Source organism: Meriones unguiculatus, chromosome 7 (assembly GCF_030254825.1).
Source record: "Meriones unguiculatus strain TT.TT164.6M chromosome 7, Bangor_MerUng_6.1, whole genome shotgun sequence".
NCBI lineage: Eukaryota > Metazoa > Chordata > Mammalia > Rodentia > Muridae > Meriones > Meriones unguiculatus.
The window spans coordinates 24,877,752-24,938,699 of NC_083355.1; the positions used below are offsets into that span (position 1 = coordinate 24,877,752).

Below are 60,948 nucleotides of genomic sequence, written 5' to 3' on the forward strand. Positions count from 1 at the left end.
TAAGGAGCCCCAGGCTCCTCCTCACCAGTCCCAAGTCTCCCTGCTTCTCCTCTTCCTCCTTCCAAGCTAGTGCCAGCGTAGCCCATGCCCAGAGCCAAGGGGAGCCAGAGTAGAAGTTACCTGCAAACGCCGCTTTCCAGAAAGGTCCGGGTGGGTTCTGTTCACCTTGGCAACACATCTGGCTGTTCCAGCCACCGGCCAGGGCCCAAGGCTGGTAACTGTCCACAGGAAGCAGGGAGTCGTGGCGCGGCTCCCCCGGGGCTCCCAGGGTCTGCACCACAGACACATCCAGGTAACTGGCCATGGGCTGGTAAGGTCCCGGGTAGCCCGGATAAAAGGCAAACTCGGTGGGCCGGCTAGGGTACTCCTCCCCAGGAGCGGGAGTTTCCGAAGGGTAGGTAGCCAGGGTGGCCGTCTGGGCACAGGACTTTAGAGAGCTCCTAGACACTCGGCATGAGTAATACCCGCCTCCGAAGTAGCCATAAGGCACGGGGGCCGGAGATGCCCCCTGGGGCACCCCAGGACAAGGGTGGCACTGCTTTGGTGGCTCCGCAGAGCCTGGCAGATCCAGGGGGTTGTAGTTGACAGTCGGCATCAGCGTTGGCGCCGCGGGATGGCTAGCCAGTGGGGAGTGGGCGGCTAGATTCCGTCCCCCTCCGGCTCCCAGCAAACCCTCGATATCCTTGGCCCCGTCCAAGGTGGCATAATTGCCCGGCTCCATGGGGCCAACGATCGGCTCATGGGGAGCCGAGGGTGGGGGTTCTGGGGGCAGCCAGCTCTCTCTCCCCACCCAGGCCCGGGGAATCCTAAGCGTTTTAAATTGCTCCCAGCTCGCAAGGCGCCTGGATTTCGCCTGGCTGGGCCGTCTTGACGCAAGAGACGCAGGAGCCTGGGCATGAACGCTGATTGGCTGTGGCCTAGGGGAGAGAGGCTCATAAAATCCTCCCCGCAGAAATTGTAGGGGGGGTCCGGGGGGGAGAGAAGGGACAGGGAGCCCGGCTCCGCCTCCTCTCTTCTTTCCCTCTCTGCCTGTATCTGTCTTTCTGTTCCTTTCTGCATCTGCGTCTGTTTTTCTCTGTGTGTCTCTTGTCTCTCCATGCGCTCTCTCTCTCTCTCTCTCTCTCTCTCTCTCTTGCTCTCTCCCTCTCCCTCTCTCTATCCCTGGCTCTCTGTCTTCTGTGCTTTGGCAGGTTTAACGAGAGAATAAAAAGCTCTCCCAATAAAGTGTCCATCTCCTGTGGATGGGGGGAGTCGGGGGAAGGGCTGGGAGGCTACTTCGGGCTGCCTCAAAGGAGAACCCGGGAATGTTTCTGAGTAAGAGGGAATAGGAGCTACAGGAGCTACAGGCATCAGGAGGCTCTCTGCTTTGGGTCCTCGGTACTAGCAACCCTGGTTCACTGTAGATACCCCTCCTGTCCCGAATACGCTGTGCCCAGGGAAGCGCCTCCAAGGTCCCTTCCCTAGGGACCCTGCCTAGCCACAACCCTGAAGGCTCTGGAGGCCCCAATCGGGGTGAGGCGGAGCCTAAGGGCGGGGGACACGAAGGAGCGCAGAAAACGTGCAATCCATGGCCCAGAGCATTCAAAGTCCGGACCTGAAGGGGAAAGGGAGCCTCTGGATGACTGGGAAGGGGTCTGGGTTTCCGTTTAAGGGTGGAGAAAGAGGCTAAGAGTCACAGGGCGAGTAGACTAGGGGTGGGAAAGAGGAGGAAGGGGAAGAGAGAGGAGAGGGGGAGAGAGGAAGGGAGAGAGAGAGAGAGATTGGTAGTCACAAACGGGAAGATTGTATCCCCTTTTTTTCCTGGATCTGCAGTTCGTGGGCGTCCTGGGTCTCAAGAACGCAGGTGCTTGGTCTGTGTGGGGCCGTTCTGCCCTTTGGTGCCCTCTCTAGAGGCCAGGAAGCACAAGAAAGCAACCCTGGCCCCACCACACTTCCACACAACTGAGGGGCTAGAAGCTCAGGAGCCCCTAGCTGCCTCCTGCGGGCTTTAAATTTCCTTAGGAGTTAAAGAGGATGAGAGCCAGGGCCTCTACTGCTAGAATTGCCCTAGGCCCCTCTGTTGGGGCCTATTGTATTGCAGATTCAAACAGCTCGCTTGACAAATCCTCCTTTAAAGATTTTCACTCCCAACAGAAATCCTGGGTGTTTTCTCGGTTTTTTTTTTTTTTTTTTTTTTCTAAACTCTCAGATTTTTTCCCCCTTGCAGGAAATTCTTTTCTATTCCACACCGAGGGCTTGATTGCAAGAGTGGGCTTAGCCAACGCCTGTGGCCAGCCTGAACTTGGACTTGAGTCACCTTGTGTGAAAGGGCCCGTGAAAGGCAGACTTGAGGCTTGTAGCATACCGCTTATTGCTCTTAATAACTGACAGCAAGCACAGAAATCTCAGCTGGTTTTTGTCACATTTGAAAATGGGAAAGAAAAGGAAGGTTTCTCTTCACTGGTCCCCAGAGCCTCATCAAGAGACAGAAGGACCAGAGTTTCCCCCTAAAAACTAAGAACTTTTCAGTTTTTCACAAAGCAAATTTCCAGTTTTTAGCCTTGGCTAGCAGAGACACCTATATGCTAGCACATAGAGGATATGGTGGTGCAGGCCTTGGCTTTCAGCACTTACTCGGGAGGCAGGGGCAGGTCTTTTGAGACCCAGCCTGGTCTATAGAACAGCTAGGTCTATACAGAGAAAACCCTGTCTTGGAGCGGGGATGGGGGTGATCAAAATCACTTGAAAAGCTACCATTTCTGGACACAAAGGAATATTTTTATGTCTATCAGGGGTTAAGGTCTAGTTCTTGCGTTAGCAGATCACTGAAACTCCATCCGGAAGATTTGCATGGCCGCTGAAGACATGGCATGCAGATTTCCATACCATTTTTTTTATTATTTTTTGTTATTGTTTGGTTTTGCTTTCGAGACAGGGTTTCTCTGGGTAGCCTTGGCTGTCCTGGACTCGCTTTGTAGACCAGATTGGCCTTGAACTCCTAATGATCTGCCAGGCTCTGCCTCCCTGAGTGCTGAGATTACAGGCGTGAGCCACTTGAGCCCACCCAGCATTTTATACCAGAGACTCAAACTCCCTTTGTAGCTGAAGATATCATTGAAATTCTGATCTTTCAGCCCAGCGTAGCCTTTGCCTTTAATCCCAGCACTCAGAGAGGCAGAGGCAGCAGATTGCTGTGAGTTGGAGGTCAGCCTGGTCTACAAATTGAGTCCAGGACAGCCAAGACTACACAGGGAAACCCTGTCCTGAAAAACAAAACAAACAAAAACAAAAGAAATTCTGATCTTTCTGCATCTACCTTCCAAGTGCTGCTGTGGTTACAAAAACAAAATCTCTCTCTCTTTTTTTTTTTCAGCACTCAGAATTGAACTCAGAATGGATTATCGTTCTACTGGCTTCCATGTTTTTAAAAGGAAATAGGGTAATAGTGATGCCACGAACTAAGTCTGTTTCAGCACCATCGTTAGGAGCTCCAAGCTGCAAACATGTCAAATTCCATCAATAGTGGGATAGGCAAAGAAATCAAGCTGAAATTAAACACCCGGATTTAAAAAACAAAACGAAACAAACAAACAAACAAAAAACAGCAAACTACTGCTAAATTCAACATGGATGATTTACACTTATCTGTTGGTGAAAGAAGCCAGCTTAGAAAAGACCAAGTTTGTATGAGTCCGTGTCTACATAGTTCAAGAACTTTGGGTAGGGACTGAGGTCAGACTAGAAATGAGCCAAGGGGGTGAGGGGGTGGGTGACAACAAGGAGACCTTCTAGGGCTCTAGAAATGTTATCTCAACATGGATGGAAACTGGGTGTGTGGGTGTACTCAGTTTGTAAAAACCCTGTATGCTTGGGGTTTCTGCATTGCTCCTACCCCCACCAGTTCTTGAAGAAAAGTAATGAGACAACAAAGAAGAACCAATAGCAGTGGTCGCCTAGCCTGTGTGAGGCCCTGGGTTCCATCTGTAACACACTGGGAGAAAAAAAAATCACAGCACCATTGCCTGCAACTGAGCTTTTTGGAGATAAAATGCTTGTATAAGCATGCACAGAAATAAGCATGGAACTGGATGTATAGAGCTCCTTGTAGAATGCGGGCCTGACTGAGTTTCAACTTTGCCCCAGTGGCACTCGCCAGCTGTACCAGGAACTCCCTCCCTCTGGACCAGACATTTTTCAACCCAAATAGTGCCGTGAGTTTGGGTTTGTTCCCTCTGTAATTCACTTTGCGTCTATTCTAGCCCAAGAGACTGGTCTATGTATGGATCTTATTAACACGTGAGCTGGGCTCCTGTTCCCTTTGCATATCCATATACATGCCTCAGTCTGTGGCTTGCCACAGATCTCAACTGTAAAACAGGATTTTGGTCTCCTCTCTAAAATGGTACTGATAATTCTTACCTCACAGGAACGCTAGGACGACTTAATGGGATTTTTGTATAATAGGGAAGCATTCTGCAAACGGAATAAATGGACTTCAATCTTGGGTTCCTGTGTGTGTGTCTCATAATGAAACCATCGGCTTTTACTTAAAAAGAAGAGCTGGCCTAGAACATACGGGTCATTTCTTCTTACCGCAGGAACCCGGGTTCCCACCCAGAAACTGAGTCCCTGGGACTCTGCGGAAGTCCAGATCCCAAACCCTTCCCAAAGCCCCCGGCGCTCTGGTCTCTCCACCAGCGCCCCTAGTCCTTTCTCCAGCTTCACAGAAGTCTTTGTGTCCCGCTGGGAACCTCCTGTTAAACCCACCGGGAGGAGTCTGGAGCCTCAGGAGCCCCCTTTAGCGACACAGCCAAAAGCCCTGAAAGCCTCAGCATGCTCCTTTACATACCCGCCAGACACCTCCAGGAAGGTCAAGGCCAAGTTGAAAGTTAAGAGTCTGTTTACCTCCAGGATCCCATTCAGCGCAGCCCCGCAGACCGCCTGTGACCTTTACGGCCTGGCCTTTGAGCGAGGCCGACCCGCCCCCAGGGGTTCCGGCCACGGGGACTTGGCACCTCGGTGTCAGCTCCCGCCCCAACTCGGGCTCGGGAGGGAGGGGGCGAGATGGGCCCACCCGCTCCACCTAGGGGCATTTGTTACTCTTCACTTTGTTTTATCCTTCAGGGAGAGCCCCGCGGCCTTCATCCCAGCTGGAGCGGTGTCTGTGTCTGTCGTGGCAACGATGGCGGCCCTCAGGTCGGTGGTGGCGAGGAGTGATTTATTTGCAGAGAGGCCGCGGACACTTCCTCCTCGGGAAAGGACGAGGTTCGCCAGACCCATAGGACTGCAAGGGCACGGCTGAACTTCCTGGGGTCCCCCCCCCCCCCCGCTTCTCCGCATCATGACAATGACCGGCCCTGCTCCTGTTTTGCTCCCCGCCCCCCCCCCTTTTCTCCCATTCTTTTCTTCAGGCTGTGTGTTTTTTCCCCTGACTTTATTCTTTTGCGAGCTTTCTTTCCCTTTTATGTTTGAGTTTATTTTTTTTCTGTCTTTCCTTCCACTTTAGTAACCTCGATTTCACATTCTTTTCTCCGTTTCTTTTCTTTTTTTCACCTTACTGCTTGCATTCTAGTGCCCATGTCTTTTAATCTATTTTTTTTTCTTTTTTTCCCCCTTCTTGTTTGACGCCTGCAGTGTTAGGTTTTTTGTTCTTTTTTTTTTTTTTTTAATCTTAGTTTCTCTCTTCTGTTTCATTTTACTCCCCCCACACACAAATTTTTCCTTTTCTGCCCTCTTGCACAATTTCTCATTATTTTCTGAAGTCTGGGAAGGCCTGTCGCCCTGCAGTGGCTGGAGCCTGTGGCAGGAGAGAGAAGACCTGGGGGGCCCTGTGTGGGGCTGGACATCTCTCATGGCTGCCTTAAAATAAAGCCCTTCCAAGTTTATTCGGCAAGCCTTAGAGGAAAGGCGGTTAGATAAACTGACTTTGGGATCCAAAGCTACAACTGCCCGCAGGATGGAGGCATGACAGGAGGCCGCTGTTACAGCCACCGTGACTCCCCAAGCTGAGCAGCTCTGCCGCATCGTCCTGGGGCAAATCTTAGGGGAAAAGAAGGAGTTGTTGTTGAGCGGACAGGCTAGTTGCCGGCTGCCGCCTGCTGCTGCTGCTGCGTGCCCAAGGGGTGGGGGGTGGAGGGGGAGAGTGCGTGCTCTCTCTCTGAAAGTTTTTAGAACCAAGCCAGTGAAACTGTGAGTGGAGTCAAAAACAGACAGAGGGAAGAGAATGGCTTTGAAAACTAAGGGCCACTGAGCAGGGACCAAACTCCTCTGGGTCTCTGGTCTTGGAACGTTGGGCAATCACACTCCCCAGCTCCCTCTTCCAACCTTGCAAGGGTCAGAGCATGCTAGCATGTTGGGCAAGCCTCACACCCATCCCCCAGGCTCCAGGCTCAATTTTTTTCTGAATGGCTGCTTCTGCTTCCCTCTGAGTCTCCAGCAGGGAAGAGGTCTAGAAGAACATGTAGAAGATGCCACCGCTTCTGATTTGGATCTATGGTTAGCTGCCATTACTGGGACCCAAGGAAGCCAGTTCTGCCTGGATACCCTGATGGAGCAAGTCACTCAGGATGGTGACGTAAATGCTACTACCAGACGCTACCATGAAATGACACCAAACTGACACTGAAATTCACCTGCCCAACTGATCCTCTAGTTCCCTGAGAAGCTCTCCAGAGACACCCTCAACCCAGAGACCCCTGAACCTGGAGGGGCAGGGCAGGATCTTTAAGTGCCCCTCCTCCCCAGCCATTCATTGTCTTTGGGCTTTGTAGCAACCTCCAAAGCTCCAGGAGACTGGGAGACTGGGCTTCTCTTCCAACGCCTGGGGTCTCTGGTGGGGCTCTGGAAGGAGACCTCTCTTAACAAGGAAGTACCTACAAATCCACACTCCCCCAATCTTTCCACCCTGCTTTTTCCTTCAGAGACTGTGGTCGTTGGTGGCAGTGACATTGGTGATAATGATAATTTCCATTCTCAAGGCCTCTAGGATAGCACTTCTACTCTTAAACCCGAAGATGTGTCCACACCAAGTCCCCAGTTCACCCACGAAGCCTAAAACAGACACGCAGATTTGAGGCTTGGGACCCTGAGGGCTGGGAGGGATACTTTGAAAGATTATTTATTTATTTCTTGTTCTAATTCCTATACCTCCCTTGCTGAGAATGGTCCATCTCCCTCCTCTCTGTCCCCATTCCAAATTGCAAAGTCTTGTTTCCTTTCCTGCCACTAAATTATGTGTTCCAAGAAACAAGGCTAGAAGAGAAGGAGGAAAAGCAAGCATATATCTCTCTCTCTTTCTCCCCCTCCTCTCTCTCTCTCTCTCTCTCTCTCTCTCTCTCTCTCTCTCTCTCTCTCACACACACACACACACACACACACATGGAATTATGGGAAGGGGGTCATAATCCTTCCCTACTGAGTCATTTCTATCCTTTTTTTCAGCACTCATGGATTCCTGCTCTTGAAAATTCAAAAAGGACTAAGTCCTGGGTACTCTAAATAAAGACTTTAAATAGAACCTCTTTGATTCCAAGAATCAAAGGTAGCCACCCCACCCCGTCAGCAGTTCTGAACCTCAGCCCCAGCTTGATATGAATGTCGGGCAGTTCCTGGTTACTGCCCTGTGAACCCTGACCTGGGGGAAAGTCCATCCCAGCCAGGTCTTCAAGGTTCTGGCCCAGCCATTCGTTTCAGATGCTAACACCTGGCTGACCCTCATGAACTCTACTAGCCTAAAGCTGCCATTGGGCTCATACCCACAGACTCTTTCCTCCAAGCGGATTCTGAGATTGGAACAGAGTTCTTAGCCTTTCTTGGCTCTGGATCGTCTGAGCTTAACTCCCACCTCTCAATCCTACAGAGTTTCTCCCAGAGTTCTGTGAAAACTGAGGAAGCATTTGTCACTTTCTACTGGAAAGTCACACGCAATCCCCCGCCACTGATGCCAAAAATCATTCCTCAGGACCCTGGCTGTTTTTTCTGTTCTTGTTCTTGTTTTTGTTTTTTTCCTCTTAAAGGACTGGGGTGGAGCTTAAAGGACTTGGCTGGCTAGAGATTCTGACCATAGGTGCTACTGCAGCAAAATGACATCAGGAACTCAGGAGCTAAGCATTTGGAAGTATAGGAAATTTTGTCTGGGAAATTATTAACTAGGGCTATCTCCAAACGATGAATATGTCCAGCACCCCTCTCTTCCTTCTCTTGAACAAGAGGAAATGCCAAATCCCTCAGCTACACAAACTACATAGTCAGTGGGGAGAAGAACCTTTAACAACTGTCCAGTTCTGTGCAGCCAAATGCTCGTATGTCTGGGTAGCAAATGCCTTGGGCAAGGAAACCAGTAGCTATTTCTGTGGTTCCAGGCAGCTCCTAGCTGTCCTAATTGGGGCAGAAGAAGCAATGAAGAACTCAGGAGGCTTCAGGACCTTCCAGTGTTGCTCTGGCCATGGGTTCAGAACACTCAGGTGCTATGGGACAGGGACATTTTTTTTTAGTCCCAGCCCCATGTCCATCAGGTCTGAGGGAGGCAAAAGTTGGTCCCAGTGCCACCTCCTCCTAGACCCAGTGTGCTCTGGAAGGTCAGGTGCAATTAGAATGGCCACATCTCTCAGTTTCTTATTCTTGAGATGGGCCTCCATAACCCAGCTCAGTCTTTGTGGCTCAAAGAGGGAGACACCTGCAGATGTACCCCATCTTGGTCCCCCACCCCTCCACACCAGGGATAGGCTTTCTAGAATGGGGAGTCACCTTCTTTGTGGATGCAGCCCAAGACTTGAAAGGAAATGTACTGTTTGACTGCCAACTTGCTCTCACCCTGAGGCCCTAGTGTAGAGAGCCCTGCTCCCTGAGCAGATGGGGGAAATTATAGCTTTAAAGGGGAGCAAGCAGAAACTACAACCTTTTCATCAAAGGTGTGTCTAAGGGTGCTTCTCCATTTTTTCCTCAGGGTCAGTCACCCTCCTTCCCTCCACCTGGGGTCAGGGATGGACCCCAGCCCAGGACCTTGGAAATGCAGGAAAAATTCTCAACCACTGCTTACACACTTGCCCCAGAGAAACAGTCTGATGGAGGGGGCGAGCTGATTTTTTTTTTCCAGCAATCAGATTGAAGGCTAGTCACATGCGGGCTTACCCGACCTTCTCTTAGATGGCAAAGCAGAGGTCTCTTTTCAGCTCCTCCCTTCCAGGCACTCCCCTTCACAGCAACTCCAAGTCACTGAAGGGCTTAGGTCTGATGCTCGGCCTGACCCAATTAAGACCCTGTGTCCTGGAGGCCACTCAGCACTTCACACACAAAGACCCATGTGGATATCTCTCCCTCCTTCCCCCATCTTGGAAATCCAGTCTTGCTTTGTAACTGAAGGAAACTCACGAGAAAAAAAGGAAGGGAGGAAGAAAGGAAGGAAGGAAGGAAGGAGGGAAGGAAGGAAGAAAGAAAGAAAGAAAAAAAAAAAAAAAAAGAAAAGCCAGCAGGCCTAGAACTCTCAGCAGGAAATCCTCCACCTGCTGGGATTATAAAGCTGAGCACACCTAGCTACCCAGGTAAGTGTGCTCCATTTAATCCATACTGTACTATGGATGGGGGTGTGTTGCCATCCGTGTTGTAGATTAAAAAAACAAACAAATAAGCAAACAACAACAACCCCCCCCAAAAAAGAGCAAAGACCATGGACATTTAGAGGTGCTGGGGAGATACACAGAGACTAAGAGCTCTTGCACTCTTGCATTATTGAGTTCCAGGTGCATCCAAAGTCTCTGGCCTTCTCAGACACCTTGCTGTCTCTCTCTCTCTCTCTCTCACACACACACACACACACACAGCAACTCATAGTGATGGTGGAGGCAGGGAGGGAAGGAAGCATGAAAAAGACCTTGGCAAGTTTAAACCAGACAAAAAAAAAATCACAACAGAAAGAGGAGGAAGTGGGGACACCAAGCCCTGTCCATAACCAAAAAGCTATTTACAGTTGATACCAGCTGGGAGAGGGAAAAATCAGTTTTCCTCAATGGAGTGTCACTGAGTCTGTGGATCACACCCCACAACAGGAGTAGTTGACAAACACAAGAGGAACTCCATGTTTTTGGTTTGGGTTTTGTTTTTTAATTGCTTGGGGAGGGTGTTTTTTGTTGTTTGGTTGGGTTTTTTTTTTTTTTTTCCTTGAGAGATGAAAGAATATGAAATTAGATGGGTAGGGAGAAAAAAAAATCTGGGAAGAATTGGTGGACTGCAAAGAATATGACTAAAATATATAGTATGAAATTAAAAAGAAATTTGAAAAAGATGGAGGTTTATGGGCTTGCCTTAAACTCAGTCCAAAAAAAAAAAAAAAAGAAAGAAAAGAAAAAAGAGGCTTAGGAGCTTAATTTATCCAATTCATAGAGGCTAATGAATGAGAAGGTCTAAACATTTTCTTTTTTTTCTTTTTTCTTTTTTTTTCTATTTCTTTTCTTTCTTTCCTCTTTCTCCCTTCTTTTTTTGAGGGAGGGAGATGAGACATGTCTACTTTATTCAATTGACCTTGGATTACTGGGCTCAAGAGACCTCCTACCCCATCCTTCCCAGTAGCCAGGAGCACAACATGATTGCTCCTTTCCTGTTCAAACGGAAAGTTTTTTGTTTTTGTTTTTGTTTAAATAATGTTTAGAACAGAAATAAATCTCAATATCTCAAACTGATGTTAAAAATCAGCCCAAGATTTCTGGGGAAATTACTAGAGTAAAGGAAGGAAAAAATAAAGGGATGTTATAATAAAAGAAAAGGAAAAAAAGAAAAAAAAACATATGTGCTTGGATTCCAAGATTTAAAAAAAAAAAAACCTTTAACATGCAGTAAATTAACATACAATAACTGTTATTCATTGCTCCCCATGACTTCTGAAACCACAAAGGCAAAGACTAAACCTCGCTTTGGTATTCTCACTCCTTTCCAGGCCCCACGCCCAACCACCACTTCACTCCAGAAGCCTTCTCCACAAACAGCAAGTAAACTGCTGGGAACGAGTTTCCTACAGTTCTGGAGGGGGGGGGGGGACTACTCTACTGAGCTCACACCTGCAGCTCTGCAGGGACAAGCCAGATCTAGCCGGTCTACCGCTCCAATCCAGTCCCTTTCAGTTCAGTCCTCTCTCTGAGAAAAAGGCTGTTAGGTGAGCACTGAGTGTCTGCGCCCTTGATTGTCAGAGGCCCACCCTCTTAGGATCCAGGAGGGAAGCCAGCATGCCTGTGTCCTTTTGTGGGATATGGGCCACAGCGTCACACAGTCACACAGTGCTTCCTGATGGCACGTTTCACACAGACAGAAAACATGGTGAAATAAATCCCCATCTCCACCACCCAGCTTCAGCAACGACCAACTCAGAGCTGGAGTATTGCAATCTTTTAAGGCATTTAGTCTTTTAAGGCATTTACTTCAGCTTGAATCTTTGGCTGATAACTTCTTTTCTGTTGTTTTGCTTTGTTTTAAGTACAGCCTCTGTGTGTTTGTTGCCCAAAACAAAAACAAAAACAAAAACAAAAAATAGAAGAATAGTTAATGATGTGTGCGTTAGCATAGATAAGCAATCGCCTAAAAGTCCGCTCGTTGCATTCAGTTGATATATTATCAACTTTCTCAGAACCTGTAACAGTGTGCTTTTCCACCCTTGGTGCTGGGATTCAAACTCCAACAAGAGTTCCATCATGGAGCTATGCTCTCCTTTTCTTCTCGTCATTTATTTATTTGTTTAAAAACTTGGGTCTCCAGAGTTGGCAGTGCCCATGCCTTTAATCCCAGCAGAGGCAGGCAGATCTCTGGATCTTTGGGAGTTTGAGATAAGTAAGCCTGTTCTACACAGTGAGTTCCAGGCCAGCCAGAGGTACAGAGTGAGATCCTGTTTCAAAAGAAAGAAAGAAAGAGAGAAAGAAAGAAAGAAAGAAAGAAAGAAAGAAAGAAAGAAAGAAAGAAAGAAAAAGGAGGAAGGAAAGGAGGAAGGAAAGAAAAAAATTTCTGCTTCATGTTGGACTGAATGACTTTTTTGTTTGTTTTGGTTTTTTTCAAGACAGGGTTTCTCTGTGTAGCCCTGGCTGTCCTGGAACTTGATCTGTAGAGCAGACTGGCCTCAAGCCTAGAGATCCACCTGCCTCTGCCTCCTGAGTACTGAATGGCCGTCACCTCAGACTGAATGACTTTTTTAAAATACTTTTTAAGATGTATGTATTTGCTGGGCATGGTGCGCATGCCTGTAATCCCAGCACTGGAGGAGTCAGAGGCAGGTGGATCTCTGGGAATTCAAGGCCAGCCTGGTCTACAAAGTGAATCCAGGACAGCCAGGGCTACACAGAGAAAACAAAATGTAGAGATTTATTTAACATGTTTACATGTATGTATGTTCACTACCATGTATGTGCCTACTGTGTGCAGAGGTCAGAAGAAGGTATCAGATTCACTGGAACTGGATTTACAGATGGCTGTGAGCCACCATGTGGGTGCTGGGAACTGAACCCTGGGCCTCTGGAAGAGCAATCAACCAGTGCACTTAACTGCTGAGCCATCTCTCCAGCCCCACAACTTGTTTTATATTTACGAGTGTATCTACTCACTCATTTACTTCTGCAGTCCTGGGTGGTAAATTCGGGGATTCTTACGTACAAGGCAAATAAGGGTTTTACTTTAACACTGAGTCCCAAAAGCTCCATACTCACTGTCCTACCCCACCTTTCTGGGAGAGTGTGCACCTGTCTTCACTGTCCCCCAAAGAAAGAAGAGTTGGGCCACTTTTCTTACTCCTTTGGTGAATGCCCCATGCTCTTCCCCAGCTCCCAGGCAGCCAGGCCTGGCTACCTACTGTAGGCTTCCCGTAGCATTGGAGACTGAGTAATTTCTGTTCCGGCTCTGATTCGGGCTGTGTGCTGCGTGTCCGTGGACTGGCCATGTTCTCTCTGAACCTCAGCCTTGTCATCTGTAAAATGGAAGCAATCCTTCCTGAGTCCTCTTCCCAGCCGGGCCCTTCCGAGACACACAATAAAGGAAGTTGGGCTGGCATTGGTAGCTCAGTTGGTGGAGCGCTTGCCTACCATGCAGGGAGCCCGGGGTTCAGTACCATAGACACTGGGCATGCCACCTGACTCAGAGAGTGGAGGCAGGAGGATCAGGAGTTCAGGAGGCCATCCCAAGCTGCATCAGACCCTGTCTCAAAACAAAACAAAGTAAAAGATAAGAGAAGTAAAAGCTCTTGCAGAGTGTGTTGCCTGAGTGAGGCGAGGACTGTTTCTCTCTCAGCTGGTGGCATCCGAGAACGAGGAGGCAGCTGACAACAACCTTGCTCTGAGTCCATGTCTGTGGAGCTGATGTACAACCTCGTTCTGATCCCATGCCATGGGAAAGCTATGGCACCACCCACCACTCTCAAGCTAGGAAGAGAACTGGGCTTGGTGGTGACCAGCCTGAGAATCTGTGACCTCCTAGCAGGAAGAAATGTGCCAAGATGCCTACTGGTTTTGTTTGTTTCTGTTTGTTTTCCCAGAAGGACCTACAGCCTCATCTTCCTCAGCTGGCTGGCCTTTTCCGCTCTGGCCCTCACCTTTCCCTTCTTTAAGGGATGCCCAATTTTGAGGTGTCACCCACTCCAAAATCCTGTCTTCTTCCCAAGAGGAAATGCAAGAAAGCGGCCAACTGGCCTGGTTTCAGAAGCTGAAGGGTGGCCAGACCAGATGCCAGAAATCAGACTAATCTGTCCCACCTTTCCAAGCCGGAGCCTCGCTCTCCCTCAGGCTTTGCTTTCCAGAAAGTGAGACCAAGAGCCAATGTAGAGCACAGAGGAAGCACCGCACTACCAGAGAGCCCTCGCATTTTTCATTTCTAAACTACACCTAGCTCATAAAAAGCCAGCGAATGTAATAAATTCTCCCCCTACAGGACACGGTTTTAATTAATTATCCTGTTATTCAAGGTGACTCATGTGTGAAACAGAATTTATGCTTGTAAATGAGAAGCTCACATCATCCATTCTGAAGTGCTGCTAGCTGTCTTCCCAGAGAAGTTTAAAAAAAAATGTTTATTTCTGGAGGCTTCCTGATGAGATATTAATGTGATCCTTCCCTCACCTCTCTCTGGAGTCTCACTTTGTAGTCCTGGTATGGAGCTGGAAGAAATCCATCCACCTGCCTCTGCCTCCCAAGTGCTAGGATTAAAGGCGTGTGCCACCAAGGCGTGTGCCACCACGTACAGCAGGAACTTGGTTTTAGGCTTAAACAAAGGTCACCCCGCCAGCTCAAGACTCTAAGAGATGGGAGCTTTGTTTTCTATGGTGAGTTTCTTTTTTAGAAGAGTCTAACCACCTGTGTGTGGATGTTGTGCGCACGGGCTATGTGTGTGTACACGTACATGCGTTTGTCTTTGTGTCTTGTGTGTGTTGCTCACTCGCTCTGAGAAAGCCTGAAGAGACAGAGGAAGCCATCTCAGTGCAGAACAGAACTTTCTTCTGCTCCTCTTCCTCCTGCTTGAGACCTCTGAAATTTGGCCCAAGACCCAAGATCCTTCCAAGACCCTTGTTTGCCTCACATCTCCGGAGCTACTCCGGAGCTACGCAGGCTCTGCAAGTGCCTCTCTAGGAGTCATACTGCTTTCTGCTCAACCTCAAAAGCCTTTTCCTCTGGACCCCACATATACAAAACAGACCGAAGGAGCATGGGATTCTTGATAGAGCCCTCAGCACAGAACCAGGGAGAGTACAGTTTGGTTTTCATTTTTGGTTTTGTTTTTATTTTTTAACGTTTTTATTGTGGTAGTGGTTGTGGCCTTGTTGTTATCATTTGTGTGTGTGTGTGTGTGTGTGTGTGTGTGATTATTTGACAGAGTCTTCCCTTTGATCCACCAGAGAATCAAACTCAGGTCTTCAGGGTTGTTGGCAGCCCCTCCACCTCATGAGCCATCTCAATGACGGCAGAGTAGAAGCTGTTCGTTGGATGGGGAAGAACCTGAAAATACAGAGGGAAGGTGTGGGATTCTGGGCAGTGCTAGCTCTTTGCCAGTTCCTCTGGGTTAAGTCAAAGCAAACCCCAGGGGTTGTGAAAGGAGGGGGCACCAGCTAGAGAAGAGGGGAGCATTTCTACGTTGTGTCTGGGTTTCTGCACAGCAAAGTAACTTTCCCCTTCCTGGTTTTCTCCTTTCTTTTAATTTCCTCGCTTGACCTGGAAGCTGGATTTTATTTTATTTTTAAGTAAAACAGAGACTGTATTCCAGTCATCCCTGGCTTCTCTCAGGATTCCAGAATTCTGCCCTGGCTCACACCTGAAGTTCCATTGAGGTCTTCCAAATAAGTGGTGAGTGAAGCCTATGCTTAGCTGAAGTTTCCTGCTAGAACCGCCCCTTACTTCCCCCCCCATTACACATGACCAGGAGCCCCCCCCATTCCCTGACTCAGTGTGAGGAAGATGAAAACTTAGAAAAGAAACAAAAACAAAGTAAAATCCTCTTCTAGTTTCTAGCCTACTTAAGTTTTCAGCTTCAGTGGGAAATGCCTTTGAAATTTCAAAATGTGCAAGAATCTGATAAATGCAAGGGGTGGGGAGTGTCCTTCCAAATTTGACTGTTCCATAAGATACGCCTACAGCACAAACTCTAAAAGGACAGAGGACAGGATAACATACAGGATGGGACAATAGACCGCAGTAGCAGCCACGTCATCTTGTGCAGATGATCTGAGGCAGCCCTTGACAGAGCTAGTCAGCTCAAGAGTGGTTAAAACCATCCTCAGTATCCGGGCGCTGAATTCAGAGACCGCCCTCCACAAAAATGGATGCAGCCTGTGACAGACAGGACAGATGAGAATAGAGGGGGAAGAGTGATGAAAATCAAATCGGAGTTTTGAAAGATCAGGAAATTTCCGAGCAGCCCAAGTAAAGGAAATCCACGGCAAGGCGGTGGGACAGGACTGCCATGGGGGCTGGGGGGCTGGAATGCTTTAGAAGTCAGCGTGCGGAGGAAGATATAAATCGCTGGGCTCAGCATCCAATAGCTTGGCAGCCTTAGGTGCCAAAATAACCAGCCATCTCTGCCAAGTTCAGAAGAAGCCAGCCAGAGCTATTGTTTGGCCTTCTTTCTACGAAACAATAGTTGACCGGCTGGAATTTTCACTCTCCGAGCAGTTGGTTCTGGGAGCTGATCAGGGACCCTGTTCCTTTTCTTGGATAGATACAACTCTCTCAACCCAGAGGTCAGCTTACAAGTACCTCTGAGGGAGAATATTAGATATTGACAAACAGTATTTTTGTTTATTGGTTATAAACATCATAACTTAGAGTTTTATCAACTCTGATATTCTCTCTTTCCGCCAGGTTAAGCTCAGAAGCAGGGCCAGAGAGCTATGACCATTGTTGCTTTTTGTTCGGTTGATTTGGGTTGGGTTTTGCCCAACCTATCCCTTGGGAAGGACTCAGGACCTCATGCTTGCTTGCTACACCATTTTAAAGTCCTAAAATTCCATCTTAATTTTTGTTTTCATATGTCAGTCTTATCCTTGGTCTTCTCTTGCATGGTGTTACAAAGCCACAGTCACAACAAAGAAAACTGGAGCATTTGGGGCAAATAGCTGAGGTTTTTTCCTATCCGCCCATCAGATCAATGCGCGGATAGGGGACTAGGAAGAACTGGATTCCAGGAGGTCTACTGGGCGGACTAGGATTGTTCCTCTTCCCTAGTTTCTTTAAGGGGAACCAAAGGATGGAGCGCAGAACCTCCGGGGAGGGATTGGGGAAGATGGAGGGCTCCCCTTCGTGCGATGGAGAAAGAAGGGAAGGAAAAATCGCTGAAAGTTTTGCTTCAGAGCGCTGCTTCATGAAGGAATGGATACCCTGGGCCCTAGGCGGCTGGCTGGCTAGTTCCTAAACCCGAGTAGCAGTCTACCCTTCCCAGGGCTCCTTCTGTCGGAGGAGCGAACCCTCCTCTGGCCCACTGCCTGCCCGCTATGTAACGTGGCCAGTGCCCCTCCCCCAACGGGACTCAGCCCTCAGAGCTGCTGGGGCCCTTGGTGACCACAAAATTGTCTCCAAGATCTCCGTTTTTCCACTATGTCCCTTCATCCTTTCTGTGCCTACAAGGGACTTTACAGACCGCTGAGGCAACCATCCAGTGTGTGTGTGCGTGTGTGTGTGTGTGTGTGTGTGTGTGTGTGTGTGTGTGTGTTGGGGTGGTGGGGGTGATTCTAGTAAACTTAAAGGAAGAGGGTTAGGTCTCCGACCCGTGTTGAATCTGCCTGAGCACACGGGAGCTGGACCCACCGGCATCACCAGCCTCCCCTTCACTCCACGGTGGTTTGCTGACTTTCCAGCTCAGCAAAGGGCCGGAGACTCCCAGGCCGCCCAGCTGGCTCCTCACCAAGTCCTCGGGTGCCCGGGACAAAAGGCCGCTTTGCTTTTGAGTAACGCCCGGGAGCCAGGCTCGAGCTTGGTGCCACGCGGGCCGCAGCATGGGGCGGGTGGGAGAGCGAGCCAGGGGCTTCTGGCCTCCTGCCTCATCTCCCCCCCAACACACACACACACACACACACCAGCTTTCTCACGAGCGTGGGGAGGGAGAGGCACAAGGGGAGGGGGGGGGGGGAGAAGCTTCGCTGGCTCCGAGCGTCTCTCCCCTTTAGGGATTTGGTGAGCGCCAGATGCCACCGCGGCGGCTCCGTTCCAGGGCACTCCCCGGCACCAATCCCTGCGCAGCCCCTGCTTCCCGAGGTTGGCGAGAGATTTCAGACCCTCCCGCACCCAAGTGTGTCCACCAGTGGGCCCCGGGGCCTCTGGGCGAACAGCGCAGAAGAGGTGCGCGGCCAAGACATCCTACCAGTAGGAAGACACGGGTTTCGACTCGAAACAAAACTATCAGAACCTGGAGGAAATTTTTGGTCGAAACGGTACAAATAATTTGTCCTTTCCACCCTTTTGTCTGTGATTTCAGCTTGTACAGACCTGGTCTGGGGACAAACAAGAACTGCTTTTGGGTTTTTGTTGTTTTGTTTTTTTAAACCCCGAATAAATCTGTTTACCCAGTCTCTCAGTTTAGGCATTGTTCTCATGGAATTAATCTGCAAACTTGTTTCAGAAAAACAACGAATGAGCAAGTCAATAGCCTGATTTGTTTTGTTTTGTTTTGTTTTGTTTGTTTATTCTCATTGTCTGAGGAAAGTTTATATTCAGTCCTAAAGGTTGTGTGGGTGAGCTCTTAACAAAGGCAGCTAATTAAACACTTTTATATTTTCGAACTTGTTCACGTTTACCGCCTATACAGATATTAGAAAAAAAGACACCACTAGCACAACAATTTGCCCATTTTAATCTGTCTTTTGAAATAAATAATGGATGGCTAAAGAATCTCAAAGTTAAAGCCGTACATAGATTAATAAGGAAAGTAGCATCCAGGCTCTTGTGTTGGCTTCCCTATCTAAAAGGAATGGTCAAGCCTGGGAAGGTTGCCACAACCTTCAGGCCAGCCTGGGCTACACAGTGAGGGGTGTGTGTGTGTGTGTGTGTGTGTGTGTAAAAGGAGCTACTGTTCTCAGAGCATACGCTTAGCACACACAGCTGCTTACCCGGATACCAAGCGTTAAGTTTTGCTTTTGTTTCAAAAAACCCCAACTATGAAACTTAATGCTCTTTCCCTTCTGCACGGCTGTTTTACTCTATGGCTATGCCCCAATTATTTATTTGACTATCGGAGGTAATTAGATTGTCTCTGGCTTCCTGTTCCCTTTCCAGGGTGTTACACATTCTATAATAGTCTTAGAAATAAATAAAATCAAGGGATTTAAACAAATATTTTTTTTCATTGAGGTTGAACATACATTATTGTCGTAGGCTTGAAAGCGATTTGTAACTTGCCCTGGTGGCACATGCCAATCCTAGCACTCAGGAGGCTGAGGAAGAATTGCCACAAGTTAGAGGTCCAGCTGGGGTGGATACATGGGGGGAGGGGGGACTCTGCATTCTGTATTATTTAATTTTTTTTAACTACATTACTTGCTTTTGCGTGTGGGCATGTCAGGCGGTGTGGCGGTCAGAGGACACCTCTCTGAATTCCGTCCTTCCTTCCGCCATAGTCCCTCGGGACTGGGGTTCCCGTACTCAGGTCTTCAAGATTGACAAAAGCATCTTCACCCATTGAACCATTTCGCTAGCCTTGCATGTTCTTTTTTAGGAGAACTATCCCATTTTCCCAATTCTTAAAAAAAAAAAAAAGCTAAGTTGTCAGTAAGTTTTGTTTTTATGATGTATTGCTGAAATGTGTGAGATTTGGGTTCGGTCTACAAAGACTGTGTTTGCGATAGATTTGAAAACTGTCTTTGTAGGTGCTGGAAATTTCCTGACAAATTTTCCTGGGAGGTTGGAGGACAAAAATAGAGTGGAGGGAGGACAAAGGGCTCACTGGGCTCACTAATTTGGATTTTTTTTTTCTTGTGCCATTATGGCTTTTTGGGAAACTAAGAGAAAGAGAGTCTGACTTCTCTGTACAACTTTCGCCGTCTCTGACTCTTTAAAATTAGAGAACGAAAAAGTCCCCTGGTGGGCTATGATGGCAACAGTTTGTGGGGGGCAGAAACCACACCTCACTTCTGGAATCCACCTTCAGCTCTTGGGCAAGTTCGAAGCTGAAGCCCCGGGTAATCTCGCCTTTATAAGTCACAGCTCCTCCGTAGGAGCCTCCTGAGAAAACCCTGGAAGGAGGAGACGCAGCTAGGGTCCTAAGGATCATCCTTCTACTCAACCGACAGGAGGTCCTTTGAAATTCCTCCGGGACTCCAGTTCTCAGTCAAGGGAAGAGAATAGGGTGTGTGGGAGTGGGACAGCAAGAACGGGGGGGGGGGGGCGGGAGCACCAAGTTGGGGTGCAGTAGGAAAGTGAAGATTGAAGGGTTCTGGGTGACTCCAGGGAAGTTTTTCCGAATGGCCAGGCTCTGTCTCCAAAGAAAAGTCTTTTCCAATCACACTGGGGGTCCTGCCCACCCCCACCCCCCAGCTGGGGAGAGGCTGGCTATCCCAGTTTTGCTAGGGTCAGGAGTGAAGAGGGGGGCTTTAGGGTTCAGCTTGATATTTCCTTTAACTTTGGGATCTTTGGAAGGAAAAAAAAACGCAGAAAAAAGATAGAAGATGTTTAGAGGAAAAGAGACAATTCTGGCCATGCAGAGCCCTGGTTCTGAGCAGGGTCTACCTAGACAAAAGAGGTGCCGGGTTTATTTAGACTGGCTGGCAAGCCTCAGGGGACCTGCTTCCCCAGTGCTGTGAATGCAAACTCCCACAGGCACACCTGGCTTTTTACGTGGGATCTATGACCAGGTCCTCATGCTTCCATCTTCCCAGCACCAGTAGCCAAATAACTGTTTGAATTAATATAAATTCGGTTGATTGAATTAGCATAAACTTCATTCCTGAGCTAGCTCAGAGAGTAAAGGGATTGTTGCAAAAACCTAGCAAGTTCAGTTGGATCTCCCAAACCCATATGGCTGAAGAAGAAACCCACATAAATAAATACATACACGTTTTTCTAATAAGTCTTTTTGTTGTTGTTGTTTGAGAGAGGGTTTCTCTGTACAGTCTTGGCTGCCCTGGACTCTCTTTGTAGAACAGGCTGGCCTTGAACACACAGTGATCGCCCTGCCTTGGCCTCCCTGAGTGTTAAAAAAAAATATTTTTTAATGTGTTTATGTTTTTTGTTTTTTGTTTTTTTTCCAAGACAGAGTTTCTCTGTGTGTTCCTGGCTATCCTGTAACTCTCTCTCTCTGTAGACCAGGCTGGCCTTGAACTCACTGAAATTAGCCTGCTGGGATTAAAGGCAAGGTGTGCACCATCACTGTTTAGAAAGGAAGGGAGAGAGAGAGAGAAAGAGAGAGATAGAAAGAGAGGGCTAGAGAGATGGCTCAGAGGTTAAGAACAGTGGCTGTTCTTCCTAAAGGTCCTGAGTTCAATTCCCAGCAACCACATGGTGGCTCACAACCATCTGTAGTGAGATTTGGTGCCCAGGTACACATTCAGACAGAATGCTGTATAAATGATAAATAAACAAATCTTTCTAAGAAAGAAAGAGACTTTGAAGATGGCGGTGGGGAGCCCATACCTGGGCTAAAGCCAGGAAAAGAGCCGGCCTTTCTAAAAGGGCCGAGTTTACCATCCCCAGCCTAGAGATCCTCCGGGAGATGCTGCCTCCCCACCGTCCACACTAGGCAGAACCTGTCTTCAAGGGTCCCTTCAGCAGCCTTCTCCCCCTTCCACGGAAGGGGATCTTGCCAAGAATCTACCTGGGGGTGGAGTGGATGGGTGGTGGCAGTTTGGCTGCTTGAGCTAGTTTCCCTCATTCCCTCTTTCTTTCTCCCTCCCTGCCTTCTTCCCTTCCTTCTTCCCTTCCTCCCTCCTTCCTTTCCTCTTTGTCTCTTTTTGAGTTTTTTTTTTTCATTTTTCTTTTTCTTTTCCTTTTGGATTTTTGAGAGACAGGGTTTCTCTGTGTAGCCTTGGCTGTCCTGGACTCGCTCTGTAGACCAGGCTGGCTTTGAACCCAGAGATCCACCTGCCCCTGCCTCCCAAGGGCTAGGATTAAAGACTTGCTCCATCACCCGCCCAGCAGCTTCCTGTCTTTTTAAAAGGTTTATCTTTTATTTATTTGAACTGAGTGTGTGTAATGGGAATGCAAGTGTCCTCAAAGACCTAAAGAAGTGTCAAATCCTTTCTCCCCCGCCCCCAGTTACAGGTGGTTGTGAGCTGCCTATGTGGGTGCTGGGATTAGAAGTCCCATCCTCTGAGGCATCCCTCCATCCCGGTCTTTGAACCTGAGGCCTTGACACCACAGATTTTTATCTACACTCCAGTATGAAAAACCAACCAGTCTGTCTCCGTGCAGGCACTGTCCCGCGAGTCCAAGCCCAGCTGGCTGTACACAAGGTCAAAAGAAACAAAAGGAAATGCAATACTTGAAATTTAAAAAAACAAACAAACAAACGAAATTTGGTTGTTCAGCCTGGGTGGACAGCCCAGTCCCCTGCGAGACTCAGGGATGGGCTGAGGAGGGTTTTAAGCTCCTTTCTGAAATCATTGTTGACATCCTCTGACATCAATTTCCCCTTTCTCTCTTTTTAGCTTTTACTGTTTCCTGGCGCTCTCCTGCCGCTCATCCACGTGGGGAAAGCCAGTTGTGGCGGGGAGGAGGGCGAAGAGGTATTTAGGATGGATGCTACAGAAGGTTTACCCTGAGCCAGAAGCCTGAGGTGCTGTCCTGGAGTCCCCGCAGACTGGGGAGAGAGAGACACATCCCTTCGGCCCCCTTAGCCTAGGGGTCGGAGAAAGGACAGGCAGAGCAGCCTAGAAAGGCAAAGAAGTTAACGATGTTTGGCCGTCTGGGGGCTTATCAGCGCTGCTGGGGTCAGGCGGCGGCCGAGGCGACGCGAGCGGAGGCAGACGCCCGCCGGGGTTGGGACTGCACAGGTGAGGAGGGGCTGCCCGTCACCCCCACTGACCCTGGCGGCGGCGGCCGCCCGGACTTGGGGCTGGAGCCCGCAGGTGAAAGGGAAGAGGGTGGCTGGTGAATGATTAACCCTTTCCGGGTCATGAAGATGGGGGAGGGCGCTCGCCGAACAACACAGGAAGCAGGGCCCAGTCTCTCCTTCGTCTTTCATCCCCGCATTGATTTCTAAACCTTTAAGGACCCGGGCTCGGCCCCACTGCCAGAGCGAGCGAAGAGAGAGAGAGTGGCTCGGGTTGGGGACAGAAGGGATGGGTAAGGGAGTTCTCTTTTACTGGGGGCAGGGACTGCCTCAGGCAGGTTCACACAAGCCGTTCCTCCCCCGGGGTGGAGGACCTTCTGGGACAGCCCTCCTATCAAGGCATCCCTGGGCAGTGGGTGACATGGGCCCAGTGCGGTGTGAGGAAAGCTCAGGGTCCCCTGGAGCCTGCCCACTGTGTGCTGTAGCAGCAGGCGTGAGCAGGCGTCTTTGGGAGGAAGGGCCTAAGGCCTTAGGCTGGCTGAAGTGAGGGTGGGGGTGCGCACAGGACTTTTCCTGGCCGGGTTGCGTTTCCATACCTCCATCCCCACCCTCTACCATAGAGTTTGGCGCGGGTGTCTCCCAGCGGTGAATCAGGCTTCTGACCTGAGCAGCCATCCAGGGCCTCGGTCTGCAGGGTAAACATCCTCTATACTTTGTGGAAAACTGGTGGGGCAAGAAAGTCCAGGGGGTGACAAGAAGGAGGGAGAGAAAGATCTAGGTTCTAAGAGGACCAGAAATTCTCTGATGTTGTCAGTGGCCTTCCGGGGAGACGGTACTGCTGCCCCACTTGAAGCAGAAAATAGAGCCTTGGGGTGGGTGGGTGGTTGCCCCAGCTACAGAATGATGAGGAGAGGGAGTGATAGGAAGGGCAGGCAGATTCCCATCCTGTTAAGAAGGGTCAGCTTTGCTTTCCCCAGGACAAGACTGGAGAGCGCCACTCTCAGAAAGGGACGCAGGAAACCCAAAGGCAAGGGTGGCTGTGGCCGGTCCCAGTGTGGGAGATGGTGTGGAGGCCTGTATGACTCCTATTTCCTCTCCATTCTTGGCCTAGCAGCTGGGAGAAGCCGAGGTCAAATTAAACCCAGTGTGGAGCCCAGGTCCACGTCTCCCCCAGTCGCAGGCCCCAGCAAGAATTTTCACACACAAACACACACCCCTCAGCATCTCTCGCACACACAAGGTCAGTGTTGATGCTGGAGCCAAATTCATTGTTAATGTGGCTAGCACACAGCCCAGCTTAGAACACCCTGACTCAGAGAAGTATGCCACATCCTGACTCAGAGAAGTGTGCCCCGTGCCTTGGCTTTTCTCTAAGACTTTGCCAAGGTTCCGACTGCTTGCGGTCTGTCGGCAGAGACCGCGGCTGCTTCTTGCTCTCCACCTGGTTCCAAACAAGCCAGAGGAGAGAACGAAAAGGGAGCGACTGGAGCAAAAGGAGAGGAGGGGGGAGGTGTCCATTCCCTCCGGGCTGCCGGTCCCGGCTGTAGCCCTGCACGATGGGAGAGTCAGCTGCTCTGGAGCCGCGGTAGATTGAATCGCAGCTCAGTTAAGCGGCTGAAACCGGACCATCAGCAACCTGGCTTCAAGGCCCTCCTTGGCCTGAAGACGAAAAATACAAATGGGCCACTAGGCAGGAAAGGCAGCTCCCTTGGAGCTCTCGATCTGGTTGGGGAAATTTGTAAGCTGGAGTAACTGGGAAGACGGAGTCTCGGCGGGGCTGAGGTGACCGCGCTGGAGCTCGCCGCCTGGTCCCCGGGTGAAAGCAATCCCGAGTGTGAGCGCAAAACACACAAGGGGCGAGGTCCCACCGGGGTCTGGAGTCACCGCCAAATTCATTCTAGTCGCCGCTCGCCGGTTTGCGCCGCCGGTGCCTTCCGTAGATGGCAGCAGCGTCCCCCGGTTCACGTCCTCAGGTCTGGGAGACAGCGCAGAAAGGCCAGTTCCTACGCTTTGCCAAGGGGGAAGCAGCGGGCGGGGGTGCGAGAGGAGTTTGGAAACGGGCGATTCAACCCAGCCCTGACTGTTTCTTTCCAGGGGAATCCACGTTCTTCCCCTTCCCATTTGGATCCTCCTTCCACCCCGCTGGGGCGAAGGCCTGGTTTTGCTGGGAACCCTCTAGGCCTTCGCTGCGCTGCAGAGCCAGGGGAGCGAGGCAGGAGGCCCCCAGGGACTCCTCAGGCTGACCTGGGCAGGGTCGGGAATGGCTGCTGCTAGGATCTAGGTTCTGGGGTCGCTTGCAACAGTCCTGGCTTAGGTGAGAATGAGCCGGTTCCGGTGAAAACTCCAATTCCGAGCAAATCCTCCTGAAGGAGCCTTTCCTTACCAATTCCTTCCCTAACAGCGGCTCACAGGCCTCCCTCTCCCGAACAGGCAAGGCTCCAGCCATCCCCTAACCCTCCCCTGCAGAGACGGGGAGAAGAGATCCTATCCAACCGCAACCACACCCACAGGGTCCTCGGTCCAGGGTACCTTAAGAGATTGGCGTTTTCTGCCCATTTCTCCAAAGGCAAATAATTAGAAGATCTGCCAAGAAAATGAAGACGCAGAAGAAAGGAGCACCAGGCCTCATTTTTTTTTTTTCCTATAGGAACCAGCCTTTCATTAGACATGAATATCGCTACTGTGCTTCTCCCCACGAAACAGAAATATCCAACCAGGCAGCTTTTCATAGGTCAGGTACATTGGGCCCCGGAGACGTCAAAAAGGCTGCAGGTCATAAGCGGTCCATTCAGACTCTGCCCAAACAGAATCAAACGGTGTCTCAAGCTCCATAGGTCGCCATTCAGATCCTTCACATTTAAATAAGCGCAGGAAAATACTGCAGAACTATCCAAATAAATACACAAAAAAGCATATTTTCCTCCCTAGGATTTTGTATTGATGGGTGTCCTAGGCAAAAGGGGAGGGGCTAGCAATTAGCTGTTGGCTTTAAAAAGCTAAGTAACTGCCCCCTTTCTGTGTTTTTGCTTCTCAGCTACTAAATAAACGGAGAGAGAGAGAGATTGCAAAACATTGATGCTTAGAATGTTGAGGCTTAAAAGCCAGGTATGACACACACGCTTTTTAATCCTGGCACTTGGGAGGCAGAGGCAGGAGGATTTCTATGAGTTTGAGGCCAGCCTGGTCTCCAGAATGGCTACACAGAGAAACCCTGTCTTAAAAAAAAAAAAAAAAAAAAAAAGACCTATGAAGGGATTATGGGAATTGACATGGAATTTGGGGTGGAGACAAGGGTGGAGTGGAGGAGAAAGGAAATGCAGTACACACTGAGACTGAAGCCTGGCTCTGTGACCTTGCTGACCCCAGCCTCAGTTTCCACCGCTGTAGCCTGGGAAGAATAACGTGCTCCCAGAATTGCTGGGAAGAGCGCAAGGAAGCAGCCCGAGCCATTTTTGTCCTCACCAGTCTTTCTTCCAAGCCCGTGTTCCCTAAGGCGACTAGGTGTTCTGACCTGTGAGCTTAGCTGCCTCATCCTCTCCCCCTGCCACATCCAAGGGGAAGTGACAGTGCTCTGCAGCGAGCCTATCTCAGTCCCTGTTTGCTTTGGCCAGGTTGGGATGGTCTCGCTGGCTTTGCCAACAGGATTTTGGTGTTTGCTGTCCCGCCTGGCATGGCTGCCGGGGCAGCTGGCGTTCTGCTTCTGATAAATCATGCTGGCTAACGCTGCTCCAGGCAGATGGAGTCGGTCTCCAGGCTGCTGCCCATTTCCGGACGCATCGGGCTCCTCTCTCAGGTGGCTGGATCCCATTGGACCGTCACCACCACCAGAAGGCAGCTAGGTTTCTGAAAGTAGGGCGCTGAACCCACAGCCCGGTGTTTCCCTTTTAAAGCAGCTGCCCAGAAGGTACAGACCCAAGGACTCAAAGGCACCAGGAAGTAAATCCAGGAACAGAAATGAGCCAAAGAGACGAGGGAATGCTCTGCTTTCCAACGAGTCTTTATATTTTTTTGGGGGGAGGGGGAGGGTAGGTACTCATTGTTATTGGACAGATATTGAGGCGTGAGGAGGCAAGCGAGCCCCCCACTTCTTCCGTGAAGGCCATGGTGGACCAGTCAGAGCGCATGGATTGATAGCAGGCTGGAGGGAACGTGGTTAGCAGGTGCCCGACCAGATGGGAAGAATTTGTACTCACAATAATCTCATCCCCTCCCACTCCAAGGCAACTGCTAGGGTACCCAGGTGCCTCCATCCAGAACACACAGTGTGCTCGCAAGAGATGTGAAACACCCTTCACAGGGCACCCTGCCTCTGCCTTTCCCGGGCTGCTAGTTAATAACTTAAGAGTCGTGGCTGGAGAAAGCAAAATTGAAAACGACGCTTAGTCAATTGCAGCTTCAAGGGCTTCATTGCCTTCCTAACAATTTGCAAAACCCATTTTATTGCTTTTTTAGATTCCTCGCGTTGAAATACCACTGTGTGCTGTAATTAAGTTAAGTGACACGCCAGCTGTAAAGACAAGGGTTGTGAATAATTACATTTGGCGGATGTAATCATCCAGCTTGGGGTGGGGGGTGGGGGCTGAAACCTCGGCCAATCTGCCTCCTGGTCAGGATGGAAGGAAAACTGGAATCAGCAGTCAACCTTTTAAACGCTAGCAAGAGTCACCCAGCCTAAAGGGAATAGGGACGATCCAGGGTTGGCATGGGCCAAAGGGTTCCTAAAACTGCTCATTGGTCAGAACGCGCTGGGGAGGGATGTTTATTATTGATGAGCTAGGGAATGAGCCTGGGGCTTCATTCATACCAAGTACCCATTACTACCAGGGAGCAATACTGCATGCCCTGTGTGCGTGTATGCGTGTGTGCATGCCTGTGTGTGTTTGTGTGTGTGTGTGTGTGTGCGTTATACCTGTGAGCTCATGGGAGTCTTCCTTAATCTCTCTCCTGTCACTCCCCCCACTCTCTCTGCCTTATTCCCTAGAGAAAGGGTCTCTCTCTGAACCAGAAGCTAGCCACCATTTTGGCTTGGCCAGCTGACCAATCAGCTCTCAGGATGTGAGTGTTCCTGCCCACTGAAAGTTGGGATTACAGACATGAGCAGCCATGCCTAGCTTTTTGTGTGGATTTTGATCTTCATTCTTGTACAGCAAGCACGATTGCCATCCATCTCCCCAGCCCCTGGGGCAGCTTTTGAAATTTTTTTCTTTATTATTTATTACAATTTATTCACTTTGTATCTCAGCTGTAGCCCCCTCCCTCATATCCTCCCAGTCCCACCTCCCTCCCTCTTCTCCCCCAATGTCCCTCCTCTAGTCCACTGATAGGGGAGGTCCTCCTCTCCTACTACCTGACCCTAGTCTATCAGGTCTCATCAGAACCATCTGAATCCTCTTTCTCTGTGGCCTAGGGGGAGGTGATCAAAGAGCCGGTCAATAAGTCCATGTCAGAGACAGCTCCTGCTCCCCTTACTAGAGTACCCACATGGAGACTGAGCTGCCCATGGGCTATATCTGAGCAGGGGGTCTAGGTCCTCTCCATGCATGCTCCTTGGTTGATTCATCAGTCTCTGCAGGTCCCCTGAGCCCAGAATTTTTGTTTCTGTTACTCTCCTTGTGGAGCTCCTATCCCCTCCAGGTCTTTCTATCTCCCCCTTCTTCCATAATATTCCCTGCACGCTGCCCAAAGTTTAGCTATGAGTCTCAGCATCTGCTTAGATACCCTGATGGGTAGAATCCTTCAGAGGCCCCCTGTGAACGATGTTCAACCATACAACAAGAACATTTGCTCAACTATGTTCATAGCAGCTTTATTCATAATAGCCAGAATCTGGAAACAACCCAGATGTCCCTCAATGGAGGAATGGATACAGAAATCGTGGTGCGTTTACACAATGGAATACTACCCAGCTATTAAAAACAAGGAAATCATGAAATTTGCAGGCAAATGAATAGAACTAGAAAAGATCATCCTGAGTGAGGTATTCCCAGAAGCAGAAAGACACACTTGGTATATACTCACTTATAAATGGATATTAGCCATATAATATCAGATAAACATACTAAAATCTATAGTCCTAAAGAAGCTAGACAACAAAGAGAAACCTAGGGAAGAGGCTTAATCCTCATTCGGAAGAGCAAACAGGATAGACACTGGAAGCAGAAGACAGGGAACAGGACAGAAGCCTAGGACAGCTTTTAAAGCTCCAACAAACTTCTCTCTCAACCAAACCGACTCCTTCAGCCTAGGGAGAGGCACATACATGAACTGTCCAGGTCTTCTTCTGTGTGTGATAGTGAGGACCGAACCCAGGAGCTCTTCTACGCTAAGCAGGTGCTCTAACACTGAGCAAAGACACCCCCACCTTACCCAGAGAAGGCCTTCCTTTTATTAGCGTTCGGCCTAAGTGTATCTGTACCCCATACATCCAGTGCCTGGGGAAGCCAGAGGAGGTCAGTGGACAGCCTGGAACCGGATTCACAGACGGTTGCCAACGGCCACCTGGGCGCTGGGAATGTAATTCAGCGGTTAAGCCTGCCCAGCCACTGAGTGTCTCCCGGGGCCCTGCATTTGTGTCTGTGTGAGATGTGTGGGCGCTACAGCGCGTGCGCGAACGTGTCCCTCGGAGGACAACCTACGGGGGTCGGTTCTCTCTATCACCACCGGAGACTTTTCAGGGCTGCTGGCCAGTGCCTTTTCCCACGGAGCCATCCGGTCAGCTCGCAGGATGGGTGCTTTTTAAACATTTGGGCCTTAGGGACATCGCCTTTGTTCTTGGGCCCTCTCTGTCAGGGTTGCTCTTTTTAGCCCCGCCAGGCGGCAGGGATGCGTTCACGTGGTTTCTGTATGAAGGGGATGAGCTGACCCGTGTGGTTCCCTTTTCCTTTTCAGTCCCCACACCCAGCTGCTGTGTGCCAGCTCACTTGCTGTTCCTTTATCATCTGCTTCTCTGAGGTACGCCTGCCTCCCCCCCCCCCCCCCCGCCCCGCAACATCCTTTTAGGCGTGGGAAAGGGTTGCAGGCAGGACCACCCTATGAAGTTTCCAGCATCCTGCCTCTTCCAACCCATCGATTCTACCATCGCTGCAGACCCATCATCTAACACGAAATAAAATTATTTAGCTATTTAGAACCCCTCGAAGGTCTCCACCACACTCTCCATTAAACACTTCCCGGGGTGACATTTTAGTCTCTCTTCATACGAACTCACTGAGCAAACATCTATGGAATCCCTAGGAAGTCCTTGTTCCTTTGGTCTGAAAGCAAGGAGTAAGGGGCAGGAGGGATGGCTCAGTGGTTAAGAGCGGTGGCTTCCCTTCCGAGAGGACTTGGGTTCGATTCCTGGTACCCAGGTAGGTGGTGGCTCGCAACAACCCGTACATCCAGTTCCGGGGGGCTTCGGAGCACACATACACACATACGTGCAGGTAAAAGATGTAAAGGCATCAAACAATGCAGCCACACAAACAATTCACCATCATGAGGGATGCGCTAACGTGGCAATGACAGGGAGCAAAGGGCCGCTGGGGTCCCCAGGGTGGCCTCTCAAACTCTCTTTCCATATTCATCTCCCAATATCCCTCACCAATTCAACCACATTGCACCAGATCTTACATATTTATTACCTCAGGAGTATTATCTCCTCCTAGGCGTGTGTACTGCAGGCCACATTCCATATCGTTACTCAAATAGCCTCCTTTTCTGTTTCTTTTGAGACAGGGTTTCTCTGTGTAGCCCTGGCTGTCCTGGAACTCACTCTGGAGACCAGACTGGCCTTGACTCCTGAGATACACCCACCTCTGCCTTCCTGAGTGGGAGTGATGGGATTAAAGACTTGGGCCATCACTGCCCTGAGCTTAAAGTTCTCTTTACCCTTCACCCTTCCCTAACACCGTGAATAGAGGTGGACTTGGCTACCGGGTGGAGGTAAGGGTGTTTCCTTCTCATCCACAGATCCCGGAGCTTAACTTGGGCTATATCTGTGAACCTTCGGCATTCCAGTACACTCCACAGGAGAGGGGCATTCCCTGTCTGCATCCCCCCCACCCCATAAGCATTCAGTAGACGGTTACTTTCCATGGCCTATCGATGGGTGAGCCACGGAGACGGCCTGAAATTTCCATTCTCATTGGAGGGTCCAGAGCTCTCAGAAGGCAGAATCTGCTAAATGACACGGATGACCAACTGCAAAATGCTAACAAGCTCTGGGCACGGTGGCACACGCCTGTAATCCCAGCACTCGGGGAGGCAGGGGCAGACAGGGATCTCTGTGAGTTCGAGGCCAGCCTGGTCTACAAAGCGAGTCTAGGACAGCCAAGGCTACACAGAGAAACCCTGTCTTAAAAAAACAAACAAACGAAAGATGCTAACATGAGACTCTCTGTCCAGAAAATCACTCAGCTCTTCAAGATGGGGACCACAGAGCATTTATACAAGGACAGAGGCCTTCTGTATACAGGGCCCTGAGTGTCTGCACCGACTCCACATGTCTGTGCGAAGCCAGCCCTGGGTCTAAAAGCAAAATACCTGTTAGGGAAAACAAATCTGACTTTACCTTACTGACAGGGATAATCAGATCCTCTGCCTGGAGAGTACTGTCGGGTCAAATGCCCCAGACGTGGGTGAGGTGGGAAACCCATTCCACAGGAAATCCACAAACAACTCTGTGAATTGGAAGCCACCTGTTGCCCACACTTCTACCTTCCCCATACTTCCTCTACAAAGCCTTCCACCCCCACCCCCAGAAATCCCCAGAAACCTAGCTCCAGAGAGCAAGGTCTGACATCACGTTCCTCTCAAAAGCACAGGGTAGGCAGGATGGGGCGTTATACAGCCCTGGAGTCCAGCTGGCAGGAGGGGAGGGATCACTATGCCCCAGACAAGGTCATTCCAGGCGCTTGGATCCTGACAAAAAGGGCAGGGCATCCCGTGGACCAGCCGTCACAAGGAAGTCTTCAAAAGATCCTGTCACGTTTTACGCGGGTGGGTGAGGGTTACGCAGGGGGAATGACCGTCCCACCTTCCACTCTGGACGAGGCTCCTGGTTAGTATTGAGCATGGCAATTTATTTTATTAATGTACACATGACATATAATTTCTGCAGGTCAGTCTTTATCAGCAAGACTGAAGGGGAAGTAGCAGCAAAGGGCAGTCCAGGTGCTGAGGTGGCAGGTCTTCGGGCTGGCTGGGGTGGAAAAGATCTCTCTTTGGCTGGTGCCTCTGCAACTCTCCTGACGCTTTTCATTAGAGAATTCCACCACAATTAGTCCTGACTCTGCCTTCTTTTTCTTTAGAGAAGAGGACGGGGTCTAGCCCAGGCCTGCAGGTGGAATGAGGGCTCTGGACTCCTGGAGATCATGAGTCTTCCCCTCACTCCTCCCTCAAGGTGCTTAGCCTCGGGGGAGTGCTCTGGATGACGGTGGCCCTTGTGTGAGGGACCCAGGGGTGCGCCAAGGCAGGGAAGCGCCACTCAATCCCTACAAGTCCTGGTCCCACACCCAGCACTGCGAACTAACTGGGACAGAAGGCCACTGTCCTCAGAGGTGCCAATGAAACATATTTGTAGGTGAGGAAATGAAACTTCGGGTCCATTTATGTAGCCTCTGTAGACACTGCAGGAGGAGACAAATCTTTTCCTGGAGTCCGAGGTAGGAAGGCAAAAGTGGCAAAGATCCAGTCTGATTCTAGAAAGGAAAAAAAAAAAAAAATATATATATATATATATATATATATATATATATATATATATATTAACTTTTACATAGACCCCTGGGATGGTAAAGCCAGTTAGCTTCTCCTCCCCTCCTCCCCCACCCTCCTTGGGATGCTGTGGGCTAAGCAGGGTGAGTGCTCTGCCACTGAGCTACAAGCATCTCAGCCCTAAGGCCGCCTGCCCGCCATCTTCTCGTCTTCTCTACCGGCGGATCAGGAGTCAACAACCAACAACCACGGTCCCCAGAAATTCATCCCACCTTTATAACATCCATCATTTTACATCCCAGACATGTGATATGGATCATTAAAGGCGGGTAAGCGGGCTGGCTGCAGTGGTTAAAAAGCTGTGTACCTAAAGAGCGGCAGGTGGGGGCCCTGCCCCTAACCAAGAAGCTATCTGCAATTAATGCCTGCTAGCAAAGAAAAAAAAAAAATCTGTTTTCTCCTATGCAGGGTCCCTGGGTATATCCAGGACAGGCCAGTGCTCAGGAGTTCAGGAGTTCGCCAACATAAAACAAACTCAATGGCATTTATTTATTTATTTATTTGTGGGCTTTTTAATTTTGGTTTGTTTCGGCTGGGTTTTGTGTATGTAGGTAGGTAGGTATGTAAGTATTTTGGCTTGTTGGTCTTTTGCTTGGCTTATTTGTTTGTTTTCCAAGACAGGGTTTCTCTGTGTAGCCCTGGCTGTCCTGGAACTGGCTCTGTAGACCAGGCTGGTCTTGAACTCAGAGGTCCACCTGCCTCTGCCTCCCAGGTGCTAGGATTAAAGACACCACAACCATAGGAACTTTTTTTTTTTAAAGAGGAGTCTGTGGCAGCATGCCTTTGGACAGTAGTTACTTAACCTCTCTGCCTTGGTTTCCCCATTTGAAAAAGGAAAACCAGGGAGGGGCTGGAGAGATGGCTCAGTGGTTAAGAGTGCCGTCTGCTCTTCCAAAGGACCCAGGTTCAATTCCCAGCACCTACAGGGCAGCTCACAACTGCCTGAAACGGATCTGACATCTTTACCCTAATGCACATAAAATAAAAATTAATTATTCTTTAAAAAAGAACACCAAGAGAGGACTAATAAAGCTGTGCAAAGCTTTTACAACAGCAAGCGTGTGTCTTTGTCTGACCTGTGCAAGGGCAACAGCACATAACTGTGGTCGCCATGGTTACCATCCATACTCCAGGCCACCACCTGGTCAAGCTTTTATCATCCTTGCAACCTTATTAAATGGATTCTATGACCCTTGGGGCATAACCACTGCACAGATCATACCCTGGCCTCGGTGACCTGGCCCTTCACTGTACTTGTGCGTTCAGAGCAAGGACTATGAGACTGTGGCCACTTCTGCAGACAAATGGGGGAGACTCCTGGCCCCATTGCTTTCGTAGGCCATGCTGGGCTCTAAGTTCAAAGCAGAGTGCTAAAGGGGGAAAAGTGCTGTCTGTCTTGAGTCTATCACTTGAGTAAGACTGGGCAAACCTTCGTTTTCTTTTTCTTTCTTTCCTTCTTTCTTCTCTCTCTCTTTTTTTTTCTTTGTTTTGTTTTTGTTTTCTGAGTCAGGGTTTCTCTGTGTAGCCTTGATTGTTCTGGAACTCACTTGGTAGACCAGGCTGGCCTTGAACTCAGAAATCTGCTTGTCTCTGGCTCTCAAATGCTGGGATTACAGGTGTGTGCCACCACTGCCTGGCAAACCTTGATTTTCTTTACCTACGAATTGTGGGTCAAGTAACAGCTGCCTTGCCAACCTGAGAGTATTGCCATGGGGATTCCAGGAGCAATGGTATATGAAGTTGCTATGTGGAAAGTATAGTTATTTTATTTAATGGACAAGGCCTTGTCCCCCGCATGGACCCCGGGTTACCCCTCCCTTCACTCAGCTGGCATTTATCATACAAAAGCCCTTGTCTTGATCAGTCCTCTCATTTTTTATTTGTTTGTTTGAGACAGGGCTTCCCTGCGTAACAGAGTCCTGACTGTCCTGGACTTGCTTTGTAGGCCAGGCTGGCCTCAAACTCACAGAGATCCTGCCTGCCTCTGCCTCTGCCTCTGCCTCCCGAGTGCGGGGATCAAAGGCGTGCACCACCATGCCTGGTCCTCATTTTTTTAACCAATATATGAAAGTTAGGCATTTTGATGAATGTAACTCATCTTCTGTGAGCTTGTTTTCTAATTTGTCAGATGTTGTGGTCTGCTAACTGCAAGTTTTTACAAGTCATTATTTGTCCTGAAAGCAGAGGGCCAGATCTGCCAACTAGTCACCACTTATAATATTCTCAGAGCTCCCCCTCAGCCTCTGCTGCAGAAATGCCTTCGCTGGAGAGTCATTGGTTACACCCTCAGTTCTGGCTCAAGAAGAATAATGAGAAAGAGGTTTGAAAAATGTGTTGGTGAGCTGGGCACCGTGGCTCACGCCTATAATGCCAGCACTGGAGAGGCAGAGACAGGCGGTCTCAGTGCGTTCAAGGAGAGCCTGGTCCAGGACAGCCAAGGCTACACAGAGAAACTCTGTCTGGAAAAAAAAAAAAAAAAAGAAAGAAAGAAAGAAAAAGAAAAAGAAAAATGGGTGCCACAGATCTTGGGACTTGGCCATCAGAACTACTTGACTCAAAGGCAGAAGTGATGGCTTATACTATAATCCAAGAAAGTGAAAGGCTGAGGCAGGAGGCTCACAAGCACTGGGCTAGACTGAGGGGAGGAGGAGGATGTGGAGAAGGAGGAAAGAGGAGAAAAAGGGAAGGGGAGAAGAAAGGAGGGAGGGAGGGGAGAGATGGTTCAGCAGCTAAGACCATGCCCTGCTCTCACAGAGGTCTTGTGTTTGCTTCCCAGCATCCACGTGGTGCAGCCCACAACCACTTGTAACTCCAGGGCATCAGATGCCCTCTTCTGGCTCTGAGAGGACAGCCCTCATGTGCACCAACCCCACACTGATGCACACACATATACGTAATTAAGAATAAACCTAATGGCTCAGAAGTCATGAGACTTACGTCTCTTGCCCTTTGTTAAAGACTCAGCACCCACATGGCAGCTCACCACCATCTGTGTCTGAAGGCATCTGAGGGCATCCAGTGCCCTCTCCTGGCCTCTGTGAGCACAGACATCCACATGGTGCGCATACGTAAAGGGCAGGCAAAACACTTGTACACATTTTTTTTAAAAAGTGCATAAATCTCTGCCAAGCCCTAGCTGTCCTGGGACTCACTGTGTAGCCCAGGCTGGCCTGGTCCTGGAATTCACAGAGACTCACCTGCCCCTGCCTTCCAAGTGCTGGGAGTCAAGGAGGGCAACCGCCACATATGGCTAAAATACATAATTCTTAAAAAAGAAAAGAGTCAAAGCAAAAAAAAAAAAAAAAAAACAAAACCTTTAGACAGACAGAAAGAAGAGATGAGTAAGAGAAAAAGAACGACGAAAGAACGACCCTGGTCAAACTGGGAGGCAGTTTCTGCTCTTAGGGAATTACTAATGTGGTTGGGGAAGACAGAAAGGACAGGGCTGTGTTGACTCCTTTCTGTTAAGGCTCAGAGTTTTAGTCTAGAGTCAGTGCAGAAAGCGCTTTACCCAGCCCTCTCTTCACACTTCTATTTATTTATTTCTGAGACAAAGCCCCACTCTGTATCCTGGACTGGGCTCAAACTTGAGATATTGTGTTTACCACACCTGGTTATCGTGTGTGTGTGTGTGTGTCTGTGTGTGTGTGTGTGTGTGTGTGTCTGTGTGTGTGTGGCTTCTAATTTTTTTTAAAGATTTATTTATTATTTCTACAGTATTCTGCCTGCATGTGTGCCTACATGCCAGAAGCAGGCACCAGATCTCATTAGAGATGGGTTGTGACCCACCATATGGGTGCTGGGGATTGAACCCAGGACCTCTGGAAGAGCAGACAGTGCTCTTAACCTCTGAGCCATCTCTTTAGGCCAGCTTCTGACTTTTTTGGTTTGTTGTTTTTTGAGACAGGGTTTCTCTGTGTAGCCTTGGCTGTTCTGGACTCACTTCGTGGACCAGGATGGCCTCGAACTCACAGAGATCCGCCTGCCTCTGCCTCCCCGAGTGCTGGGATCACAGGCGTGCGCCACTGTGCCCAGCTTCCGGCTTCTGATTTTTATTACTGGTTTTGTTACTATTCTTATCTGTGGTACTAGGGACAGAATTTAAGTCCTTGTGCATTCTAGGCAAGTGTTCTACATCAGAGCTACATCTCCAACCTCTATTGTCAATTCGTACTGACAGTCTTACTAAATAAACGTTTTCTTGGGCTAGAGAGATGTCTAGTGGAGAAGAGAACTCACTGCTCTCCCAGAGGACTGAAGTCTGACTTCCAGCACCCACAAGGGGGCGTGGGGTAGCCCACAACCACCCATAGCTTCAGCTCTGGGGGGTGCAATGTCTGCGGCCTTTGTGGGCACATGTACACACATGCTCATATCCACGAAATTAAAATGAATAAAAGGGCTGAAGAGATGGTTCACCAGTTAAGAGAACCGGCTGCTCTTCCAGAGGACCAGGGTTCAATTGCAAGCACCCGACATGGTAGCTCATAGCCATCTGTAACCTCAGTTCCAGGGGATCTGACGCCCTCTTCTGGCCTGCCAGGGCACTGCACACGCACAGGTGCAGACGAGACAGACATGCAAGTAAAACACTACTACAAATAAAATAAAAATAAAGGCTAACATTTTAAATAATAAAAATGAACTCTTGCCGGGCACAGTGGCGCGCGTCTGTAATCCCAGCACTCGGGGAGGCAGAGGCAGGTGGCTCTCTGTGAGTTCGAGGCCAGCCTGGTCTACAGAGCAAGTTTAGGACAGCCAGGGCTACACAGAGAAACCCTGTCTCGAGAAAACCAACCAACCAACCAACCAAGAAACAAACAAATAAGTGCACTCTTATTTTTGCATGTGCATGTTTATGCCACAGCACACTCGTGGAGGTCAAAGGACAGCTTCCTGCAGCGCCAGTCTCTGCTCGTGGCTTTTTGTACGAGACCTACCGTCAGAGTCACCGAGACGCTGAAGGAGCGATCTGGAGGCCCCCTGGCCCTCCCACACAGGTCCTCTGTCCTGTCATCCTGTCCCTTCTCATTGCAGGGCCGACCTCTGATGGTAGTGATGTAGGCCGTGCAGCTTGAAAGTGTCAACTTGTTGACAAGGTTCTTTCCGGCTCTGGGATCGGGATTTGTGGCTGTCCCAACTTCAGCCGTGGGCAGGGCAAGGCAAAGTGTACCTCGTGGTAAAGGGAGGTCAGCACTATAGAAACAGGCCGGGCAAGGGTCACTTTTTTTTTTTAAGTTTTTCGAGGCAGGGTTTTTCTGTGTAGCCTTGGCTGTCCTGGACTTGCTTTGTAGACCAGGCTGGCCTAGAACTCGGAGATCCACCTGCCCCTGCCTCTCAAGTGCTGGGATTACAAGCATGCACCAGCCATCATGTCCCTTTTGAGGAGAGTCTCGGCTGCTGACTTAACTGTCATCTTTATCCACCCGTCCACCCCCCTACATACTCAACACCCCAGAGAAGTCAAGAGAGGAGCTGACAAAGAACCGACCTGTCCGTGGAATAAGGGAAGGCACCCACCTGACTCCTTTCACATCCTTTCTGACCAGAGACAGACAGCGGTTGTGTGCTTCAGGTCCTGTGTGTCCGGATGCCTTGTAGTACCTGAGTGGCTTCTGGTAGGCCGAGGATCCAGACGGGCCTGAGTGGCGACTACCAGAAGGTCACTCAGAGATTGAGCATGGTTGTGAGAACCATGCAGGAAGACAACGGAGGTTGTATCCATCCCTTTCTTCTTGTTAGAGCTTCGGATGCGGGAGCACCACTCCCTGGACAAGGACAGGTTTTCTGGAAAGGCAGGTCATCCGCATCATCAGTTGTGATCATCATCAGCCAGCGCAAATTCCTAGGGGAGGCCACCTCCTTCCTACCAGGTTCCCAGGACCCCAAACTGGCTAATTGCTCCTTTCTGCCACACAGTTTTTATGGCCCAAGATTGGCACAAATGATGGGGCTCACAGGAACGAGAGGTGGGAATGTTGACCATCAGCACTCTGTGACTCTTGCTCAGTGGGGGTGGAGGCCATCTGGGAACACAGGCCATATCTCCATCACCGGACAGAGAGAAGGACCTAATACTTCCCTTGACCTGCAAGTCCCGAAACCTGGGGGCCTGTTCCAACTGGCTCCTCTCTTTCTCATGCTATATAGCTGGGGTCTTCTTGTCATTGTTAGTTTTAGGTATTTTTTTTTAGGGGGGAGGGGTGATTTTTACTTTATTTTTTATGGGTGTTTTGCCTATATGTCTGCCTGTAAATGACGTGTGTGCTTGATGCCCATGGAGGGAATTCAACCTGGGTCAAAACCAGCTGGTGTTCTTAATTACTGAGCCATCTCTCCAACCTCTGGTTTTGTAATGTAAACTATTGCATTATTAGTGTGTATTAGGGTCAGTGTAACACTGGACACATGCGGAGGTCAAAAAACAATTCTGTGCAGTCAGTTCTCCCCACTCGCTTTTACATGGGTGCCAGTGACCAAATGCAGGTCACCACGGTTATATGATATGGTAACTGACCTTTTTTCCATCTCACGAGTTCTGTGGGTTTTGTTTGTTTGTTTGTTTGTTTTGTTTTGTTTTGTGTTTCCCTTTTGATTTGAGACAGGGCTTCTCTGTGTAGCCCTGGCTGTCCTGAACTCGCTTTTGTAGACCAGGCTGATCTCAAACTCACAGAGATCTGCCTGCCTCTGCCTCCTTCCTTCCCTTATTGTCTGTCTGTCTGTCTGTTTGTTTGTTTGTTTGTTTGAAACAGAGTCTCACTATGTAGCTCTGGCTGCCCTGGAACTTGCTTTGTAGACCAGGCTGGCCTCAAACTCACAGAGGTTTCACCGGTCTCCTGATGGCTGAGATTTCAGGTGTGTGCCACCAGACCTGGACCTAACGCTGAAGTCTGGATGTTGAATGTCTCCCAAAGGCCTGAAGCTAAAGTTTGTCACCTGGCTTTCCCGAGAGGAGATGGGACCCACGGTGGCTAGCTTTGAGGTACGTGACCACCACGTGGCGTTCCCCTGCCAGCATCAGCACTCACGTGACTTGGGAGCAGGGAACAAGGAGCGTTTCTTCTTCATCTGAACATTCTGTAGTATGTCTGACAGCAGGTACTGCCTCTTCATATCATTCTTTAGCAAGGTCCAGTTTGGGCCCAAGTGCCTAGGTTTGGAACAGATGGGAGGCCTGGGTTTTTTCTCCTGCATCAGCCTGTGGGAGGCCTTTTGCTGCTTGCACCTAAAGGAGAGCATATGGACACACTCCGGGCTGCTGCAGTCGGCGCTGCTGGTTATGCTCATGCTTGCCAGAGATTCCAGAGAGGTTGAGAGCCGGTAAGTTTCTGCGGGTGTTAAGGGCTGAAAGAGAAAACAGCCTGGAATGAGATTTCGGGAGGCAGGGGGATCCCTCCTTGCTCCTGAAACAGCCCCAGTGGTGAATTAGGAGCTGCCCTCAGGGGCTGGAGGGGCGGCCCAGGGGTTAGGAGCACTGGCTGCTCCAGTTCCTGAGATCCAACCAACTCTTCAAGCCTCTGTCAGCACCTGACATATACAGTGTTCCACAATGCTGATGGAACAATGTTTGGGTCATCCTAGTGTCAGATAGATTCATGTGCTTATTCATTTCTTTGGCTTTTTTGAGACAGGGTCCTTTCATGTAGCTCTGGCTATCCTGGAACTCACTGTGTAAATAAGCTTGAACTCAGACAGCCACCTGTCTCTGCCTCCCAAGTGCGGGGATCAAAGGCATGTGCCAGCACACCTGGCCCAGAGCCCACTCTTTTTCATTAAGATTAATTTTTAAAAATCTTATACACACGGCAGTGGTGGCACGTGCCTTTAATCCCAGTACCCGGGAGGTAGAGGCAGGAGGATCTCTGTGAGTTTGAGGCCAGCCTGGTCTACAGAGAGAGGGCAGCCAGGGCAGCCAGGGACCCACAGTGAAAACCTGTCTCAAAACAACTACAAACAAACAAATTAAACAAATAAAAACCTTATACAGGTGTGTGTGTGTGTGTATGTGTGTGCATTTTGACAGAGTTTCTCTGTGTAGCCCTGGCTGTGCTGATACTAACTCTGAAGACCAGGCTGTCCTCCATCTCTGCCTGCCTCTGCCTCCAGAGTGTTGGGATTAAAGGCTCTCAAAAACAAGGGTTTGGGATAGATACCGAGCTCAGTAGAGGACTTGCCTAGCATGTTCAAGGTTCTAGGCTCCGTCCTCAGCACTGCGGCAAATAAAGACTGAGGCTGGGGAGAAGCAGCTCAGCTGGCAGAGTCTCCCAAACATGAAGACCTGAATTTGGTTGTCAAAACTCAAGGTTTTGTTTGTTTGTTTTAAAAGCTTGTACTTGTAATCCCAGCAGGAAAGACACGAAACAGAAGATGTCTGGAGCATATGGGCCAGCCAGCCTAGCCTAATTGGTGAGTTCCAAGCCAGTGGTGGAGCCTGGCACGGTGGCATGTGCCTGTAATCCCAGCACTCGGGGAGGCAGAGGCAGGCGGATCTCTGTGTGTTCGAGGCCAGCCTGGTCTACAAAGCAAGTCCAGAGCAGTCAAGGCTACACAAAGAAACCCTGTCTCAAAAAAAAAAAAAAAAATCATAGACAAGGGGGCTGGAGAGATGGTTCAGTGGCTAAGAGCACCGTCTGTCCTTCCAAATGACCTGGGTTCAATTCCCAGCACCCACATGGCAGCTCACAACTGTCTATAACCTCAAGTTCAAGGAATCTGACACCTTCACATTAATGCACATAAATTAAAATTAAAGATGTAGTTTTTAAAAACATTTTTTGATCTGTAGATCATTGAGCCTGCAGATGTAGAATCTGGACATGGAGGGAGACTACATTAAGATTTTATATGGGGGGGGGGAGGGGGAAGGCCGGAGAAGTGGCTCAGCGGTTAAGAGCCCTGTCTGTTCTTCCAAAGGTCCTGGGTTCAATTCCCAGCAGCCACATGGGTGGCTCAGGAACCAGTGAGGTCTGGCGCCCTCTGCTGGTGCACACACACACATGCAGACGGGGTGCTGTATAAATAATAACTAAAGAAGTCTTTCAAACATAAAGGTTTTCTATCTGGTTCTGTGTTTGCAGACGTTCATCATTTATACTCTTAAAGATGGGATTGACTGGGGGACTCAGCAATTAAGAGCACCTTCTGCTTTCGCAGAAGATCCAGGTTCGGTTCCCAGCACCCACATATCGGCTGGCTCACAACTGCCTCTAACTCCAGGTCCAGAGGAGTCTAATGCCCTCTTCTGAGCTGCTGGCATTGCATTCAAGGGGTTCACACACCTACACTCAGGCACACGCACACACAATAAAATACACAGTTAAGATGGACCAGGCTAGCCCTCAGTTCTGCAGCTGAAGCGACCCTTCTGCTCTCAGCAGCCTTCCAGATAGCTGGGACCACAGGTTCACGTCACCCATCTCATCAAAATACGTTTATCATTAGGTGTGGTGGTGGCAGAGGCAGGGGAAATCTCTAGAATTTGTGGCGACTCTGCCTCAGAACAAAGTAAAACAAAGCATGGGACTCTACATGGGGGGGGGGCGGGGGGATGTAGGGAAAAGGCCATGTGACAACACAGACAGTCAGTGTTGTCGCTGGTGAATGCTTGCCAGCAGCCGCAAGAACATGATGATGCAGAGAAGGCTCTTCTCTCCGGGGGCTTCCGAAGAAACCCGGCCCCGCCCACCCACACTGGTTTCTAGAACCGTGAGAGCGCGCATGGTTTAGGCTGTTTTAAGCATCTAGATTTGAGACGCTGAACTGGAGGAAACTGTGAGCGTGAACAGCAGCCTGCCTGGGAGCAGAAGAGGTGAGGAGGATAGCCCTCCTCCAAGCCTGCTCTCCCGCAGGTACTGGTCCGCTGGAGGAAACTCAGACTCAGCCAGGCAGCAGCAGGGGGGGGGGGTGTCAAAGAGCCACAAGTTAGGGACGGAAAAGAGGACCCGAGAGCCAGACTCTTAACCACTCCCTCCCAGAGCTCCCTCTACTTACTGGGACTCCGTTGACTACGTTCACCACAGAGTCCGATTTGACTTCCTTGACTTGGGGATTGGACTTCCGGGCCTCCATCCCAAAGCAGTTGAGGTTTGAACTCCTCAGGTCAGGGACGGAATTGTAGGGCCTCGTGGACAAGGGCTTGCAGGGAGCGGGGCTGGCCTCCTTGGAGCCTTTCTGGGACAGGCTACGGACAGTTTCGTTTTTCCCTGTGCCATTGATATTCAAGAACATGTCCGATGTGCAGGAGACTAAAGCCAGTGGATGGTAGGACTGGGAGGGAGGAAACCAAACATACAGTCCATGGAGACTCCCATCCGCCCCGGATTCGTCCGCACCCCCCGGGGAAGGTGCAAAAGAGGTGAGGAGAGAGGAGACAGGAGGCACCAAAGACATTCTAAGGTGGAGCGAGCGCTTAGCCTGGGTTCTGGAACCCTTAGCTCAGGGCTGGGTTGGGAGAGGGAGGCATCAGCCACTTGCAGCTCGGGTGACAAGCAGTACAGTGTATCCTTGATGGAGGGGCGCTCACTCTCACGGGACTCCCAGTGAGGCTGTGACCCCCCAACGGGGTTGAAAATAAGTCCCCAACCCCAGCCCTAGTCCTGAGCTTCCAGGTGAGTCTTCAAGACTAAAGGAGGTAACTGGGCCTCCTGGTGGCCCATGCCTGCAATCCCAGCCATCCCGTGGCAGAAAGGGGAGAGTCGCCAGGCAACTCACGGTCTACACAGTGAGTTCCAGGATAGCCGGCAGGGCTCCACAGTGAGGGCGAGCCATTTGAAAAGACAGGTAAAATGTTAGGGAGAGGCTGGCAAAATCGTTCACCGGGTAGCCTGGTGTGCACACGGCCCTGGTTCGATTTCTAGCGTTGTATTAACCAGGCCCTGGGCCTCATGCCCGTAACCCCAGCACTCAGGAGGTGGAGCCAGGAGGATCAAAAACTGCTACATTATCTTGGGCTACATAGCAAGTTTGGGGTCAACCAGAAAAACAAAACAAGCAAAAGCGGAGAAGGATTAAGATGGACTGAAGAGTCATCTGGGTCGATGAGGTAGAAGAGAACAGGAGGCACCAGAGGTAGAAACCGAAGATTTAGATCCCAAGAAAACGGGGTCCAACTGGAGGGCCGGGCCACCCTGTGCAGAGGGCGCGCAGGAGGCGCCCAGCCCTTCTTAGCCATCCCCGTGTAACGTTCTCCCAGCAGCCCTCCTCAGGAGCCTGCCTCGGGGGCATTCCCACCCAGGTTGGAGGTGAGGCCAGAAAGTATAGAGTTGTGAAATGCACACCCCAAGTCGACTCAGGCACAGCCGCGCTGCTCTCACTCCCAGGGACAAGAAGGACAGAGCAGTGAGCACCCTCTAACAGATGCCAGGCTCCCTGAGCCTTCTAGGCCCCTTGGGGCAGGCCGTCAGTGTGTCTGTGCCCGGAGCAGGGGTCTCCGAGGCACCCTCCCACGGATCGGCCCCAGCTGGGGCAGGGTGCTGGCTGTACACACTCTCCCCGCCTCTGAGTTTACTTGTTTGATGGGACAGGTGGCCGCCTTGCGCTCCTGCTGTTGCTGTTGCTGTTGCTGTTGCCGTTGCCGGAACCTCACGACCTTGTCTCTTGCCTGCTCGCCCACACTCTCACCCTGCATCTCTGCTTTCTTCTCCGTCTTTAGGAAGGATTTTTTCTCCTGTTTCTGCCTCAGCTCCTGGATCAGCTGCCTGTCGATTGAAGAACCGCCGGATAAGTGTCTTGGGGTAGGGAGTAGGTATCCTTCTTGGGACCGGGAGACGGATAAGATGGAATGGAGAGGGGCTGGAGAGATGGCTTAGTAGTTAAGAGCACCGGCTGCTCTTCCATAGGACCCAGGTTCGATTCCCAGTACCCACAACTGTCTGTAACTTCAGTTCATTCTTCTGGATTCTGCAGGCACCGCATGCACAGACAGACATGCAGGCGCTTCCGAATGCACAAATAAGCAATAAAAAGGGGAGGGGGAGCTAGAGAGATGGCTCAGCAGTTAAGAGCTCTTCTAGAGGTCACAAGTTCAATTCCCAGCAGCGATATGGCGGCTCACAACCATCTCTAATGGAATCTGATTCCCAAGTCTGGTGTTTGTGAAAACAGCACTCATATACATAAATAAGTCTTAAGGGAGGCAGGTGGATCACTGTGAGTTCAAGGCCAGCCTGGTTTACAAAGTGAGTCCAAGACAGCCAAGGCTACACAGAGAAATCCTGTCTGTTTTCACAGACAGGAAATCCTGTCTACATAGAGAAATCCTGTTTTCAAAAAACAAAAACAAACACAAACAAAAAAGATGGAACAGAGGAATAGAATGCCTGCACATGAGGGGTTGAAGGCCAAGAAACAGAGCAGGTAAGAAAGTCGTCCTTCCAGCCATCCCCAGTGCACAGGAAAGAGGGCTCCTTCTCACGCCGCTGATCTTCCCCCTTCCCTGGAAAGAGGCTAAGGGGCTAAGGCTCTCATGTTGGGCCACGTCACATGCTGGGCTCTCTGGCCTGTGAATCCTGGGACCTGGACTAAAGGTGCTACGCCAGATGAAATCACTTGATCTCGGGAGTCAGAAGAACAGGGTTTTTTCTAGTCCTTCGGGGTCATCTTGCTATACGACCTCCGCTGTGCGTGGAGGGGACCGGACCTGACAGGACGGCTCTCTTCAAGCGCTGGCTAAGCTGGCTACGTAAGGTACCTCTGAGGCGGTGGGGGGCGGGGGGGGGCCTGCCTCAAGAATGAGTGTCTGCTTAATCTGCTCATCTGCTTAATGACTCCCTGGATGGTGAGTCACTTGTTCTATCTGCTGCAAGGCTGGGAACCGAGACACAGAGAGTTCTCCCCTGCCACCCTGGACCACCGTTGCCAGGACAGCCCGCCCGCCTCACCCCAAGAGGAAGAGGAAGCCCTCCTACCGGGCATACAACTCCCGGGCTCTGGATGCGATGGTTTTCTGGAAGAGGGAGCTGTTGTCCTGGAAAAACTTCTCGTATTTCTCCAAGTTCAGACCAGGGTAGATGAGTCGGAACCCGCCACAGTTTTTCTTCTCGTATTCCTCCGTTTTCTGCAACCTTGCGGCCTGGAAACCCTTCACTTCCTCCATCCTGTTGGGAAAGAGAATCCAGGGCTGCAGTTGCGTTTTCTGGGGAGGGACACGTCCCAGCCGGGTGTCATCTGGGGCCTTGCACAGAATGGTGGTCGATCCGTGTTTGTTAAATAAAAGCAAGAATGTTTCTGAAAGCACTTCCGGGACAGTCAGCGTCACGGTGCAGGAAGGAGCCGGTTACAAGGGTCTGACAGTTTAACCAAATTCTCGCCCTTTATGAGTAAAACCCATTTCCCCCTTGGCTTACTCTGACGGGGCAGACTGTCGCCTGTCCCATTCACTGTCCTCATTACCCCTTCTCTAGAGAACAGCAGCTCCTATTTTGCTACATTTCAGGACTTAATGAGACTTTATGAGCCTTGATGACGTCACTCCTCCTTACCCCACCTACCAGAAGGAAGAGATCAGATATGGTAGGCTTCCTGTACAGTGGGGACACCAGGAGCCACTGAGCCATCCAGCCCAACTACCACAGGGGACGTCTTCCTCCTGGGGGCGTTATGGTCAGCAGCACAGTACAAGACCTGCTGGGGTCCCAGGTAGCAGGCACTTAGGGCTCGGTCACCAGCTAGCCGGGCTTATCCATGTCAGCCTCCTGTCAGGAATTGTGCTGGCCTTGGCTCCTAGGCCACACTCTACCTCCTTTCCACCTGCCACACAGAGCAGGCATTGGCATGAGGAAGTGCCCGATGCCCTTGAGGAATAAACCTGGTGCCACTGAGCATGTGTGCGTATTGCCCTAGGTAGAATCTGAGAAGCAACAAGTGCAAAGGCAGAAGGGAAAGTGCCAGGTCAGGGCAGCACACAGCAGGCTTGACAGAACTTTCTCTTTCTTTCCTTCTCTCTTCCTTCCTTCCTTCCTTCCTTCCTTCCTTCCTTCCTTCCTTTCTTTCTTTCTCCCTTTCTTTCCTTCTTTTTGGTTTTTCGAGACAGGGTTTCTCTGTGTAGCCTTAGCTATCCTAGAACTCATTCTGTAGACCAAGATGGCCTCGAACTCAGAGATCCGCCTACCTCTGCCTCCCAAGCACTGGGATTAAGGGCGTGCACCACCACCCCACTTTTGCAAGTGCCTTTACCCACTAAGCCGTTTCACTGGCCCCACAGTCAAGAACCCTAACAACCTCCAGCAAATTATGGTGCCGGATACTAGGTAAGGCTTCACGGGAATGATCTCTTTCAGTCCTCCTAGTATCTTCTATATACATAGTTCCACTTCACGGAAAAGATCCCCAAGCCTCAAGGAAGTGACAAAAAGGCCACAGAACTGGGAGACTTCAGTCACAACTGGGCCCAGGACAGCCAGTCTTGCTGAGGGCGGGGCCCATAAGCGAATGGGCTGCCGAGGACCAGAGGCGCTGCTGTACCTGATCTCCCGGGAAGGACACTGCTGCAGGAACCGTCCCCGCTGTCTCTCTTCCTGTAAGACTTTCTTTTTGTCACAGCTCCCCAGGTTGATGAGAACCAGTGCGTCGTAGAGCAGGCTGTCTTTCACCTCTTTATCTAGCTTGGAGTCAGTGGAGAAGCTGGGAGAATGGTTGACCTGTGAAGATGCAGCATGGTTGGGGGCGGGGCTGAGCAGGGGCGAAAGCAGAGGCGAGGCCAAGGTACCGCCTCCGCTTACTGCCCAGGCTCGCCTCACAGCCCTGGCCACGTGAGTGGGAGAGAGGCCTTGACTGGAGCCACTGTGAAGAGAGCAGAGAGAGCAGGAAGTAGAATTCCCTTCTAGGGTAACCAGGTCGGAGTTGGTTGGTTGGTCTGTTTTTGAGACAGGGTCTCTCTGTGTAGCCTTAGCTGGCCTGGAGCTATGTAAACCAGGCTGGCCTAGAACGCACAGAGATGCGCCTGCCTCGGCTTCCTGAGTACTGGGATCAAAGGCTGCACCATCTTTGTTACTGGCTCTTATTTCAAGCCCTCTCTCTATTGGTCCTCTGTCTCATGGGCATGGGTGTGTCTTCTTTCACATGTTCTGTGCTCTCTACACACCAGCATAGGAGGATCTGGTTCAAGCGGCAGGTTCTGCCAGGCAGAATCGGCTCATGCCTGTAAACCTCGCTCAGGGGGCTGAGGCAAGAGGACTGTCACAAGTCTGAGGCTAACCTAGGCAGTACAGTAAGTTCCAGGATAGCTTGGTCTTTAAAGTGGCACCCTATTTCACACAAGCAAGCGAATAAAAACAGGAGGCAAGAAAGAAGGAAGGATGGGAGGAATACGGGAGAGGAAGAAATGGGGAAGGGAAGAAGAGGGAAATGGAGGAGGAGGGGACAACGAGAAAACACCACCAGAGAGAGTGGCACATGCTTTAATCCCAGCACTCGGGAGGCAGAAGCAGGGGGATCTCTGTGAGTGCAAGAGAGAGAGCTCCAGGCCAGACAGGGCTACAGAATGAGGAAAAAGATAGGGGGAGGGAATAAAGGAAAATACAGAAGCAGAGTGATTTTTTTCTAGAAGCCAATCAGGGCTAAAGGCAAGGCATAAAAAGGGTTAGAAGACTAGGGGCCGCCCACAGAAAAGTCCACATTGCTTCGAGGCACTATGTGAGATTTCTAGATTCCTAGCAGCTCCTGGCATCCTGCTGCTGCCTCCTCATTCTGTCCCTGGGGCAGAAGCTCCGGACAGTGACCCCTGCACAAACCTGAGAACAGGGGAGGGCAGAGCCCCAGAAATCCAGCTACAGCTTTAGAAAACCAGCAACAAGGATTGCGGGTGCACGTTGAGTAGAGGCTTAAGAAGGCTATGGAGGACCAATTTAATCAGGAAGCGATGCCTCTCAGAAACCTCTTCCTCTTCCTCCCTACAGTTTGGGGTTGGGCTTCCCCACTCTGTGACAACAGAGTCCCTTACACCTGTGTTTGGAACTGGGTGGCTCGGGTCCCTGAGGGCCAGGTAAAGCTGCTCCCATTTGAAACCAGTCACAAGCTTTGAGAAGGAACAGGCAATCCTTGCGGGGGAAACCCAGGAAGCAGACCCGGCTTCACGACAGCTCTGCGCCTGGCAGCGGCTGTAAATCTGGTTGGACCTCAAGAAGGCTCGAGGAATCCCCTAATTCCCAGCCATCTACCCCCCTCTGGTGGCCAGTTCTCAGCTAAGCGTGGGCAGCAGGCGCCACGGAAGGGAGTGACCGGAGAAGCGGATTGGAAGCAATCCAGGTGAGCCAGGAAGGCGGAGTCACCCTGAAGCTGGCCGACCCCAGGGATGGGGACGGTTCACACCCCCAGCTTCCCCTACCTCCAGCAGCCAGGGTTTGAGTTTCTGGTCCAACAAGATGTCAAAGCCCAGGATTTCAAAGCAGGCGCTGTTGAGCGTGTGGCTGGGGAAGCAGGTGTGGTAGTTGTGCTTGATGACTGGGTGAGCCGAGATGAGGGTCTTGATGATGACGTCCTCTATGGCTCTCCAGATCTGCTCCACGTCGTAGCCGTGGTTTATCATGTACGAGTTGAAGGTGGAGAGTTTCCTGAAAAGGAGACAGCTGTGAGGGAGGGGAAGCGATCAGCCTGCACCTCGGCGGGCGTGGTGAAAGCCAGGAACTTCTGGAGACAATAAGGCTACAGATGCAGCGGGAGGACGGAGTGACGCACCAAAGCTGGACCAAAATGGGAGGGGTCCTGTAGGAGTCGCAGGCCTAGACTCCTCAGGCCTCCAGGACCTCCGGGTAGGCCCAGATCCGCAGCCTGGGAACTTGCTAAAACAAACAACACACACACACACACACACAAAAAAAAAAAAAACAACCCAAAAACAAACAAACAAACAAACAAAAAACACCGGTAGGCTGAAGAAAGAGCTGGCTGGGTATTGGATGGAGAACTCCAAGTTGAACATGCGTACACACGGACGGACAGACACACACACACACACACACACACACACACACACTCGTCACGTTACTGGTTTGCTTCAGCTTCGGCAGCAACGGTTTCTCAGTTAGGAACGTGGGGAGGCTTTGAAGAACACTGAGACCTCAGTCACACTTCAGTCATCTGAGGAGACTCTGGCAACACCAAAAACAAGGTCCTGCTCTGTGGCTGCTCCACAGAGGACGGCAGCCCCCGAGACATTTCCATACCTAAAGTTACCAGCGGTCCCAAGCAAAGCGTACAGCCCCCGGTTTAAACATAAAGTCCCACGTGCCAGGAAACCTCTGCCTTGGGTAGCCCGGTCACCCTGTCAGAGAGCGCCAGCCGCTGAGCCTGGTGATCAGAGTTTGGGCTCCGGCGTCCCCGTGGCAGAAGGAAGAACTGACGTCTGCAGGTTGCCCTCTGACCTCCACGTGTGCGCTATAGTATGCATCCTCCGGGAAAAAAATAATAATTGTAATTTTTATGTTGTTGTTGTTTTTCAAGACAGGGTTTCTCTGTATAGCCCTGGCTGTCCTGGAACTCCCTCTATAGACCAGGCTGGCCTCCAACTCAGAGATCTAAATGCCTCTGCCTCCAGAATGCTGGGATTAAAGGCCTGTGCCACCACCGCCTGGCTTAAAAATTATTAAAACAAAACAAAACAAAACAAAAACCATTTCACTGGGCTCTAGTGAAAGGGTCAAAAAGGAAGGAGCAGGCCTGCCAGCCAAGGACTGCCCAGCAAGCGAGTGTCTGCAACTGCCGCCTCTGTCACGGGAAGCCTGAGGACCATGCAAGGAGTGTGAAACAGAGGTGTCTGTACAAAGGCAGATGAGCAAAGGCCTGTTAACATAAAGGCCATTTCCCTTACCTGCCTTTGTCAAGCTACAACGCTGTGCAAAGGTGGATTTTCCAGGCTGTTGGAAGCCAAGCCTTTCTGGCGGGTGGGGGAAGGGGACCATTTAATTTGCCCAATTGGGAAATACAATTTCCTGGAATAGACTACGGTACCACTTCCCTGATCTCTTAAAGCACGTGTTACTGAACACAACATAACCTTTTCTCGATGACTCAGGGCCATCACGGTGCATATGCTCTGCCTGGCAGTCTCCAAACGCTCAGTGGTGACTCGGTTCCCTTGCACACCAGGTGTGTGCCAGGCACCCTCAAGATGAGGGAAGATGCCTGGTGTTTGCCCAGACGCCCTCCAGGCTCACGCTTTCTCTGTCTTTTTCTCTTCGACCTGAGTCCTGCTCCTATGGACCCTGAGCCCCAGCGGGAAGGTCGGGGCAAGGCTGGGAGCGGGCTTGGCCTCAGCTGCCAACTTTGAGGAGGCAAGAGAGCATAAAAAAAAATCGTCTCGTGTCTCAGCAGATGGGAGGAAGCCTGGGTGGGGGTGGGCGAGGATGAGGGAGGGGGAGGGGCAGTATGAGCAGCACAGTGAAGGCCGGGACACATTACGGGTTGGATCCGTCCCTCCAAGCTCAAGTGTTAAAAACTTGGCACACCCGACCTTTGGCAGTGTCTTGCCCTCTTAAGTGGATTAATCTGTGCGTGGCTGAAAGGCCTGTGGGTGTGGCTCTATTATAAAATCAGGCTCTCGCTGGCTGGCACACTCGCTGAACTGAGGAAAGATGGGTCTCTAGGGGAGAGAGGCTGAGCCAAGAGAGGCCAGGGCAGAGGACCCTGCGGGCAGATGACTGCTCCAAGGGAGAGAGGAGAAGAGCAGAGAGGTCAGGGCAGGGGAAGGAGAGAAGATGGCTGTTATCTCAGGGTTGTATAGGCTCTGTGCTACACTTGTTTATTGTGTGTGAGGCCTTGGATGAATTCAGTACTGCCAGAGGGCAGAGCTATTGCCAGAAGTGTCCACATTCTATTTCAGTCTGGCTGGCCCCCACAACATCCTGTCCATCAGAGGGCCTGGGGCCTGTTATGGTTTCAGTGTTTTTAAATTCATATTCTCCTCTCTCTCTCTCTCTCCTTTTTTTCTCCCTCTCTTTCTCCTCTCCCATCTCTGTCTCTGTCTCTGTCCCAGTCTCTGGCTCCAGGGTCTCACCATATAGCCCAGGCTAGCCTGAAATGTACACTCCTTCTGCCTCAGTCTAGAAGGCTCCTAAGTGCTAGGACCCTGTATCATTGTGTGTCAACCACACCACAACACCTGGGCGTGACATCACTTCTCATAACAGAAGGCAAGCAAAAGCCCTTCGTCTAAAAAAAGCTAATGGGGGGCTGGAGAGTAGGCTCAGAGGGTAAGATCCCGAGTTCGAGTTCAATCCCCGGCCACCACATGGTCGCTCACAGCCATCTGCAATGAGATCTGGTGCCCTCTTCTTGCCTGCAGGCACACGTGCAGGCAGAATGCTGTGTACTTAATTCATAAATCTTAAAGGAAAGAAAGCAGGCTAGTGGGAGCAGACTGCTGGGCTGCAGGGTGGATCCTTTGGAGTCTCGCTGGGACGCCGAGAAGAGGGGAGGCCAGGGCAGGGCAGGTTATCTCATTGGCTGCATCTTAAAACCCAGAAAAGGAGGCTCAGAGACAGAATAACTTATTGAGGCTTACTCGGTGGACAAACGTCGTCAAGGAAGCGGCGACATGTGCACACCAGAGCAAGGTGCTCCGTGGCATCCGCAGTCTGGATGAGAAGTGGCAAGAGTGTCAGACAACATGGGACTGGCGTCCTCCAAAAACAGGGGGTGACTGACGTCAGGCATAGCAACGCATGCCTGTAATCACAGCGCTTGAGGCAGGAGGGCTGGGAATTTGAGGCTACCCTGGGCTACAAACTGAGTTCTAGGCCAGCCTTAGCTACAAATCAAGACTTGTTTCCACCTATGATCCCAGCACTCAGGGAGGCAGAGGCAGGCAGATCTCTGTGAGTTTGAGACCAGCCTGGTCTAAAAAGCCAGTCTAGGACAGCCAAGGCTACACAGAGAAAGAAAAAATTAGAAGAAAAACCATAGGGCTGGAGAGACGGCTCAGAGGTTAAGAGTTTAAAGAGAAGTTGAATCCAGCAGCACGGTCTTCAATTCAAGAGGTCCTGAGTTCAGTTCCCAGATCTCATTACAGATGGATGTGCGCCACCACGTGGGTGCTGGGAATTGAACTCAGGACCTGTGGAAGAGCAGCCAGTGCTCTTAACCTCTGTGCCACCTCTCCAGCCCCAAAAAATAAATCTTAAAAAATGAGAAAATTTCTTCCACTACAAGCAAGTTTAAGGTCACGAAAACACACTCACGCACACACACAGGTACACAGCACACAAATGCACACAGCCACACAAAGACGGAACATCTTCCCAGCCATCTGGATCCCCTCCTTCCAACAGGGCTTGACTAGCGGTAGCCCACATACTGAAATGCTCCGTGCCTCCCTGACCCATGAATCCCTGTGAGGCTGGCACAGCCGACAGAAATGTTCTCCCCAACTCTATCACTCAGAGCTGTGTGACCGGGAGCGACTCAACCCCTTTCTGAGACTCAAGTTTCCTCATCTGTGAAACTAACACCTCTCTCTCCACCCAAGGTCCTGGGTGCTGTGCCTTGGCCACAGTGCGAGGGTGAGAACCCTGTAACAGATGCTTGGGCACCTGTTGTGTGTGCCAGGGCGCACAGAGACCCCCTCTGCTCTCCCCATCTCTACCCAGCCACGTGCCTATCTCCTGGTCTACCTTTCTTTCAAATGCAAGCTGGCGACGCGATAACGTGAACAGAAAAGCTGCTTATGGGGGGGCTTATGCGGGGGGGGGGGGGAGCCTTAGGACTCTCTTCTCTTCTCCAATCTGAAGGCTGGCCGGCCGTGGGTCAGGAGACTCCGGGGCACCGTGACACATCGGTCGGGAATCTAAGGGAGCAACACCCCAGGCAACTGCAGACCAAGGAACCACAGCTGGCAAGTTCCTCTCCCTTGGCAGCCTAGCAGTCAATAAAGTCTGTGGATCTGGAAATGTCAGGAGGGCAACTGTAGCAAGGTATGTTTTGGTATGTGTATGTGCTCTGCTGGGGAAACGGGTTCGTGTTTATCTCCCTCCTCCCAGCCTCCCAGGGTTTACAGCATGGCCTCCTTTTAATGATTAACAGTCCGAGAGGGCTGACGTGAAGAGACCGTTCTGGGCCGAGAGGCAAAGCAGAGGTCACGTGACCCAAGATGGAACTACTGGCAAGGACCTCGCGGGTCAGGGTGGACCCCTGGAGGGGCCAGCGAGCGGGGCGGCCCTCTTACCTCTTGCTGCCAGCAGAGTTATCTTGAATGAAGTTGGAGCTGTGCTTATTGATGGAATAATTAGTCAGGTGCATGCAGATCTCATCCTGGGGAAGAAGGCCGAAGACTGCGGGTCAGGCTGGGGCGTGGGCCTCCCGTGTCCTCTCCATGCACTGCCCCTCGCCCCACTCCCACAGTCCCTGGGGCTTAAGGGGATGGGGGAAGGGGGGAATTTAAAGGCATATGTAAAGGCGAGAACAGGAAGTAAAAACGACATCCCACAGGCTGGAATAACAGAGACTCCCAACACCACGCCGGGCCTCGGTGGCTCCTGCGCTCGGGAGGCAGAGCCAGGCAGATCTCTGTGGGTTCGAGGCCAACCTGGCCTACAAAGTGAGTCCAGGACAGCCACAGCTTGTCACACAGAGAAACCCTTTGTCAAAAAAAAAAAAAAAAAAGGAAGACGAATAGACTCTAACTCTTTCTGTGGCTGGGGGATGCAGATGGGAACCAGGGCTTCTAGAGCAGCATAACCATGGCTTTCTTTCCTTGAGCGCCTCTGCACTGTTGTTCTGGTGGTGGAGTCAGTGAGGCCTGGCCACAAGCCCCAGATACACCACTTCCTGGCTGAGTGACCCCAGGCAAGTCCCCTACACGCCTGCACTTGTGCCTACAGGCAAGAAGAGGGCACCACACCTCATTACAGATGGTTGTGGGCCACCATGTGGTTGCTGGGAATTGAACTCAGGACCTTTGGAAGAACAGCCAGTGCTCTTAACCTCTGAGCCAGCTCTCCAGCCCCACCCTGTAGGTTTTAATGTCATCCTTAAGACGGGAATACTAACCCCTATCTTGGAGGACTGCTGGGAGGACTAAATGAGAAAGCCGGGGGATTTGGAACACAGTAAATATTCATCCGATGCTAGCCAGTTCCACAGTATCTGAGGATGTTGGCATGCTGAGGGGAAAGGGAAGGTGGCATGTGCCCTCAGCTCACCAGGTTGCCTGTGCAGGGATAGGAGTAAAAGGTGGTGGCAAAGCGAGCCAGTCCTTCCTTGTACACAAAAACCCTGAGAGGGTCACAGGAGGTCACCAGCACATAAACCCGCAGGTCAAACTTGAACCCGTCGATGATGAAGGGCTGGGTGGGAAGGAGAGAAGCGTCAGAAGGGCCGGGCTGAAGGCGTTAATCTCCCACCTCATTCTTGGGGGTGGGGGGCAGCTCCGGTATTGGTGGAAAGAGCAGGCTTGCCCAGGATGGGGAACGGGAGAGATTGGGAATGAGATGAGGACCTGAAAGGTGACCTTGGGGAACTGCACGGTGCCTTGAATTCCTGAGCTATCAAATGCTGCAAGCTTCCCCCTCTAAGGAGTCCTCCCTGCAGTGGGCTTTATCACTGTGGTCCGAGACTCCCCCCACCCCAGTCGGGGGGAGAAAAGCTAGCGACTATGAACTCTCCTAGGGGACCCCCCTTCTAAATGAGATGGGGCCTCTCGCAAACCACGCTTTCGTCTATGGGAGGGAGGGGTCGGCCTCCTGAGGCCAGATCAGTGGTGGAGATGGCAAGGGCCAGGGGCACTGTGACTCAGAAAGGTTTGGATCTCATCAAATCCAAGGCGTAAGACAGGCTCAGTTTCATCTCCACCCCCGTCTTCCATGACTTCGTTTCACAATCTGTCCCACAGAGCCTGAGGCCACTGTAGGCAATAGATATAAAGTCTAAATGAGGAAGTACCTTTGAGATATAAAGCTGACAGATCATATCCTCCCCTGGCTTGATATCTCTCACCGTCCTGGTAATGAATATGCCTCTCCCTTGGCAGCCTGAGTCCGGCTTACAAATGTAAGTCTTATTTTTTCTTGTCCTGCTGTAATGCTGCAAATCTCCCCAGCTGTCACAGCGGGGAGGAGACAAGACACATCTTTAGCTTGGGAGCAATGACAAGGAACACTAACTCCTCATTTATTTTAATTTATTTTATGCGTGTGGGTGTTTTGCCTGCATGTAGGGCTGTGCACCCTGTCTGTGCCTGGTTCCAGAGGAGGCCAGAAGAGAGTCAGAGCCCCTGGGACTGGAGTTAAAGCCAGCTCTGAGGCGATAGATAGATAGATAGATAGATAGACAGACAGACAGAGAGAGAGATAGTTTGACTTGGGTTTACACATAGGAGTTTTGCTTCTGTCTTCAGCCTTGACAATAGTGAGACCTGGACCTCCTCCTCTTACTCATGTCTGGACTTCAGTGTCTCGCTCGCTAGGAGGCCTCCACTAGGAGGGGTACAGGAAGGCAAAGCACACCCTTGAATGCACTCTGCGGAAAGAGGGGGAGGGGCAGGGGTGGAGGTCAGTTCATGGAGAGCTGGCCTAGCATGCATGAAGTTCTGCGTTCAGTCTCCACAGCCATATAAGCTGGGTGTGGTAGCACAGGTCTGTACTCCCAGCACTCAGGAGGTAGAGGCAAGACATCAGCAGTTCAAGAGCACCCCTGTTTACATAGCAAGTTCAAGGCTAGCCTGGGCTACACATTGCCACGTCTCAAAAAAAAAAAAAAAATACAAAGCGTACTTAGAAGAAAGCAGGAAACCAAATTAAAATTAAATCAGTGGTCTGTGCCTATACTGCTAGCACGGAAAAGGCTGAAGCAGGTGGGCTGCGAGTTTGGGTTAGCCTTCCATACATAGGTCTTCTCTCAAAAGTTCAAAGGGGAGAATAAAGTAGCCAAATGAACGGGTTATGTGTGTCTCAGCCTTGCTTTACATCCTGTTTTGTGCGTTAACTCGGAGGAACCTTCTGTGCACTGAGAAAGTCAGTGAGGTATAACACTCCACCACGGCCTGGCTGTGAAATCTGGAGGCTCCCGTTTATCTGAACAGCAAACATGCATTGTTTGTTTGTTTTTTAAGTCTATTTGTTTTTATTTTATGTGCATTTGGTGTTTTGCCTGTACTTATGTCTGTATAAGTGTATCAGATAAGCCGCCATGTGGGTGCTGGGATTTGAACTCAGGACCTCTGGAAGAGCAGTCAGGGCTCTTAACCACTGAGCCATCTCTCCAGCCCCCTCTTAAATACTTTTTTTTTTTTTTTTAACTCAAGACAGGATTTCTCTGTATAACCTCCCTGGCTGTCCTGGATCTCTCTTTGTAGAGGCTGGCCTCGAACTCACAGAGATCCTCCTGCCTCTGCCTCCTGAGTGCTGAGATCAAAGGTATGCGCCACCACTGCCCCACTGAAACAGGATTTCTTTGAAGTTGATGCTAGCCCTGAAGATTGATCCAGGCAGCCAGGCATGGTGGCACACGCCTGTGATGTCAGCACTCAGGAGGCAGAGTGCAAGAGGATCTCTGTGAGCTCGAGGCCAGCTTGGTCTACGAAGTGAGTCCAGGACAGCCAAAGCTACACAGAGAAACCCTGTCTCACCTCCGCCACCAGATTATTCCAGTTACATTATGAATAGTCTTCAAGGCCCAGAGCCTTTGGGGAAGACTGGGTAGAGAGGAGAGAATGGGATTCTTTGCGGTGTGAGTACAATTTTTTTTGTTTTTTTGTTTTGTTTTGTTTTCTTTGAGACATGGTTTCTCTGTGTAGCCTTGGCTGTCCTGGACTGGCTTTGTAGACCAGGCTGGCCTTGAGCTCACAGAGATCAGCCTGCCTCTGTCTCCCTGAGTGCTGGGATTAAAGGTGTGTGCCATCACACCTGGCTGTGAGTATAATTCTTTTAAAAGCTTTTTTTAGATTTTTCAAAGTGTGTGAGTTTCACCTAGATGTATGTATGTGCGCTGTGTGGGTGGCTAGGGACCAAACCTGGGTCATCTCTCCAGTCCATTTGGATACAATTCTTTTTTTTTTTTTAAGATTTATTTATTATTTATACAGTGTTCTAGTGTTCTGCCTGCATGTACACCTGAACGCCAGAAGAGGGCACCAGATCTCACTATGGTTGTCGGCCACCATGTGGTTGCTGGGATTTGAACTCAGGACCTTTGGAAGGACAGCCAGTGCTCTTAACCTCTGAGCCATCTCTCCAGCCCTTGAAGGCAGTTCTGACGGCGACGCTTCACTGTCACCACCCTTCCACAAGCCCTCACTGTACCCCAGGTCACAGGCATGTCACTTCACCCCCTTATCCCCACCCCTGCCCCTTGGGGTACTTTTGAGAGGAATGCCTACTTTTGAGAGGAAGGGTTGGTACGGCAGCCTCCTCTGTTCTTGCTCTGGATGCTAACCACAACCCCACTTCTCTCCTTAGACATTCAGAAACTGCACAGGCAGGTGGTTGGCACAAGTTCAAATCCAACCGCTTTCACTGTTAGAACAAACGTTCATCCTAACTGTGGGTCCAACCTCCAAGGCACCCGGGCCTTAACTGTCATCTCGTTTTACAGCGGGAGCCTGTGTTTTTTCAACCTTGGACACACCCTTACCCTTTTTTCTTCCTGAACAGCAGGGGAAAATATAGAAGGTCCTATGGAAAGGGTGAGGAGCGGCTGGGAAATCAGGGCGAGAGAGAGAGAGAGAGAGAGAGAGAGAGAGAGAGAACAAATGGGGGGTGAAGAGGAGATGCAAGCAGCCGGTACTCACTCAGCAGGAAGACACCAGGTCCTAGGGAAAAAATGGAAGTCCTTAGGAAACATCTTTAGCATACGGCTCATATTCCGGGCCAGCAAGTCTTTGCGGCAGATCTCACTCATCCCAGGAAAATGATTGATTTTCTGCAAAGGAAGCCGGGACTCGTGAGCAACTACGGCTGAGCGGGAAGCAGGGCTATGCGATCGATCCCTTCAGAGCCAGGGATCCAAACGGAGCCACCGCCGGCCGGAAGCCGCAGGCCCGGGGAGGAGCGAACCTGGTAACTCTTCATTTCCATCACGCGCTCTAGCGACACTGAGTAGTCGGTCCAGAAGAGAGTCCAGTCGTCATTGTCACCTGCCTCTCGAAGGCCATACTGCTGGGCGGCCCTGCGCACTGCGAAGAAGTTGGAGAGGGGGAGAAAAGGTCTGTGAGGGACAGAAGCAGGGACGAACTCAGAGTGGGGAGGTCCCTTTCCTATGCATTCCCAGATCGGGTATTGGAACAAGAGAGCCGTTTCGCCTTGTGGACAGGGCAAAGAAAGAGCGCGGAGAATGGAAACTTGGCAAGATGCATCCGGGGCTAGCTGGGATTGCATGTTAGGCCTAATCTGGCTTCCCTTGCCCAGGAAGAGGCCTCTGGCTTGCCCCCCAAACACTAAACTCTGAATGTAAACCAGTGCTTAACAATAATCTAGAGCCAGGCTTGGTCAGTGAGGTTAAAAAGCGTTTGACACGGTTGAGTCTCAAGCTAGCCTGAGCTACACAGTGAAGCCCTGCCCCAAATACATACATAAATAAACAAGGCTATAGCTCCTGCACACCACCATGGCCCAAGCCTACGGTTTTTAGAATGATGGTTCCGGTGTCCTCTAACAGTTTTTGGAGGCACGAGAGCCAAGGAATTGGGGGCCCTGTCTCCCGCCTTTGGGCACACCCAGGGGTGACCCCGTCCACACCCTTCGGTCCCCGCCACTGATCCCTTGAACACAGATGCTTACCACTCTCATACCGGCAGTTGGATAGATTGATCACCAATCATCTGGAAAAGAGAAGAAGGCAGACAGCAAGACAGACAGATGTCCTGGCCAGAACACGGGGCTGGGACCAGACAGGCGTTCCATAGCTGTCACACTACGCGCCCAGGGCCGGCTCATCCCCGTCACTATGGATGGGGGTGAAAGGGTGCAGACGGCAGGAAGCACAGACTGAAGAGCTCCGTTACTCTCCGTGTTACAGTTAGGGCTGATTCTGCTTGAGGCTTCATGCTGCCATCACTGCCCCAAACCCCTTTTTGATTTTGTCAGTTACAGGGACTCGAACCCAGGGCCTCCCGCCCGAAAGGTAAGCACTTTAACACCAGGCCACATTCCCACTGGCCCCTGTGCTTTTTACACCATCGGCCCACTGGGGAAAAGAATTTTTTAAATCCCCTATTTTTGGCTAAAATATCGTCTCCTCCTTCTCCCCACCAAGGGGAGCTGTTTAGAAAGCAGCCAAGCTGTCCACAAGGCACAGCGGAGTATCGACCCAGACCCGGGAGGCGCAAAACTGCCCCCGGGGGTCACCAAGCCACCACGGCCGGCAGGCCGCCCCGGTCCTGTTACGCTGCAAGTGAGCGAAAGTCCCAGGACACGCTCATAGGGAGGGAGATTTTTTTCTTACTCCCTCAGCAAGGAGCTTCCTCCCCACCCAGTCTTTAAAGGGCATTGTAAACACAAACAGAACAAAAATCGGAGCAAGGTGTGGATGCCAGGGTTACACACTGTTACGGGATTCCATAAAACCGAACAGTAATAGTGGGTTCTTTTATGTGACCTGAAAGTGGTGTGATCTAGACGGGACAAGCCCTTGTGTCTCCTTTCCCCTCTTCCCTCCGGGTCCTTCCTGTTCTCATCAGCACTGTTCCCCCACCCTCACCCCCCAGACTCCTCGTTTCATTTTTTGTTTTTTAATACTAACTTTTTTTTCTTCCTCTTCTTGCCTTGCTGCTGGGCGTTCTGAAGCCTCTTGTGTGTGTTGTCTCTGAGCAAATCCAGGGTGACACTTTCGTTTAGCTCTTCTAGATCTTCTATGGAACTCCCCTCCCTCTCGTCCTCTTCTTCCTCGCCTTCCGAAGTCAGGCACTGTAGCATCTTCCTAGCCCTGGAGGAGGCTCTGGGGAAACACCAGCCCTCCCTGGAGAGAGGGCAGAGCGAACAGCAGTTCCATGGGGCCACCTGTAGGGGGCCCTCCTCCCCTGCGCATGTGGCTGGTGAAGCGGAGTTCACCAAGTAACTAGCTGCCTTTTATAAAAAAAAGCACCCCCTTCCAACCTGCTCTTGGTGCACGCTCAGGGAGAGAACTAATTCCACCTTTGCCAAGGACTCTGACCTTGGGGATTCACCTAGCCAACCCCGGCCTCCGTTTCGGCCGTCAGGGGTTTTCAGAAAGAGGCCGAGCTGCTGAGCACGTTACCACCTGGTAAACAATCTTATTATTAAAGCGAGTCTGTGCCTGGAGACGGCCTCAGAACCAAGCCTCGAGCCTTCCTCGCTAAGGGATTGAGTCCCCAGGGTGAAGCGGAGATGAGCTGAGTTCTGTTAACTGTTATACTGCTGCACTCAGTCCTCACACGTCAAGATGCAGGCGTGAATGAAGACAGACAGGTAGGTGGCTGCAGGTCAACGGACCTCCGTTCCCAACGGCTCTTAAAAACCAGTACACACGGGAGAGATGGCTTATCTCTCCAGCCCCCATATTGTGGGGTGTGTGTGTGTTTGAGGACAGCCTATGGAAATCAATTCCCTCTTGATTTGTGGGCTCTGGGATTGCGCTCAGGTGGGTAGTCAGTCAGTCACCCACCTGCTGAGCGGTCTGAACAGCCAGCACGGTCCAGGTCTTTAAAAGCTATGAAACACTCCATAGAAGGAATGTGCCTAAGTCAAACCAACCCTTGCCTCATTGTTGGCCATGTAAGTCGCTTCCAATGTTAACATTATCTAAACATCCTAAAACACGTTTTCAAGCTGGGGATTATGGCTAGGGTCTGGCTACAAGGGAGGCAGAGACAAGCAGATCTCTGTGGCTTCAAGGCCAGCCTGGTCT

General features: G+C 50.6%; 2 protein-coding genes across 2 annotated transcripts in view; both read right to left on the reverse strand.

Moving 5' to 3' along the window:
- Hoxb13 (homeobox B13) overlaps nt 1-845 on the reverse strand; it is a 2,339-nt gene extending 1,494 nt beyond the window's left edge. Inside the window, exon 1 of the mRNA XM_021645325.2 lies at nt 121-845. Coding sequence (XP_021501000.1) covers nt 121-721 — 601 coding nt within the window. The 5' untranslated portion in view covers nt 722-845. The remainder of the gene's footprint in view (nt 1-120) is intronic.
- A 30,632-nt stretch (nt 846-31,477) lies between these two features.
- Nucleotides 31,478-60,120, reverse strand: Ttll6 (tubulin tyrosine ligase like 6). Its single transcript, XM_060388401.1, is given in 15 exon segments — nt 31,478-32,084; nt 37,681-37,947; nt 39,189-39,504; nt 42,151-42,426; nt 43,667-43,856; nt 45,066-45,254; nt 46,621-46,796; nt 48,482-48,707; nt 53,315-53,400; nt 54,291-54,434; nt 55,030-55,186; nt 57,875-58,005; nt 58,140-58,258; nt 58,863-58,903; nt 59,824-60,120. Coding segments are annotated over 14 exon segments (2,481 nt in total). The 5' UTR covers nt 59,997-60,120; the 3' UTR covers nt 31,478-32,084; nt 37,681-37,690.
- Between the last annotated feature and the right edge of the window lie 828 nt (nt 60,121-60,948).